The sequence below is a fragment of the Curcuma longa genome, chromosome 21, assembly GCF_044706935.1.
Source record: "Curcuma longa cultivar G26 ecotype Majalengka, Jawa Barat chromosome 21, ITB_CL_G26_1.1, whole genome shotgun sequence".
Taxonomy (NCBI): domain Eukaryota; kingdom Viridiplantae; phylum Streptophyta; class Magnoliopsida; order Zingiberales; family Zingiberaceae; genus Curcuma; species Curcuma longa.
Window position 1 is genome coordinate 4928019 of NC_133881.1, and position 70914 is coordinate 4998932.

The window sequence follows — 70914 nt, forward strand, 5'->3', positions numbered from 1 at the left end:
AGCTTACATTTGAGGCTATCCATAAGTTTATTCATGAAAGAAAAAAATTTTGTTCACATGCTAAAATGAGTTGACCTTCAATATATGAGCACGCCTTAATTTAGATATCAGACCTAAAACTAAAGAAACTCAACTCGTTAAAAAGCGAAGTCAACCTTAATCCTTGAGCTGCTGCAGCTGGCTCAGGTTCAAGTCATAAATTTGTAGTTATCTTATAATGGTCCAGATAGTTCCAAAGAAAGGGATCAATTGATGTCTAAAGCTTTGTTGACTGTGAAATGAATCCAGATTCTACATTCCAATAAATTGGTAAAATATGCATATATTGGGAAGTAGAGACTATTACAGTCAGTTAAGTCATAGGTTCATAACTTAATGAGATGCATAATAACCTATTATAGACAAAATATAACATAGTGAGTAAAGTTGGGGCAAGGCTCTACCTCCGATATCCGGTTGCAGCGCTCGGGATCTTTAGATATCACAGCACCACCCAAGCCATAACTGATGCAGAGTAGAAAGTAATATCAGAGGTCATGCTACTAATTTCACTAGAGGATATTCTCAACTATGCTGCAGTTCAAAAAGTCTGAGTGGCTTACTGAGTATCATTTGCAAGTTCAATTGCTTCTTCCTCAGTCTTAAATGTCTTGACACAAAGAACAGGCCCAAAAACTTCCTCTCTCCAAATTTGCATGGATGTTTCGACATCTGTTATAATTGTTGGCTCAACAAAGTATCCTTTTTCTAGGTGCTGGCATTAGATGATAAATATCAGTCAATTAGCCACTTCTCTATTTCAAAACGAGCAGATATTTACCTGTGGCCGTCCGCCGCCACATAGGATAGTAGCACCTTGACTTTTTGCTGTTGAAATGAACTTTTTTATTTTTTCAAACTGAAATAACAAGAATATAATTAGATGGCTGTTATATCGTCCCTTGAGATATTTAAGCAACAATCAAACGGCAATCTAAAAAATCAAATAGTGTAGTCCTAAGAAACCAAGATGGTATATGTTTGAAGGAAAGAGATCCACCAATGTCTAAAAAATCAAATAGTTAATTGCTAGATATGGAAGGGAAGATTATAGCTATGTTCCAATGTCAACTTAGAACTTATACTTATTTTTAGTTGTTACAGGTATATCATTCTGCCAAGCTCTACTCGGCCACTGCAAATGCATGCTGTTCATACATACAATTGCACAGTCCCACCCAACCTAATATTGATAGAAGTAAAATACATGCAATTCATCTATAGCTTAATCTACATAAAATATTTAAAAGAAAATTTCATCAAGTGAGATGGGTGATTCCTTTGGAACTCAATTGGAAAAATAGCAAGTCTAGAGGAAATGACTAAAGACCCCAATTATTTGTTTCCTTTTAACATACAAGAAGGCTATACTGGGAAATTAGGGGAAAAGGCATCAGACCCAACTTGGTTCATTTCCAGCACACAGGCTGGACAAACCCGATAGGGTTGTTTCCAACCCAGCCCAGGCACATGTCATGCTGAGCATGACCTGAGTGCTGGCCATGCAGAGCACAGCACGCAGGATGGCATGCTACTGCCTAACAAAGGTTTGGTCTGGCTTTGTGTTGGGCATGAGCCAACCTATTTGACATCCCTATAAATAAACAAGGGATGTCAAGATAATTCAGAGGAGGTAAAAAGAGAATAAGGAAAGATATTCATGAGTTCATGACAATCTTGTTCTAGAAATCAAACGAGGCAGTTTGTTCAGGAGGCCTAAGGTATCATTGGTAGCGATGGTAATTCATTGTCCATTCAGGATAAGCAAACTTAAAAATGCATCAAAGTTAACTTTGCACTAACATAGAAATATATGATAGCACAAAGAACATGTGCCTTCTAAGTACCATATGCCCATGTTAGACATGGATACCATGTGATCTTGGTGACTGATATGGTTGTTTCCAGAAAAATATATGTGATTAATTGCAAAGAATGCAACTTGAGTTGTCAGTATTCGAGTGTCAAGCATTTGACACGGTGTAGAAGTTTACAACAGCTAAAGAATGCAATACTAGAGAAGAAAGCTACAAAGAATGACACTTCAACTATTATGAATAAGGTAACTAAACTTTATCCTATTAATACACTTAATTGATGGAAATGTTAATAGTTATAGGAAGAGCCTGTTATACTTCATTTGATATCTCATACAAGGTCTTCTTCCATGGACATCCACCTCTCAGACCACTAAGTCACCTCGTTGATCATGTATATCTATGATTTTATTCTATAATTTTAAGTAGGTCAAATGAGAATAGAAATTTAAATTTTTATCATAGAATTTAAACTTTAGAAGTAGAACAAACTTTAAATAGAATGCAAAATGGAAAAACAGTTGGACTAGATAATATTCCGATAAAAGTATGAAAGTACCTAAGGAAACAACATATTGAATGGCTTACAAAGTTATTCCATCTGATATTGAAAGTTAAAAAATATTCAATCAGTGAGAGTAAGTACTCTAATTCTCTTATATAAGAATAAAGGAGATGTACAAAATTGTACAAACTATAAGAGTATTAAACTAATGAGTCATACCACGAAACTTTAGGAAAGAGTAACAGAAAAATGACTAAGAAAAGGGACTACATTGACCAAAAATCAATTTGGATTTATGCATGTAAGGTAGACAATAGAAGTTATATATCTTGTCAGACAACTAATCGAAAGGAATAGAGAACAGAAACAAAACTTACATATGGTATTCGTCAACCTAGAAAAAAACTAATAGAATCCCAAAAGAAATTATATAGAGAATTCTAAAAACGAAAGATGTTAGTCTAGCGTATATTGAACTAATTAAGGATATGTATGAGAATGTAATGATAAAAGTGAAGATTTCAGACAGATTAATTAAACTATTTCCCATAAAGATAAGGTTATATCAAGGATCAACTTTAAGTACATATCTTTTTACACTAATCATGGACAAACTCGATACATCCAAGATACGATACCACGGTGCATGTTGTTTACAGATGATATTGTTTTAATAGATAAGACACATAAAAAAGTAAATGTTAAACTCGAATCTTGATGAAAAATACTAAAAAAGAAAAATTTTAAGTTTAGTAGAGTAAAGATGGAATTTAAGTTTAGTAATATTGGGTGTAATGAGACAATTGTTAATATAGGAAATGACAAGTTGTTAAAAGTTTTAAGTATTTAGGATCATTTTTTGCAAAAGGATGGAGGGATTTATTGATGTCTTACATAGAATACAAGCGGGATGATTGAAATGAAGGAGAACATCAGATGTTCTTTATGATCGTAAAATACCTCTAAGATTGAAAAGAAAAATTTTACAAAACGATGTTTAGATCTGTTATGTTATATGTAGCTGAATATTGGGCTATGACTCAAGCACATGAACATAAGATAGTAGTTACAAAGATGAGGATATTAAGGTGGATGTGTGGACATACAAAAATGTACATGATAAAAAATGAAAATATTAAAGAGAAAGTCAGAGTTGCACCTATTAAGAGAAAACTCCAGGAGACACATTTAAGATGATACGAACATATACTTAGACAACCAATAAATGCTTCAGTTAGATGTGAATGCTTCAGTTAGATGTGAAGCTATGACAAATATGTACATCAAACGAGAAAAACTAAAAAAGACTTAGTCCAATAAAAATAAGATAAAATTTATTTAAATATAAATGATGATATAGTAGAAGATAAAGCTTAATAGTGTAGAACGATTAGTCAACCTCACCTAGTGGGATAAAGCTTGGTTGTCGTTGTTGTATATTGTGTATAACTCCTTAGCATTACATGTTAAGGCAGACTCAACCACCTCCATGAAAAAATGAATACAAACCAACAAATTTCTCCTATTAGTTCCCTAATGTACCAGTTTACCATACAATGCAGTTTAGCAACAAGAACTAATTTTCTATTAGAATATGCATGTTAAGTATGACATTCCTGAAAATTGATAGAAGTATTTCTTCTGCATTCTAAAGTGGACAAAGTCATACAGTATGCTTCAAGTGTACGATTGTAGAAGTTCAGTTTTAGAGGAAACTATAAACTCAATAAAGAATAAACATCATAAATTGCATCATACTTGAAATTGGAACTTTCATACCTGTCCTTCACTGACGACAGGACCAAGTCTGCATCCTTCTTCTAATGGATCCGAGATCTTGATGTTTTGAATCCATATTACAAGCTTTCTCAGAAATTCTTCTGCAATACTTTCCTATTCATTGGCACAAATATGCAGACATACGATTAAATCTCAATATAATAGGTACAATTAGATATTCAATGAGTTCTATGAAATATATCATATTACACGCAGAATAATTAGGTGAATAGCTGGTAGATTGGGAGGATTATCTAAAAACGTTGAGATACAATCCAAACATTCAAAAGTAAATTAAACTTTGTAGGGAATATTTGTTAGAAATTTAGGACATCGTCTCCAACTAGGATTAACCATCAGACTGTTGCAAACCATCCAAGCCTGATTTCGTGTTGATCTAATGACTTGTCTGGTACAGTCAGTTTGAACACCTTTGACCAAATATATGATGCACAGGCTTAAAGCTCACATGCAATAGATTAAGATTAATAGACGAACAACTCTGCTGGGGCGTTTTGTACTGATGATAAATATAGTTATACCAATTAAATGAAGCGTTTTGTACTGATGATAAATATAGTTATACCAATTAAATATTCATTTAATATAAAGAAATTCCTTAATAACTTGAGATAATTTATTATATCAATATGATTATTTATATGAGAAATCATGAATTTCATATGATTGTTATAAGAGGTTTGGAAACTAATATATATATGATAATAGTATGACGATAATTTAATATAGCACACCTAGGAAAATATAAAGAATGAAAGAAAGCTTCTTCCACTGCGATAATGAAAGAAAGATATAGAAAATTTACAGGAAAATTAAATCATCTTACCATGAGCATCATGCATGTCTATTCTAGCAAGTATAAGCAATTGATTTCTACATTCTCCTCTTTATTGACATTGGAACAATTAAATATATTGAAGGCACACCTAATTTTCTAAACGTTGCTTATTAAGTGGGTCAAACATAACAGAAAAGTTGCAAGATGTCATGATGCTTATTTGCAAGTTCTTTCTCAAATAAATTATCTAATTGTAGCTATTGCCCATTCTTTATCATGAATCTGATATAATGTTCTAGTGAACAGGCAAAGCAATGGTTAGAACATTGACAGGATACATATTGAATCTGATTGAAGCTAATATAAATATGGTTTGAAATCTCATGCCGTACCGGACGAAATGGATGAAATATTTCGTTCTGCCCGCAAACCTGTATCGGCACACTCGGTATGAAGCCCGCGGCAGTAGCAACATGTGGAAGGGTCGTGCGACCCCCGTTGACAGCGGCGGAAGGGTCACGTGACCACCTTGGCAATGGTGGAAGGGTCACATGACCCAATCGACGACGGCGACGGAAGGGTCACACGACCTAGTCGGTGATAGCGGAGGGGTCGCGCAACGTCATCGACAGCGATGGAGGGCCGCGCACGCGACCCGTCAGCCGCGATGGAGAGCAAGGTTTCGCAACGTGGTGGTGCGAGAGGGGTTGTAGAATTTTTTTAATTAAAACTTAGGTTAATAAATTAAATCAACTCCTAGCTAAGATAGAGACAATCTAAATAGACTTAATTAAACCCTAATAAAATTATCTCATTATCTACATATTTTATTTATTTTAATTTAAAATATATATATATATATAATAAAATTTATTTATTCCATTTCCATTTTTTCCTTTTTAAAATGTATTTTTTTATTTTTAAATATTTATGTTAAATATTTTATTTTTTTTAATTAATAAATTTATATTTCAAAAATATCGAAACTATATCGATACAACACAATACAATACCAAAATCGTATTGTTCCAGTCAAAAACTAAAACTCCAATACAGCTCGAGATTTTAAATCATAGATATAATGTTCAAGTGCACAGGCGAGCAATGGTCAGGGCATTGACAGGATACGTATCAGAGTAGTTGAAGTGTGAGTGCAACAAATAAATCACTTGAACCCTATGAATTTGCTTGTTAATTCATGAAAATCAGACAACATTCTACATTACTGTCTAATGTATTATTGATCAAAGACGTTGAACTAAAATATCCTTTTGTTAAGAAAATCTTGAGGGGATTCTTTTGTTTTATTTGGTGTACCCCATGATCATTTAGAAAATGATTTGTTATTGTAAGTTCTAAAGTTTAACAAAGAAGGGGTCCTCCCTAACCTCCCTAGAATCTGAATCCTTTATTGGGTCTTGGAAAGGTCTTGGCATGTAAAGTTTCAGGCAACATGCACCAATACTGCAATGATGTTATACCTAAGGAAGGAGCTAATTCTAGAATGGGACGAGGTGTTTGAGCTGATGATTTGATGAATAGGAAGAGAAACAGAATTAGATACAAAAGAAATCAGAGTGGCATACAAGTAAAATATGAGAATTGAGAACCTTTATGAAAAAAGCACCAGTAATAATCTAATATGACCATAGTATAGTAATTTCAAGGATAAAAATGTGTACCACATACTTACATGCACCAAAAGGCGAGATGTTGCACTGCAGATCTGACCATTTGTCCAAAAGCATCCAAAAAGTGTCCATTCAACAGCTTTTTGTTCAAGATAGTCAAGCAATCACCATTAAGCCAGAAAATATTGGCAAATGCTCTTATAAAACTAAAGTTAATGCTTTGCGATAGACTATGGAGAATCATACATGCAGAGAGCAATGACAGGTTATGAGTATCCAATTTCTATGAGATGCTCTTCCAATAGGAGTATAATATTAGGCGAATAATGTTATTATATGATTAAGCTATATAAAAAATGATACAGACCTTTATCAATTTCAACATCGTCGAAGACAATAAGAGGGCTTTTACCCCCAAGCTCCAGTGTTACAGGCTGATGAAGCCAACAAACAAATAAATTAGCTTATGAAAATTTCTCAAGTATGATGTATTATGTATAGCACAATACCATATATATACTAACAAAAGTAACGAGTTATGTCTTGACTATTTGGGATAAGCTACTTGGATCTTAACATACGCGGTAAATTACTTGAATCTCATTTCACCAGAGCACGAGACAAGGTATGACAATGAAAAAACATATATTTATCAGACAGGAAATAAATAACTAGAAAAGAAACCTAATGAAAGGAACCTAACAGACCTTGACCACTTGGGCAGCAGCTGTCATAATTTTTCTACCAGTGTCAGTGCTTCCAGTAAATGCAATCTGCAACACAAAATACGGAGGATAAATTGATAAATGACTACACACCAGTTCTATTGGACACATGAGAAATATTGATGTGGAATATTTTCTAAAAGATTCAATTAGCAACTAGCTAGTTAGACCTTATCAACATTAGGATGAGATGCTAAAGGAGCACCAGCTTCAGGACCTAAGCCAGTCAAAATATTTAGAACACCAGCAGGAATTCCTACTTCTTCGCAAACCGCAGCAAGCTCCAGACAGGTCCTGATGATAAAAGAAAAACATTCTAACATAACTATTTATACTTTACTCATAAAATATGGATAGCCAACCTCTTACATGGAACATAGTTCAGAAGGCTTAAGAATCGCAGTGCAACCAGCGGCTAGAGCAGGAGCAACCTTCCATGCAGCCATTAATAGAGGATAGTTCCTGAAATGAAATGACAAGTATGAAAAAGTTTGTAGAATATGGCTAACAATTATTAATGATATTTAGCAAGGTGCTATCGTGGTGTGTGGACCATAGTCATACCAATTAGCACATGCAACACCAAGTTTATGACTAAATGTCTATGATTCCATCAAAGAATGCCGCAGCAATTTAAAAAGATGGATACATAATACATCGGCTTTCTAATACAATAAGTATAAAGAAATAGAAATTTTGATACTGAGTCTTTTACCAAATTTAGGTTTGGCATAAGTAATCTTCCAATCAAACTTAGCATGGTACAGGGAAATGAGATGTTAGATTAGAATTCTGTAAGTTCTAATAGATGAAAAATAAATATCTCGATGAAAGTTTAGAAAATATACGTCTTGGCTAGGTTGATTGTCCATGATAGTATGATACTGAAGGCGTCAAAGAAGAATAAAGTCAATATGGTCTTTTCATATGAATGATCACCCGACCAAACTAAATCTAAAAAATATATGAAAACCACCTAAAGGAGGACCATACCCCATTAAAAATGGGAAGAATTGTGAAGACCTGAATTTAGATAGAATTGGAAACCAAAGAATGTATTGACTATTAGCAATTATCAAGCTAACTTACCACCTTAGTCATCTCATAGTACCAGTTAAACTAACTGTAACAGGCAACTGGACAAAAAAATAGTCTTCAACTATGACAGTAAACAGAGTCAATGCATGAAGTCAGAGACACCTAGCACTTCCAATAAAAGTCCATCACATTAGCAGAGGTTAATTATATTGTGCAGCGAAATTATGCTAATCAAAATTATTATTGTAGTTTTAGTAGCACAGCAGACAAGAGTAATACCCAAGCCCAAAAATAAGTTTACTCAGTCTGAGTTAAACCAAGAAAGTTTTAAAATTATGCTTTCTTCTGCATTTTTGTAAGATCAAATGAATATTTTAGTTATCTTTTGGTGGCTGAGAATGTTACATATGTGCATAATATAAATAGCAATGCAAGTAAAATAACTTAATACATTAGAAATGACTAGGGATTCCTTTTGTGGTATGTTTCAAATGAAAGTAAAACAACATAATACATTAGAAATGACTAGGGATTCCTTTTGTGGTATGTTTCAATTGGTGAAGGAAATAGGCTGTCAAGTAAAAGAACCAGCATGCTTACATTCCTTTGCAAGAAAACAAGATCAATCCAGAATCATAATGTATTTAAATTCAGAATAAGACTGAAGAATTCTATCACACAAAACCTATGCACGTGGTTCAAACAAATGAAGTCCATATAAATACTTCAGTGTCAAACTTCAAGTTATAAGAAAATGAACAATATGCCAGACCAAAACATCAGCGTAAAAAATTTTCCAACAGGTCGATGCAACGCCCAAAATCATCAACCATGCATGAGAGTCAAAGAATAAGGAAAAAGTATCCAGGAATTTAGAAAGATACCAAGGAGTAATCAGTCCAACGACACCTATAGGTTCTCTCAGAATGTGGCACTTGAACGTTTGCATCGGTAGAGAAACTTGAGATCTTTGTTTTCCATCCAAGGCTTCAGCAAGATCTGCATAATACTCAAAACAACCGGCAACATCGTCCTGGAAAACAGGAAAATGAAGCGTATGTCAGACTCATTGAAGCTAAACAATGTTTTAATCTTAGCAAATATACCATGTCCCATGCTGCTTCATCCAGAGGTTTTCCACAATCAAGAGACTCCAGTTTAGCCAGCTCAGATTTCTTCTCAGTTATCTGAATTGCATTAGACCAAAAGAGCTCAAAAGTGAGACAACAAGATAAAAGGGCCAATTTACTATAATTAAATCTGCTATTGATAATATTCAATGAAGCAAATCCAGTGACAAAAATGAAAAAAAAAACATCTGTCAAACTTATGTAGTAATAGGAAAGCTTTAAACAGGCAAAAATTTATGCCCTTGGCTTTACTAAATATTCTAATATGCCACTGGATGATGTTAAGGTGGCTTCATCATACTTATGGATGTAGAGAAATCAAGTCGTGAGGAAGGAACGGAAAAGAAAAGTAGAAATTAGATAGATCGAAGTGGACATATAGTAACAAATATTGACATAATTTAATTCTTAAGTGATCTGTTTTAGTGGTTCTGACTCCCTTTTAAACAAAACACTCATTGTATCTGTAGTTTGAACGATTCCGTGCGGCTTTCAGGTTAGCTTCATGTTATCCAATAAAACAATATGAAAAGAAAAATGTAATTCGACACATCAAAGTTTGTATGACGTGTAATTCACCACTCTCTTCAAATACGTACTAGGAAGAGAATGTTATTCTCCAACGAGGTCTACATAGAACACAAATTCACTGATTGATTGTGAGAAGGATATCATTGAGAAGACCAAGGTACTAAGTAAGCAATTTATCCTTAAAAAATCTAGCGCAAAAACTACCAATTATCCAAACTCAAAAGTAGTGCCCTCATCGAATTCCTTAACCTGACAACCAGTAGGGAAAAAAGCAAAATAAATAAATTTAAAAAAAAAAATACAAGCAAAACCAATTACCGCGAAGGAAGAAAAGGACACACACCTTGGCAGCTATGGCGCGGAGGTATTTGGCACGTACGGCTCCTGGAGCTCGGCTCCAGTCCTTACCCTTGTTCCGGGTGAGCGCTCGCCGGGCGGCCTCCACCGCCAGTTCCACGTCCTCCGCAGTAGCCGCAGGAATTTCTCCTGTTCACAAAACCAATCCTGGTCGGCGTCAACGGCATCAAACCACCAAAAGGAAAAGGGAGGGAGCCGTACCGATGGATTCCTCGGTCGCGGGGTTGATCACGGGGATGCGCTTGCCTAAGATCGGCTTCCTCCACTCTCCGTCGATAAAGAGTTGCCGGTTGCCTAAGATGCGCTTTACCATGGTTGCTCTCTGAATTTTTGAAATCAGTTCTTTGTCGACAACGTCATAATAAGTCTCAGATGGCTCCCTAATGTTTGACAAGATATCAGTTCCGAATACCAAATCCATGAAACCAACGGTGACAGAATAAACTTACTCGTTAGTTACAGTATATTTTCGTGCCTTCCGAGCAGGTATTTTTGGTACAAATTTCAGCTATAGCGACAAAGGAGCAACGACCAAACAAAGTCAGGAAATGAACAAAGTTGCCCTTTAGAAGAATACAATAAGGGCTCGCAAAAAGCACACCTTTCGAAGTTGAGAATTTGAACTTCCTTCCTCTCCTTTCCTCATATTTTCTGCTTCGAAATTTCTAAGCACATATAACAGAACAAGAAAATTGGCCTTCCCTCAATCTTCCTGGGAACATAAAAATAGAAGAGCAGTTAGGTATAGTATTACAAGAAGAAAATTGATGACCGATGCTGAAGAAGTAAACCGGCTTTCCCAGTGCAAAATGGCCGGAGAAACGCAGCCACGAAACTGCGACTGCGGTGGACGGCGACAAGACTCCAAAGATCAGGCGAGAGCAGAGAGACGGGAGAAAGCGAGGAGGAAGGGGAAGGGTTCAAGTTCCATCCAAATGGTCCACCGATCGGAAGACGAGGTGAGCAGAGACGGATTTAAGTAAGGGCTATCCTGGGCTGTAGCCCAGCCCTGTGATTCTTATAATAATTTATGATTAATAAATATTTTAAAAGCTGCTGTTTGCCCTGGTGGCTAGTGCGTGTGCAGTAATCTGCCTGGGGTTGGGAGTTCGAGCCTCTTTATCATGAATTCTGATTATTTTTTGGATTATAATTTAATTTTAAAAAAATTACATAAAATTGAGTTATTTTAGACTTTAATTTAATTTTTTAAAAAAAGGGAGTTCGAGCCTCTTTATCATGAATTCTGATTATTTTTTGGATTATAATTTAATTTTAAAAAAATTACATAAAATTGAGTTATTTTAGACTTTAATTTAAATTTTTTTAAAAAATACATATTTGTAATCTATAATTTGGTATCAAAGAAAAATTAATGGATTTTTTCTTTGATCATTGTATTTTGATATTTAATTCATTTTTTTCATACATGAAGTCAGGATAGTACATCTCTAATTTCTGGATCCGTCCCTGGAGGTGAGAAAATATCTCCGGGAATCGAATCAGAGCTTTTGCTGAACTTCCCTTTCTACCCTCCTCCTCTTCATCATCCCCAACCAAGGGGCGAGGAACGGAGAAAGACGGTTTCGCTGTATCTGCTGTCGCTCAGTCACTGCTCGCGTCAAACTGTCGAAGAAGAACGCGAAGAAGAAGCTTGGCTCGCTGTTGCTGCTTGAGCTCGGCTCGCTGTTGCTGTTCGCGTCGATTCGTCGAACGGTTGAAGAAGAGGCAAGAGGGAGATGAAGAGCCGAAGAGGGGGCGTTTTGAAGAGGCGACATCGGGAAGAAGCGGCGACATCGGGACGCGCGGCGTGAATGAATGAGAAGGCCTTTCCGGATCCGGATTTTAATAATCTACCCTCTATTAATTTTAAATTTCTTAATTTTTTTTGGGCTCCAATTTTGATTGGGCCCTAGGCATAGGCCTTACCAGTCTATGCCTAGAGCCGGCCCTGTCGCCACCGCCGCCCTCTCTCCTGACAATCACACTCCGCCACCGCTATCACCGATTCACCGTGCTATTGTGATCCAAAAAACCGGTGCAAGCAGATCAGAAGAAGAAAAACAACTTTGAGTAGCCTAAAGAACTCGCATAAGCTACCGTTTCGAGTAGAGTCTTAGGGGGTCCGCTTTTCGTTCGTGTCAGAAGGCGGGTGCGCCTATGGTAGCACACGGACGAGTAACGCGAGCGATTCATTTGTTGGGGACACGACAGGCTGGTGCGTTGTACTTTTACTTATCCTTTGTTATCGTATGGAATCATTTATTTATTTTTACTGAAATAGTATTTTACTTATTTATTTAAAAAAATATTTTTATTTAATTTATTTGTAATGATAAAAAATTGGACGTGGATCAATTGAGATTTAGAAATTTTACAAATGAGACAATATTTATTTTTTATAAATCTAAGAGCGTCAAATCTTTTTAATCAAAAATAAAAATATAAAGATTCTCAAAAATATATATATATAGTAATACCAATTTGTCATGAATCCACAACTAGTTGTGATGCTTTAAAATTTGCAACAAAAAAAATAGACTCATTAAATACTTTTAATAAAAAAATTTAAATATTTATTATAATTTAAAAATAATAAAATAAATATAATCATATAGAACAAATAAAAGAATCAGAATTATAATCTCACATTTAAATACGTATAAATTGTGCTTCAAATTTATTTAATCGAGCCGTGTTTAAACATAATTGATTTAGGGTAGAAATTTGGCCGGCCAATACATTACAACCAATCAAGCCTCCCAAAGTGATTGTGTCATTTTAGGTTCACCTTTTTGTAATGCATTACAGGTATGGAGGGTTAAATGATAAATTTTTTGCCATTTTTCTATTCTTATATTAATTAATAAATCAATCATTTATCAACGCTAAATTTCTTTTATATCGTTATCATATTAAATGTTGACGTGTCAATACTCACACAGAATGTTATAACATTTCATTGGTGTTAAACACCATTATGGAGGGGTGTTATAACACTCCTCCAATTGAACGCGTTCAAACAATTGAACATGTTCAATTAAGAGTGGACGATTAGTTTTATTTTTAATTATATTTATTAAAATAGTTAGTTTTAACTGTTATATTTTTTAAAATATATTTATTTAATATGATATAATTTTAAGATGATTGAGTAGACGGTGAAACTCATAAATAATGAGTATTAATGTTAAAAAGAACGTGTATGAAAGAAATATGTTGTTATAACGAATATGTGACAGTAGATTCCATACTTTTTAATGAGATGGAGAGTATTATAAAAATAATAAATCTCAGTTAGTCTCATTGACTATCTCTGGGGGTGATCGGTCTTAGCCCCACGGAAGTTTCCCATCGATCATCAAGGTAAATCGGGAAGTAAAAAAAAATAATAAGAATAGGTTGTGGATGCTCTCAATTATTTTTAATTAAATTTGTTTCATGTCACTGTTAAATGACGCCGGGTCAAGGTGCTTAATTAGCAAAGCCCCGTTCCCGGGGCAATGGTGCAACGGTAGGACATCCGGATGGTAACCAAGGGACCAGCGGTTCGATCCCCAGCTACGGCATATTTGCAGGAATTTTCCTCCAAATGGGGATCGCAATCAACGGATGCTAGGCATCTGGATTGACCACCGTATGCGCTTCCCGATTTACCCTGGTGGTCGGTGGAAAACTTCCGTGGGACCGGGCCGACCACCCTCAGAGATGTGGCTACTGGGATTATCATTTTTTTTTAATTAGCAAAGCCCCCCGTGAGACCGGGTCGACCACCCTAAAAATTGAGTCCATGAGACTGACTGAGATTTATCATTTTTTTTAATTAGCAAAGCCCCTCTCGCTTTGATTCTCTGTTAAATTACTTATAAAAAGAAAATAGAAAAATCCTCAAATTAATTCTCACCGCATCCCATCCTATTCAGGTGTTGCGCACTTATCTTTTTCTCTGCCAAGCACAGTAATACATTCATAAGTCTATTCCATTAATAATGTCCCAGTAAAAGTAAAAGATTAAATTTATCATCAAACTGTTCTACACAATTAATAAAATTTCATGACTATCTATATAAAAGATAAATTAAAAAATTATAATTGACCACAACAGAGGAGGATATTACCTCAGCTTTATCGAAATTCGATTGTTACCCACTTCGATAATTATGTTTCATTGTAATCAACTCAACTATGTTCCGAAGGCGCATTAATAATGTCATCGATCATTAAAAGAAAAGTGACTTCTGGATGTGCATATCATAGTCCTTGAGCATAATTGAGTTGGTTACTACGAGATAGATTTGTTGAAGTAGATAAGGATCAAATCTCGGTGAAACTGAGATATTATATTCTCCGTAGTGGTTAACTGTAACTTTCTGATTTACATTTTCACATATTATGGTAGAGTCGATTATGTGAAATACTAGGATGATAAATTTCACCATTACTTAAGTGGATGTGCATAACATAAGCTGGCAACTTAATACGCATTAAAAATGCTAAAGTGAAATAACAAAAAATATAAAGATTTAATTTAGATTTTAAAAAATGATTGAAGAAAAAAAGGGATACGGGATAAAAAATAATAATAAGGATAGAGGGGAAATAAAAGAAAATTGTAATTAAATTACATGTTTCTTTTTGGATAATTCGCAATGAAGCTCTTTCAATTTTTATCTGGAATAAAGATGAATTTAGAACCTTATTGCGATAACATTTAGGGGACTGTAAAGTTTTTAAGTCTTTTGATCATATAAAGTTTTTTTTTAAAAAAAATTGGAGTGGAGATGACAAAGGTATATTATCTTTATCACTTAGCGAGTTAATTTAGGAAATTCTATTATTTTTGCCTTTATCATGAGATTATTTTTTTTAGCAAAAAGAAAAAGGGTTAAATATCTTTTATGAATTTTATTGTATAATTTAAATTTTATTTCTTTTAAATAAAAATCTAGCTCATTTACGTAGGCAATCGTTAGACCACGAGCTCATGACTCTAGGCGCGTTTGGTTGGAGGTAATCGCCGATTACCTGGTTATCCATCCGATGGTAATCGGCGATTACCTTGTTTGGTTTAGGTAATCAATGATTCTCAGGTAATGTTTTATGCCTGACATATCAGCATACGTCAGCAAAAAAGGTAATGCAACCCGGAATCAGATAACCAAGAAAAACGTAGGTTTTTCTGGATTCCGGGGTTAAGATCTTCCTTAATCGATCAGACGATCGATTAAGACTCTTTATAATCGACCACGTGATCGATTAAATGACGTAAACGATTTCTCAAAAATCCTGTAATCGATCAAGTGATCGATTATATCCTTCCTTAATCGATCCGATGATTGATTAAATGACGTAAACTGTAATCGATTACACATGTTCATAATCGATCAAGCAATCGATTATTATGGATTAAACCAAACAAACAAGGTTATGTTTCATTCCCTATAACCTGGTTATGTGATTACCAAGTAATCACATAACCAAGGTAATCATCGATTACCTCCAACCAAACGCGCCCTAGATGTTATGAACCGCCCATGAGCTTGCGTTGTGAGTAACGATGCAGAGGTAAGTAAAAGGGTCCTGTGGTAGGTCATTGACTCAGTCAAAAGGGAGTTTATGCAGGAGATCTCTTGATTTGATCAACACCGGAGTTATATCATCTGTCTTCGACTGCCTGAATCGTCAACTTCTCAACTTTCCGATCATGCGAAGGGACTCGACAGTTATCATAATTTGAAGGGACACGATGGTTATTAAAAGGCGAAAGGACATAATGATTATTATAATACTCTCTAATGGGATCTTTGATTTTCTCTCTAAGAGGTATTAAGTATAACTATTAGTCTTCTCTTCAAGATGTATGATATACATCCTTTGTTCTTTTCTTTAATCATACATCTTTGTTCTTTTCTTTTAAGAGTTATGTTCTTTAGACTTCTCTCCCTATATAAGGCAAGGGCAGAGAAACTCTAAATTACGCTGTCTGGAAACGGCATTTAGACTGCCTATTCTAACTTGAAGTGCCTTATCCTAAGTGGTAAGCATGGAGACATGTGTTGCCTGAGGTTTCAGGTTTGAATCATCTTAGCAACATATATTTGTTGACTGAGGTGCTGTGCGATTCAAGTCTTAACAACATGTATTTGTTGCCTGAGGTTTCGGGTTCGAATTCTCTTAACAACATGTATTTGTTGACTGAGGTGTTGTGCGATTCAAGTCTTAGCAACATGTATTTGTTAGCTGAGGTGTTGTTTCGGCAGTATGCTCTTATCAACATAGTGGTACCGTGCCTCCAAAAAATCTCTTATGGGATTTTCTGATATGGGGTCGTTTCGGCGGTGGAGCTGATCACTATAAAAAGTTTATCCACTACAGTTTCGCCCCCGGAGCATAGCTAAGTTGGTTATGACGCAACAAAGTTGTAGAAGAGGGCAAGGGTTCGAATTCTGACAAAGTCAGGCAATACTCTCCTTCATGACCAACTGTAGTTTCTCGATTTACCTCCTCACAGATGGTTGTCGGACTGACCGTGTGGGGCCGCTAAGATGGCGGATTCCACTTTTTGCAGAAGAAGGGACCGACTGTGTGGGGCCGCTAAGATGACAGATTCCACCTTTTGTAGAAGAAGTACTATTTGTACAAATCTATCAATTTTTGACCCTGTCAAGTTTTTACAAATTTCTAACCAATCGTTGTCACAAATCTATTTATTCTTTCTATATTTTTTAATAATATATTCCTTTCTATACTTTTTAATGCTGTTTTTTAATCATACGTCACAACCTACTGTTATCACAAATTTATTATAAAAAAATTGGATCATCTTCTAATAATTTTGATTAATTATAAAAAAAATTAGATCATCTTCTAACAATTTAAATCTGTTAAAAAAAAACTTGGATCATCTTTCATCAATTCAGATTCATTGTAAAAAAGTTGGATAGTCTTCCAACAATTCAAATCCATTATAAAAAAAAGTTGAATCATCTTTTAGCAATTTCGATCTATCATAAAAATAAATTGAATCATCTTCTAGCAATTCAGATCCATAGATCATTTTTCTACATAAAGTAAGAGGAGAGTGTTAGGTCCCGAAGGATGTCTGCATCTCCACAATGACATGATATTATCCACTTTGAGCCTAAGCCCTCATGGCTTTGTTCTTGGGCTCTCCCCAAAAGGTCTCATGCCAATGGAGATACTTTCCATCCTTTTAAACCCATGATCTTTTCCATGTGTTTTAGATGTGGGACTATGTTTGCACCGTTGCAACCCAACAATCCCCCCCTCAAACAAAGGACCACAGGTCCCCTTCAAACGGAAAGCCTCCGTTTGATGTCCGAATCCTTGATCCACCAGGACTTCCTGCCCCTCAATCCATTCGACCTACTAGGACTTCCTGCCTAGTCACAACTAGGACTTCCTGCCCCTCGGTCCACCCGATCTACTAGGACTTCCTGCCTGGTGTCTGGTCCTATTGATTCAGACACGGGAGCACCAACTTCCTTTGTTTAAGGTTCAACCCACATGGTTAGATCTAGATCATGGCTCTTCCGGCGGTTAGTCCGGTGAAGGGTGGCCTCGCTCTGATACCACTTGTTGGGTCCCCAAGGATGTCTGCATCTCCACAATGGTATGATATTGTCCACTTTGAGCCTAAGCCCTCATGGCTTTGTTCTTGGGCTCTCCCCAAAAGGTCTCATGCCAATGGCGATACTTTCCATCCTTTTAAACCAATGATCTTTTCCATATGTTTTAGATGTGGGACTATGTTTACACCCTTGCAACCCAACAATCCCCGCCTCAAACAAAGGACCACAGGTCCCCTTCAAACGGAAAGCCTCCGTTTGATGTCCGAATCCTTGACCCACCAGGACTTCCTGCCCTCGGTCCATCCGACCTACTAGGACTTCTTGCCTAGTCGCAACTAAGACTTCCTGCCCCTCGGTCCACCCGACCTACTAGGACTTCCTGCCTGGTGTCTGGTCCTATTGATTCAGACACGGGAGCACCTACTTCCTTTGTTTAAGGTTCAACCCACATGGTTAGATCTAGATCATGACTCTTCCGACGGTTAGTCCAGTGAAGAGTGACCTCGCTCTGATACCACTTGTTGGGTCCCCAAGGATGTCTGCATCTCCACAATGACATGATATTGTCCACTTTGAGCCTAAACCCTCATGACTTTGTTCTTGAGCTCTCCCCAAAAGACCTTATGCCAATGGAGATACTTTCCATCCTTTTAAACCAATGATCTTTTCCATGTGTTTTAGATGTGGAACTATGGTTACACCCTTGCAACTCAACAATCCCCGACTCAAACAAAGGACCACAGGTCCCCTTCAAACGGAAAGCCTCCGTTTGATGTCCGAATCCTTGACCCACCAGGACTTCCTGCCCCTCGGTCCATCCGACCTACTAGGACTTCCTGCCTAGTCGCAACTAGGACTTCCTGCCCCTCGATCCACCCGACCTACTAGGACTTCCTGCCTGGTGTCTGGTCCTATTGATTCAGACACGGGAGCACCCACTTCCTTTGTTTAAGGTTCAACCCACATGGTTAGATCTAGATCATGGCTCTTCCGGCGATTAGTCCGGTGAAGAGTGGCCTCGCTCTGATACTACTTGTTGGGTCCCCAAGGATGTCTGCATCTCCACAATGGCATGATATTGTCCACTTTGAGCCTAAGCCCTCATGGCTTTGTTCTTGGGCTCTCCCCAAAAGGCCTCATGCCAATGGAGATACTTTCCATCCTTTTAAACCCCTTTTCCATGTATTTTAGATGTGTGACTATGTTTGTACCATTGCAACCCAATAGAGAGATGCTCTATAACATATAGGAATTATGTATGATCATTTATTTCATATCGTCTACTATTTTATCCGTTCATTTTTCTCTGTACTATTCTAACTTGAGCTTTGAAAAGTCAATGTCAAAGTGCATGTTAGTCCTCTTCTAACCATTTATTAAGTCTTCTCTACTATTTTATCCGTTCATTTTTTTATCTACACTATTCTAACTTGAGCTTTGAAAAGTCAATGTTAAAGTGCATGTTCATTACTAGAAAAATGTTAATAGACAACGCCCCAAAGATAACGATTTTTAGCAAAAGCGTTGTGGTATTTCAATTTACAATGTTTTTAGTAAAAAGCGTTGTCTTTTGAAACTAAAAGACAACGTTTGTTCAGAAAGCGTTGTCTATTAGCGTTTATTTTGGGTCAACCACAACACTTTACAAAACCGTTGTCGAAAACGTTGTCTTTTAGCGGGTTTTTTGCCAAAGACAACGCTTTTAAAAGTATTGTCGTTTAGGGTTGTCGTTGAGGGTTTATATCCAGGTTTTCTATCGGGCGAGTCCGCGATTTCCTTCGTACGCCTCCCTCTTCTCTCCCGCACCTTTTTCGTCCCTCTCCCGCTCTCGCACCTCTAGCTTGTCTTCTCCCCCGCGCTGCATTTTCGTGCCTCTCTCGTCCCCTCTCGCACCTCTAGTTAGTAGCTACTCTTCTCCCGACCCCCCTTTCGTGCCTCTCCGCTTCTCCAGCCCCTTTCACACCTCTAGCTCCTTTTCGCGCCGCTGTGAAGAGGCGAAGACGAAGATAGAACGGAAGCCGCATCCGGTGCTCCTCCAGGCCCGTGGGCGGTGCTCCTCCAGGCCTGTGCTCCTCCCTCCTGACCTCCGCCTCCCTCGCTCTCGGCGCTCGGTTCACGAAGGTAGATCCATCTTCTTCCTCTAGGGTTCCTCTTCCTAGATCTTAGGGAAGAAGGCGGCTCTGAGTTGTAACTTCGCTGCCGATTTTTGACGCTCGCCTCGGCTCTAGCTAGGTCTGGTGGTCGATCCGAGACTCGTTTTCTTCTTTGTTTCCTTTTCATGTGAAAATGGAGGCGCGATCAGATCTGGTCCTGGATTTGGATCGGGATGGGATGAATATCAATGGCGCCGAGGTGGCGGCTTTCTTTCAGCCTTGTTTCGGTATTGGAGTAGGAAAAACTGCGACCTTTAGGTAGAGCACCTTCCGAAGTGGACTTCGATCAATCGTTGTAGGGAGTGATAAGGGAAAGAGAGGCGCAGATGAGGAAAGCGGGAGGACTTGAAGTCGTCCTCTCCTCGTTTTTGTGGATTTGGTTGACGTGTCTGTGGTGGGAGCTTTGTGATTCCCTCAACGATGAAGGCATTTGATTTTAGTTGATATATGTTTGATTTGTGTTGGTTAACTGTTTGGAATATATGATGATTTTTTGTCCTTGGCGTTGAATATGTAGGAGGACTCTTCTAGCATTCAAAGGGAGAGTAGAGGTTGATCCTTATGGTGCTTTAGCAAATTGGGACGAGGATAAAGTTGATTCTTGCTCCTGGTTTGGGGTTCGATGCTCCGCTGAAGGAATAGTCTTGGTTCTGTGAGTGATTTGAGTTCAATTTTAACTTTGATTTAGTTGTTTTTGGTTTGATTTGCTTGAGATAAGTGAGTGGTTGATTCATTGACTTTTTTTTATCTTTTTATTTATTGTTCTTCCTGTCAATAAAATATTCGTTCCATTAGTTAAATACCAACAGAATAATTGTAATGGAAGAAAATTACCTCCAAATCACATTTCTTGCTTCGCTGTACCATTTCAACATCGTTGTAACATATATATTGTGTTGGATTTCAATGTTTTAGTAGCTTGAACAAAGAGTCATCACAAGGTTCATATCTGCTCCTCCATATCCATTCTACAAAAAGATAGATACCTGCTCTGTATTTGCTATATTAGATATGATTATTTCTCCCTATTGTTAGGATCGCACCCACTCTTTTGTTTTCAGAAATATTTAGTGTTTGGTTGCATCCGTGTACAGTTTGCTATGATCTTCACCAAAGCTCCTCCTAAACCCAATTATGTAAGGTATATTTTAGTAACAATAACATTGAGATAAAATGGTGATTTGAACAATTAAATACCCAATCATGTTCCACTTGTTGATCCTTTGTTAGATTTTCCTTACAACAGTCATTATTTAGTACCTCCTTGAATTCATGACGGAAGAATCCCGCAACAATATTTTCAACAGGCAAATCTGTCAGAAATGCTTCCTTGGCTGCCAACTGATTTTAATAATTATGCCTAAATCCTGAAGGTGCTATGCTAATTAGTGCATTCTTCAAATTTAGGAAAGTGTTGATGAACTTATGTTCAGCTAGTGAATTCAATGTATCCAACTGGATCAGGAGGATATAAATCACTTGAGGTGGTTAACTCTTAAGGGGCATATGGAATTTCAAATTGCTTGCCATAATTGTACCACATGCTTTTTTCACATATGTGTCACTTCTGCTGATGCTAATGTTGAATCAAGGCATCTGCATTTGTTTTATATATGGACTTATGCAACTAGAATATGCTTCAGTCTTCAATGAATAAGTGATCTTTTTAGGTTGATTTATTTTAATCATTTTAATGCAACTAGAATCTACTGCAGTCTTGAATGAATAAGTGAACAATTTGTAATTTGAGCTATGCATGATAATATGGCTTATCACATGTATTTTTTAGACAATTTATCAGGCAATCCACTATATGTGAGAGGAGACCCTGATGGTGGAGCTCCCGAAATTTCTAAGGCTCAATTCAGTAAACTTTTGAAACAGGTACCTTTTGTATTTGCTCGTGTATTTCTTCCCTGATTCTTGCTAATTTTGGTATTTTCTTCCCCATTTCTAGGTTACTTGTCACATTTCTTCAGTCTAAAAAATCTTTGTTCTAGATGGAGTGATTGGTTCACCTTCTAATTGTGATGCAAAGGTCTGCATCATCAGTAATAACCCCTCTGCAATATTGTCATTATCTAAAATTTTGTGGGAAACACCTAGTCGTGCAATTTCACATGACTCTTGCCCATTGACAGTTTACGTTGCTAGCTCCATGGTTACAATTTTGTGGGAAACACTGTTTCCGTGCACATGAATTGCGATTGCAACCACTTATTCGAAGAAGTGGTTACAAGATGAGCACAACCGAACTTTTGCTATATGGTTGCGTGATCATGTAAGTTTGGTTAATAATACGTATTGGCATACATTCAATTATCCCTGTTGATAACTTATTTAATTGATGAGCTAATTATTTGTTTATGTGCAGTTGTCATTGGATTCTCACTGTCATTCAACCCTACACGGAGATTGTTTATGTGCTGGATTCTCTAAGTCATAGAATGCGCTATGACGATTGGAAATATATAGTGGAAATGTGAGGCCAAACTGGGTAATTTGATTGGGCATTTCATTCACATGTTAAAACACTAATATATCATATTTTATTAACGTATGTAGGGTCTTGAGATTGTTTAATTCAAACAAGGGAAGAAAAGGTCGGAAAAAACCAGTGTGGGAACTACTACAGGTATGTGTAATTATGTTTGATATGGTCTTGATGTGTGTATTTGTCTTTTACCTGATATTGGAGTCCCATATTTCTGCTGCTGATACATATGCTAATGTTGTGTCCATACTTGGTGATGCACTTGCTGTTACTTGGTGCTGCTAATGTTGTGATGATATTCTGTTGCTCGAAGGAGAGGATATTCTGTTGTGATGATATTTCTGCTGCTGTTGGAGGATATTCTGTTGCGTTAAAACCTTTGTTATGGACCTACTCCTATTATGAAGCTTATATGTTGGAAGTTGTAACTTGAATTTGTGTTATGAACTTGTATAAGTTGTATGTTATCGACCTGTTGTATGTTATAAATTTGTGTTAAGAACCTGCTGTAAGAATGATTTTTGTGTGAATATAAGTTGTATGTTTTGTATAGCATTTAGTAAATTTTGTATCTAATAGTTTTGTATTTACAAAATATATTATTTCTTATTTACTGCTAAAAAAATCAAAAGATAACGCTTTTAAAAACGTTGTAAAACCCAAGCAATTTGTAACAAAATTACAACGCTTTTTAACCGTTGCAAAATGTGTTGTCCTACTTATTAAAAACAACGTTTTTAAAGCGTCGCAAAAAACGTTGTAATATTTACAACGCTTTTTCTGCGTTGCGAAGGTGTTGTCGATGTTAACAAAGACAACGCTTAAAAAGCGTTGTCGTTGAGGGACCCCTACTACAACAGGGCCTCTTACAACGCTTTTTAACCCACAAAGACAACGCTTTTTCCGCGTTGTCTATTAACATTTTTCTAGTAGTGGTTAGTCCTCTTCTAACCATTTACTAAGTCTGAGATAACTACATTCTAGCTGTCTTTTCTATAGTTATCTTCTTTGCAACTGACTTTTTTTACAATTGACTTCTCTACTCTATAGTTGACTTCTCTTCAACAAACTCATTCAATAGACTCTTTTATCATACTCTTTCAATAGACTCTGTTTGCATACTTCACCTGGGGGCTCCATGTTACCAGATTGTTGTTGATTCATCACAAAAATCAATGTTCCTGTTGAGATCAACTTCGGATAGGGATGACAATTATACCCGGACCCGATGGGGAATCCGTTCCCCGAACCCATTTTGACCGGGGAATCCCCGAATCTGAGAAAGCGGGGATGGGGATGAGGAATCCCTGAATCTCGGAAAGCGGGGATGGGTCGGGGATGGTATTCCAAATATTCTCCGTTTTCATCCCCGAATCCGACCTCGTCCCCCGAACTTATCGGAGCTCCGTCGGGGAGCTAATGAATACGCATTTGAAAGTTCAAAATTTATGTAAAAATTTAATGAATGATGGGATTTGAACAAGACGGGATTTTAGAGTTGGATGTTGTTTTAGAGATAATGTTTTGTTTTAGAGTTTAATGTTTGGTTTTATAATGTTATTTTGTAAGGATTTTATAATATATATATATATATATATATTTAAATTAATATTTTAAAAAAATAAGATGGGGATGAGAATGAGTATGAGTATGGGGATGCCCATGGAAATACCCGCGAGGAAAACCATCCCTGATACCCGCAGGGATCCCCGAAACCTGCGGGGATCCGATCCCCAAAACCTGCTGGATACCCGAAACCCGACGGGGACGGAGATGATATTTAAATTATGATACCTGACGGGGATGGGGACGGGGATGATATATGAGTTTGGGTTTAGGAGATGGGGATGGAGAAGGCTTCCCCGTGAACCCCCGAACCCGTTGCCATCCCTAGCTTCGGAGTGCGCATCTCGCTCTACAGTACCTCACGGGAGATAGTTTGGACGACGGTGAAGATGAGGGGGGTTCCTGCAAGCACAGAACACGTGAGCTGGAAGGGCAGGGGTTTTCCCCGGCGCGACCACTCCGATGCCTAAGTCAGCGGCTGAGGAGGAGGAAGAAGAAAATCGAGAGTGAAGAGGGTGTGTGAGATTGCTATTGCGCGCGTACCTTCCTCAGCATGAAACTAACCTTTTATGTAAATTGAAGGCATTGTGTCACATCATGAATGTGATTGGGGTTTCATCACCGTTATGGATGTGGCAGGGAGCATGGTATAGTCAGCGGATATGTCCCATCGCTGACTTGCATTAAAGAGGGAGTAATGTCAAGCACGTGCCTTGCTATGATGAGTTGCAGAAAAGCCCTGAGAATATTCACAACTAATGATGGGAGGAGTGACTCTTGAAAAACGAGGATACCCACGCGAGACCGTTTCGGATAGGACTTGGCAGAACTCGCGTCCGAATGGATGGGGTCGGCTCGGGGCCGAAGCGCTGGAGGAGGGAGGCTGTGAAGCCTTATGTCCGCGTGGATGGAATCGGCTCGGGCCGAAGTGCTGGAGAAGGGAAGCCGTGGGGCCTTATGTCCGTGTGGATGGAATCGGCTCGGGGCCGAAGCGCTGGAGGAGGGAGGCCGTGGGGCCTTATGTCCGCGTGGATGGAATTGGCTCGGGGCCGAAGCGCTGGAGGAGGGAAGTCGTGGGGCCTTATGTCCGCGTGGATGGAATTAGCTCGGGGTCGAAGCGCTGGAGGAGGGAGGCCGTGGGGCCTTATGTCCGCGTGGATGGAATCGGCTCGGGGCCGAAGCGTCGGAGGAGGGAGGCCGTGGGGCCTTATGTCAGCGTGGATGGAATCGGCTCGGGACCGAAGCGCCGGAGGAGGACCCGTATTTGAACCTCATCGGCTTGGGGTGTGCAGGGCCGGATGTTCCTGCCTAGACCAATCCTGTCGGACTTGACTAACCGCACCCAAGCCCTTACGACCATAACAATCAACATAAACAAATTCTATGGAATTTGACACACCCCTCGTATTCAAATCAAAACAGATAACATTACGACTCTAAATATATATAGTTGATGATTATTACTAAGACTTTTTTTATTTTTCTTGAATTCTGATGATGACAATGACATTATCGATGCTTTATCCATGTTAATATCACCGGTGGCATAGTCACCTCGGAGAACACCATATATCACACACTAGCCTAGGGCTCTCAAAATAGTTTGAGACGCACTTGGACTAAGTCATGGCCATCTTGTTGGGCATCATGTCTAGGAACATTCTTCCCTTTGGTTGGTCCACATTGGTGGAGCTATGTTCACCCCAAGTAGCTCTGTTTTTGTAGTCTTGATCGAATTGTTTCTACGCGGAGAACGGCGAGCTCCGGACGGGACGGAGTTCGGATCTTCTGTGCCACTCAACCTCTGTGTCCCTGTGCCACTCAGAAACGACAAAACTTCATTGCACGTGAGTCTTCCCCAAAAACCTTCGCCGCCCCCAAACCGACCCAAAATCTTCCCTCCGTTCCCAAAATCTCCGCTCCACGCCGATCGCTGCCGATCCTTCGCCTTCGTCGCCGCAGGAAGACGCGGCTGCCGCCGCCTAATCTCTGCGATCCTTCGCCCGACTTCGTCGCCGCGGGAAACACTGCCCGATCTGTAAACGCCGCCGCCTCCTTCCCCTTCGTCGCTTCGGGAAGCCACCACCGCCACCTCCTTCGCCTTCGTCGATTCGGGAAGCCACCGCCGCCGCCTCCTTCGCCTTCGTCGCTGCGGGAAGTCACCGCCGCGGCCTACTTCGCCTTTGTAGCTTCGCGAAGCCAACGCCGCTACCCAAAAAAACCCTAACCTACCTCCCAATCCCTCCGCCTCTCTTTGCCACCGCAAACCGAGCCACCTCAACCTCGGTTTGCTTTGCTGCACAGGTGTCGATCACCGCAACTTGGGAGGGCGACTTGGACTCTGCTACACTCTATTGCTGCACAGGTGTTCGATCAATTTCCTCTTCTCTAGTTTGGTTCGTTTTAAATTCTAAAATCTTATTTCTCCCAGGAACGTTTATACGATATTCAGTTTGTTGTTTATGTAACAGAGATATGGGATGCGCTCAAAGCTGCCGCAGAAGCTGATTTAAATCTTGCTAAAGTTATAGTGGATAAAGGAATCATCAATTTAAAGGCTGACTTGACAATTTGTTATGATGAAAGAGGTTAAGGCGATCTTATGTCATATTATTCTTTTACACTATTAATTATATATGTGATATCTCATATCATAAATTTTTTATTAATGTTTTACAGGTGCTCGTCAAGTTCATCAAAGTTGCTAAGGTCCCCTTTGTTTGTCGTCAACAGTTAAAAAGTTCACGTGCCCTGATTACCAAAATTTCATCTAGTTGTTTCATTGTCTTAAGAACTTGTATTTACATTTGGAGTGAAATGTTAAATGCTCTCTAATCTGGCAAGCACGGATGTTCCTTGCTATTTTGGATATTTGAATATTGTATTTGAACATAAAGAATATTGGAGATTCTGGATTTTAGCTATCATGTTGGTAGTAGCAGTTAAATAATGTGATCATCTCTAGAATTCCTCCTGGTAACTTTGAACAGAAGATGTTGTTTGCTCTGTTTTCTTTTCACAGCGTGAATATGTTTTCTGTTGAGTTGGTTGGTTATTATGTATGAAAAAGAAAATGTCAGGAAGAAAGTCATATTTTGAGTGGTAGATAAGCAAAACTTTCATTATTTATTGTAAATTATCAATGATACTACTGTTCAAATGTTTTGTTTTGTGAAGCCATGATGTTATTGATAGATCATAACCTATTCTCGCAACAGGAGCACATCTGGGAGTTTGATCTCAAACATCGACGCCTCAGATTTTATTAATATTAAAATGTTTGATAATTTTAGTTTACTTCTAAATTTTATTTTAAACCTATTAAATTAAAAAAATAATAACTTATCATGCCCAACACCACATGGTAAAGCAAATATTATTTTTCCATTAGCACACCATTACAGAAACTCTCAAACTTGTGTTTATACATTTCATACGATACCAAAAGAATTAAAACAAAAACACTAAGAAACATGAACACTTAACATTATCAAATAAACACTTAATGTATTATCAAAATTGAGATTGGTTTTCGTCAACTTTTCATGTCTGGAGTGACAGCAAAGTTCGTTGTCTACTAGCCCCAGGCTGAAGAGATTTTCAGCAACTTGTGGTGGAAAACTGGAGAAACCATGTTGAAAACCATTAACTGGCAAAATCTCAAAGCTATAAAGTGACTCCCCTAGGATTGTACTCAGTTGTTGACGCGTCTCATCCTGTCTCCTTTGTGTGTGCAAGAGCTCCCTGCCAAAACAGCAAAGTAGAAGGTAGAAATTTCCATCTTATCTAAACAGGTCACAGCATACTGTCAAGATAACAGTCATTAAACCATATATGCACAGAACCTTGCCAAAAAAAATTGCACCTATTGCATTAGTTGCTAGAACTTGATTGCATTACATACTTGATGCAAAATTCCAAGGGAAAATTAGCATGATAATAGGAATTCGGACAAACACAAGATGCAAGAGAACAAGCTGAAACAAAATTGGTAGATCCACTTACATGCCATCAGTAATAAAGAAAAGGTTCATGCTCTTGCCATCTGGGGTTGTTGAGACTTTCACTCTGTGAATCAAAAGCTCAAGCTCACAAAGAACCCGTGTGACATCTACAACAAATACGACAGTGATTAAGAAGTGCAACTTCCAACATAAGATCAACTCAGAGGTAAAATATGAATTACCACGCAAGAGTCCTTTTCAATCAGTAGAAAACAACTTCATGAGGTAAACCTGAGAATTCACAGGCTGATTCGATGAATCAATGTAAAATGGAAGAGAACAAGATGGGCAAATAGATATTAGTTGGCTCTTCAAACTCGCCCAATTGATGTTACTGGAGGCTGAGCACGGGATGAACCATAATACCAAATAGCACCATTGCCCATCAGTCGACAAATCTTCAATTAAAACAAAAAATAATATTACAGACCAATTCCAAGAAAGTTTGACTTGGTGATATCAATGAAAAGGTGGCATCCTAACTCGTCATTCAAAAAATGCAGCAGCATTTCCAACAGTCCAAAAAAATCAAAACAAACAAAACAGATGACATGTGAACAGCAGTGAGGAGATAACTATCAAGAAAAACTTTCTCAAACTAGAGATAATTAGTTCAATTTTTAGACAGGAAGAAGCAACACCCACGCTCCCGCTACGTGCACGAAGTGCACTGCGTGCACGCCTCTGATGATCGCAACCTCTCCCTATAAAAGGGAGAGGAAGGCTCTGCGGTCTGTGGAGATATAGAGGCGAGGATACCTTGCAGTCCAAGTGAAGGAGCGCCTGTGTGTGTGAGAGCGTCCAGAGGAGTCTGTGCTGCCGGAGAAGAGGGAAGAACAACCGGTGGTGGAAGGATTTGGTTTGTGGAATCGTGAGGGGCTTTCCGTCACCGTGATTGCTCCTCCGACAGAAGCAGTCCCAACCGCCGGAGTCGAGGTACGCCGGAGCCGGAATCGAAGCACGCTACAACAGGTATATTCTACATTGGTATCAGAGCACTAGTGAATTTACCTGTTGCTATTTCTCTGTTCGTCCTGTTTTGGCCGATGTCGCAAGCAGCGGTGCACCGGCGCTGCTCGCGATGAAGATCTGTGGCGCCGGCAAGGCTGGCAGGCAGAATGGTGCCGGCGAGGCTGGTACCAGTTACAGATGAGTGCGCAGCCGTCTCAGCCGGCGAGGTCGGGTGCTGGCAAGCCAGCGAGGTCAAGCAGGGGCGATTTGGTTGGCAGGAAAAAGGGAAGCCGGTGAGTCCGGCTGATCTTCCGTGGTCGCGCCGTTCGCTCGCGCGGATGACACTGTCGCTGCATCCTTCGTTCGCCACAGGCAACGTGCTTAGTGCACAAAGAAAAAAAAACGGCGGCGGCGGCAGTGTGTATTTAGGGCACGACATTAAAAAGAAAAAAAAAAAAATGCGCACAGTGCTTTGAGCACAACGGCGAGAAAAAAATAAAAACCATAAATAGCACTGTGCTTCGTGCACAATGTATTAAGAAAAAGAAAACAATACTATGCTGCTTCGGTAGACAAAAAGTTTTTTTTAATTTAAAAAAAATTGTAATTTGGGCTTAATTAGATTTTTTTTTTTTGGGTAAGTCTAACCCTTTAATTGGGTTATGAACATTGAGTTAACCCAATTAAAGGAAATAACCCAATTAATTGAGATTTATTGGGTTTCAATTAATCAAATTGGGTGGGTTAAATTTCTAATTTTTGGCTTTCAATTAGAAAGACCAAATTAGTCCCAAATCAAGTGGAATGTCAAGTGCTCTGGCACAGTGACAATCATTGATTAGAGGTAACCAAGTATATAGATTAGACTTGGTTAGAGTTGACATTGGTCAACCATACTCATAATTGAGAAGTTGTTTGAACAACTTATATTATAGAAACAACTCAATAGGCTTAGTCAACATGGTTGAAGATGATGAGAAAATAAATATCAGGTAATAAATGCTCAGGTGCCTGGGGTGCTTGGAGCTAAATGATATTTTTGATTCTCATGGAACACTGCCATGTTGAGTCTTCAAGGTGCCGATGGACTGATCAAAAGGATCAGTTAACAAAGCCCCTATAAATCAAGAAGATTTGTTTTTCTTGATTTGTTGTGTTATATCTATGCCTGTATAAATTGAATTAAGCTGGTATATGTACTGGTTTGTCAGTTTTGTACTGACTTCATTAATTTCAATTTTTCGAGATGGCACAGACGATTACTACTATGACTCGACGCGAAGTGATGCGTAATAAGCTGAGGGAAATTATCTAGTGGATAGATTATGATCCAGCTTATGGAGTTAGTAGACACATGGGGAGGTTGAACAAGACTATTTTGGCGCCTAGAAATGTAGGATTTTTCGATTCTGGACAACTGCAGGATTTAAGCTTTGATTCGTTCATTGCCTGAAAACCTGCAAGTTGAAGCACTTCAGATATGGGAGCGCCGTAAGGGACGTATTACATATACTGAGTTGTGCACAGAACTGCTTCACTATGCTGATTGTGAAGAGGATCCAGAAGAAGATCCAAGAGAAGACTCTGGAGAGGACACTTCTGAGGGATATTTGAGTTCATCACAGGATTCTGTATCCTGGCATCATCCAAATAATATCCCAGTTGAAGATGTTTCTGTTCAGCCTAAAAGGATAAGCTATGTTTGGATTATCACTGCGCTAGTGTTTGTCCTAGTGGGAGTGATAGTTGCTTATCTAGTTTGTTAGAGTTGTTGTCTAGTTAATTATGAGTAAAAATGTTAATGATAACATTTAAAGTAGAGTTCTTGTTATTTGTTAACAATGTACAGCATGTTTTAATGATATGTTCATTATATGCTGTTTACTCTACATGATACATGATGTTTGTGTTATATACTCTCTGATTAGTTCATTATGAGTATAAGATAAATTTTTAAATGATACGTTCATTTTAATAAAAAAAAATATCATGATTAATTAATGATAAGTTCATTAAAGTTGGGATGTATGTAATAAAATAGATCAATGCAAATTAGATTGGAACATACAAATGATGAGTGAGAATATAATTGTCACTTGATTTTGTAAACCAAATCTAATTTACATTGAGTCCATTTAAAGATTACATACAGATAAAACATACACTGAATATCTAAATAATTTGTTTATTTATGATAGGTTATGGCAACAAAGAACATCATAGCTGATTTAAATAATGGAGAAAATTTTAATGGGGATAACTACAAAAACTGGCACCTTAGGATACAGGATGTCCTAGAGGAACAAAAAGTTCTAGAGGCTATAAATCAGGTCATGATTGAACCTGTAGATGGTCTTACTATAGGAGTGAGACCAGACCCTATCAAGAAGAAGGGAAAGAAGACTGGAAAGAAACCTAAAAGCAAGTTGACTTGTTTTAACTGTGGCAAAGAGGGTCACTTCGCTCGGGAATGTTCTGAGCTGAAAAAGGTTTCTCCTAGTGTGTCTTCTTTTTCTGAGCATTTAGTTGCTAGTTCTGTGTTGTTGGCTGATTCTTATCCTTTGTGGATTATAGATTCGGGAGCAACCAACCATGTAACTCGGGAACGAGTTACGTATGTTGAGTACCACAGGGTACCAGCTGGCAACAAATGGATTTATGTAGGAAACAATGCAAGAGTTGAAGTCAAAGGAATCGGCACTTGCAAACTTAACCTTCGTGGTGGAAGTACATTGTTTCTACATGATGTTCTGTATGCTCCGGAGATTCGAAGGAATCTTGTTTCTGTAACTAGTCTTCTTGAATTAGGGTATTGTATTAATTTTTATAGCCGGTGTGTGGAACTTAAGATTGACTCAGTGTCAATCGGATATGGTTATTTAATGAATGGTTTTATGGTTCTTGATGTGGAACCAAATATCAGTTGTGGAATTGATAGTTGTTTTTCAAACATTGCTCTTACTAGTGATGCAGATATAACTGATGAAGTTTGGCATGCTAGATTAGGACATATAGGACAAGAACGAATGAATCGGTTAGCTAAGGAGGGCCTCTTGGGCACTCGGGCTAAGATTAACTTGTCTATATGTGAGCATTGTCTTGCTGGAAAATCAACTAGAAAACCATTTGGAAAGGCTATTAGGGCTGAATCACCATTGCAATTAATTCATTCGGATATTTGTGGTCCAATGAATGTGAAGGCTAGACATGGAGCTTCTTATTTCATTACATTTATTGATGATTTCTCTCGTTTCGGTCATGTGTATTTGATTTCTCATAAATCTGAAGCATTAGATTGCTTCATTCGTTATATGAACGAAGTTGAGAATCAAATGGAACGTAAGGTTAAGACCTTACGCACTGACCGTGGGGGGGAATATTTGTCTGATATGTTCAAGACAATATGTAATGATAGAGGGATTATTAGACAGCTGACAATCCCTGGAACTCCACAGCAAAATGGGGTTGCTGAAAGAAGAAATAGAACTCTTCTGGAAATGGTTAGGTCTATGATGGCCCAAGCTAATTTGCCTATTTTCTATTGGGGAGATGCATTATTAGCAGCGGCATATATACTTAACAGAGTGCCTTCAAAATCAGTTCCATCTACTCCATATGAACGTTGGACTGGCAGAAAACCAGATTTGAGTAATCTAAGACCCTGGGGGTCAGCTGCCTATGTTCATGAAAGTTCTCACAAATTTGGAAAACTAGGACCTAGGGGTAAGAAATGTATCTTTATAAGATATTCTGATACCTCCAAAGGTTATGTTTTCATAGGTGAGCAGACAAGATGGAACGATCTCTGAAATAGAGTCAAGAGATGTCACTTTTCTCGAAACTGAGTTCCCAACGAAAGGTGATGTTGATAAAACAGTTCCTTTATTTGTAGAGGATGAAACTTTATCAACAAAGAGGTGTCATAGAGGATGCCTGAACCTAGTCAACCGAGTGGGAGTAATTTGCCTAGTCATGAGTTGACTTCTCAACAGCCCAACTTACGAAGAAGTGTTCGTAAGATCAAACCTAGGAAATGGTTTGATGAGGCATTAATGACACTTCCTGTTGACGATGATGAACCTCGATCTGTTGAGGAAGCATTGGGATGTAATGTTCGAGATAAGTGGAAAATTGCAATGGATGAAGAGATGGAGTCTATGAGAAAGAATCATGTATGGGATTTAGTCGATCTTCCTCCAGGCCGAAGGGCCATTGGGAATAAATGGATTCTCAAAATTAAGAGGAAAGCAGATGGATCGATTAATCGATACAAAGCTCGTTTGGTTGCAAAAGGATATACCCAACTGGAGGGTATTGATTTTGAAGAGACATTTTCTCCTGTAGTGAAGTTTGTGTCAATTCGGGTTATTTTAGCTTTTGTAGCACATTATGACCTGGAATTACATCAGATGGATGTAAAAACGGCTTTCCTTAACGGTGAGCTTGACGAGGAAATCTATATGGTTCAGCCAGAAGGTTTCATTGCTGAAGGCCAAGAAAGAAAAGTATGTAGACTTAGAAAGTCTATATACGGGCTAAAGCAAGCGTCAAGACAATGGAACATAAGATTTAACGAAGTCGTTTTATCTTATGGTTTCGAAATGATCAATGAGGATCATTGCGTTTTCCTGAAAAAGGAAAAAGGAAAGTATGTCATTTTATCATTATATGTTGATGATATGCTGATAGCAGGAAATGACATAAGTTATGTGATAGAAGTCAAAGGGTGGCTTTCATCACAGTTTGACATAATGGATATGGGAGAAGCTGAATACATCTTAGGAGTAAAGATCATCAGGGATCGATCTAAACGGCTTTTGGGTTTGTCTCAAGAGGCATATATAAATAAGATGTTACAACATTTCAGCATGTCTGATTGCAACATAGAACAGACACCTGTTGTGAAAGGTACTGTTCTGAGCAAGAGTATGTGTCCCAAGACTCCTAATGAAATAGCCGAGATGAAGAAAAGACCATATGCCAGTGCTATTGGTAGTTTAATGTACACTATGTTGTGTACACGTCCCGATATCAGCTATGCTGTTGGCTTAGTGAGCCGGTTCCAGTCAAACCCAGGACCGAGACACTGGAAGGCAGTAAAAAGGATTTTCAGATATCTGAAGGCGACAACAGATTATTGTCTCTGTTTTCAAGGATCAGATATGAGCCTAAAGGGTTATTCAGATGCAGATTGGGCTGGGGACCTGGATGATAGAAAATCCACATCAGGCTATGCGTTCTTGCTGAATGGTGGCGCCATCTCCTGGAACAGCAAGAAACAGGCTTGTGTAGCCTTGTCAACAATGGAAGCTGAATATGTGGCATGTTCAGCTGCTGTGCAAGAAGCAGTCTGGTTGAGAAGGTTCCTTAAACATCTGAAGATTGCTGAAGACAGTGGGAGTCCAGTTACTGTCTATTGTGACAGTCAAGCTGCTATAGCTTTCTCAAAGGATCCCAAATATCACAGCAAGGGCAAGCATATAGCTATAAAATACAACTTTGTGAGGGATATTATTGCTAAAAAGAAGGTGATTCTTGAGTATATCCCTACAAGAGTTATGCTTGCAGATCCTTTTACTAAGCCAATGACTAGAGAGTCATTTAATGAGCATGTAAAGTCTATGGGACTTCGAAGAATGTAACAAATTTGTAATTGACAATCAAATATTATAATTTGATTAAGTGAAATGCCATAATTTATTCAGTGTATGTGAAAAGTTACATTCTTGAGTTAAGATCTCGGTGAGCATGTTGGCAGGTAGTGATTGGTCCTCTCACATGGACAATCATCTCTATTTGTTATGTATGAATAGAGGTAAGACCGGTACTTATAGTTCAGCTTATGTAGCTGTTAGCTTGTGTAGCTGTAAAATTGTTACAATACTATAAGCTGGGGTCGCCTTGATAATTGGATCAAGATGAGATCATTTAAAGTTTAATGATCGAAGTAAATGTTCCCACCATTTACTAAACCTGTTTGTAGCCAGATTTGAATTCATATGTTGGATTCAGGATTAAACATTGGGAATGTTTAGATCGAAATCTGTACGATGTTTAATTGTGATAAACATGCGTTCTTTTCTGTAAAGAAGATAACATCGTAGCATGTGATTCATACCACATGTGCTAAGACGACAATAAGGGTAGTAGGAGAATGGATCCCTGCTTCTCTACTATGTGAGCCCTTTGAGATTATATGTTAATCTCAGCATTTGCCTTCAGTGACTATTTAGCTGTTTACTTGAAATTTTAATTAGGGTCTGCTACTTTAGCATGTAAACCTATGACTATGGTTGATTCGGTCTATGGAACATGACTAGGAAAGCGACTGATTAAAATGAATGGACTCAAGCTAAAAAGGAAGATTAAATAGATTCACATTTATTTGAGAATATTCACTGGTCGACCCATTTCTGTTATGTATGGAAATGAATGTGAATATTATGGATATGGAACATGCTCTTGACATGATAGTCAAACTGAGGGGTTAGAGATGTTCATATTGATGTGAATAAATGTTATTTAATCTGGGTAAATAGCAAGACATGATGTGTCCAGGTAAATGGTTTTGTACCACTGGAGAACGGCTGTGTGCCACCTGGATGATGGTTGTGTACCATCGGACAAATGACTATGTGTCATTCAGAGAATAGTTATGTACTATTTAGAGCGGCTAAGTAAGGTGTAACAACTTTCTTAGCATTAATCGCTCTATGAGCAGCTATGTAAGGTGTAACAACTTTCTTAGCAATGAATGCTCAATGTGCTTGCTGTCGCACGAACCATTTTCCTATGTATGAATTGGTTGTTCTTTCAGTCTATGTGACTGTATAGTCTTTGTGACTGATGATCTCTAAGTTCTTACAGTCTATGTGACTGTGCATTCCGGTTATATTTAGTCTACGTGACTAGACACCTCTTAATGGTCTTAGTGACCAGTTGCCTTTGTGGCTTCACTTGGACGAGTGGGAGATGTTAGCAGACGAGCAGTTACGAGCGGTTTCGGTAACCGCCGGCGGTTCCGGTAACCGACACCACGCTCCCGCTACGTGCACGAAGTGCACTGCGTGCACTCCTCTGATGATCGCAGCCTCTCCCTATAAAAGGGAGAGGAAGGCTCTGCAGAGGGTCTGTAAGAGTGATAGAGGCGAGGATACCTTGCGTGCAAGTGAAGGAGCGCCTGCTGTGTGTGAGCGTCCAGAGGAGTCTGTGCTGCCGGAGAAAGAGGAAGAACAACCGGTGGTGGTGGATTTGGTTTGTGAAATCGTGAGGGAGTCTTTCCGTCTGTGATCACTCCTCCGACAGAAGCGCCATCTTGGCAACCTGGATAGCTACCGCATCGTCGCTCACCATCCCAATCCACCACCGCCCCCGATCGTACCCAGCCGATGAATCCGCTGCCCACACGGAATATTCCACGAAGATTCCGGCGTGTTCTCCCCCTTCCGCTCCCTCGTTCTTTCTCCCCCAGTTCGGTTTGCGGTGGCGAAGAGAGGCGGAGGAATCGGTTTGCGGTGGCTCGGTTTGCGGTGGCGAAGAGGTTGCGGTGGCTCGGTTTGCGGTGGCGCCTTCCTGCGGCGACGAAGGCGGATCGGCAGCGATCGGCGTGGAGCGGAGATTTTGGGAACGGAGGGAAGATTTTGGGCGTCGGTTTTGGGCGGCGAAGGTTTTTGGCGAAGACTCACGTGCAATTCACGTGCAGAAGTTTTGTCGTTTCTGAGTGGCACAGGGGCACAGAGGGTTTAGTGGCACAGAGGATCCGAACTGGTTTCGAGATTACGTTAGACGACTGTTTCTCAAGATACATATAACAACTCGATCATGATCGCAACCAATCAATGGTCGAACACTTATACTTGAATGCTATCACAAGAAGCGACAACTATTGTTGAGCATATTTCTTGGTAGAGAGGTGGAGATGGCGAGGGAAAAGAGGTGGATCGATGGAATTTGCACACTTTGTGTTAAAGAGTCTTTCCCTGTGTTGAAGAGTCTTTCGTTCATACACGTTCACAATATCAAAAGTCATGATTCATTATAAACCAACATTCATGTCACAAGACTTTCAATATAAGACTAAAATCCCACACACGTCATTGGAGTACTCTTATCCATCCATTTTCATTCACTTTTCCACCATGCTTCTCCTTTCAGCGCAAGTGATTGGATCACTATGTTCGTGACCTCCATCCTCCAGGCCCACCATAGAACAGGCAGCAACCCTGATTGTAGTCCGCTTCATAGAAGGGTCTGCCGAGTTCATTGAACGCAGCTGCATTGCGGACGGATGGAGGGTATGGATTATTCTGTCCATCCGTAACTTTGATACTCCTAAAAGCTGCTCCACCAATTTTCCCATTGCCTGTCGGAGGACTAGGCTTATCGATAGGAGAGCTAGCTGTTGCACTCAGTTGAATCTGAGAAGAATCTGCCATGTTGTTCAAGATCTCCCTCGGCCAGTAGCCAATCGGTTCTAGGCCAACGTATAGCATCCAGTTCGACGTATGTGGATCCTGGAAAAAACAAGCATGCATGAACCATGCATCTTACAAATAGCGAAAGAATTGAATGTTCAGTTTCTATTACCCTAGATATATTGAGGTACATGTAGCCCATGGTGCAAACTTGGCCTGGAGCCAACCTTTCACTTGTTTGGACGAATCCAGGGCAAAGAGAGTTGAAGCAACCAGTTTTCTGATACCCATCGGACTAAATATATGCATGAACCACAAAAACAAAATCAAGTTATGATCATCAACGTAACTATCGTTAATCATGAAGAATACAATAAAATATTCCAAAACTCACAGTCCAATAAGTGAAGAAGTGAGTCAAGTCGTCTCCCTCAGCTGCGTGATGAACCTATATACGAGAGATCAGATGCAGTGAGTTGAATGCAACGACAAGCCATGAGCTTCAACTAATTGTGATTAATACCGACATGAAATCCGGCTTGTAAGACGTTGTGGTATGCCATAGGACCTCTTTCTCCTTTACTAACAATGATCTGTGTTGCGCTTGTTTGATCATCCAATATACCAGAAAGATATTGAACATCCAAATTAGCTGATATTCCATAAAACTTGGCCGGTCCATTCCGAGTCGAAAATGTCACTCCAGCAGTCTGCAGATTAATTTGTATATGGATAGATCATAAAACAAATTCAGAGTAGAACATTTAAACCCTTGCAAATATATATATAGTTGTATATACTTACAAAAGCTTTAATTGGAACAGTATTATCTTGCAGATCTATGACTTGGGTGTGTTGGATTTGCTTTGCTCTGATCAAATCTTCTTTTGTAGTGGACAGTGCCCCGAGGACAACGTCTAGGCAGCTTTAAGATTTCTGAGGATGGATTACTGTTCATGCTTTTCGGAAATGATGTAGATTTAATCTGTGTGATCGTGGATATAGTCAAAATGCATATATAATAATTAAGATTCATGAAGATAGAATAATTAAGATTATTTTAATCACCTGGAGTGTGTGGTTTCTAAGCAAAGGGTGATCAAAAGCTGGTTGTTTGTAAATATCCACACAGTCAAATGTGATCCCATACTCATCCTTTATCATTAATTTAAAAAAAAATGATAAGAAAAGATTATGCATGAAGATCAAATTTCAAAAAAAAAATAGATATAGGAAAGATTAAAAAACATTTAAATATGAGAAGATGGTGTGGCTTGCCTTGAAGGATTTGACATAAGGCTTGTTCAAGGATTTGAGCTGTATCTCCAATTCTTTGTCTTCTGCTTCAGACAAATGCCATGCAGTATCTGCAGCTGCTGAGTGATACAGAAAAGAACAAAGAGTCAATAAAATTAGAGCTTGTGATCCTCCCCTGTGATCCATCTTCATATGAAGTAATCAAATCCACAAACACTTTTAAAAGGGAAAAAAAACTTTTAAAAAGGAATGCTAATAAATAGAGAATTCCTGGTTAACTTGGATATATATATATATATATATATATATATAGATTTGATATACTGCGCGACGGTATCCTGCCTGACTCGTGCGCGATCGATCCCCGCCGTCCACGGGCGAATTGCGTGAAACCACAGCCGTCCGTTTATCGCGATTGCACAGTGTTTCTCCTCGGACCTTCGCCGCTTCTCCGCCCGCCGTCCGGCCACGTCCGGCCACCTCCGGCCTCCGGACCGGGCCCGTTGGAACCGCAACTCGACGGCGGTCCGGAGGTGGTCGGAGTCCGGCCCCGATTCGGCCGGAATCCGGCCGGATTCTGGCGAAATCACCGCCAGAACCGTCTGCTCTGTTTCGGCCGGAATTCCGATCGGATTCCGACCCAATCCGGCCGGAATCCGATGCCGGTGTGTGCGCCATCAAGTTGCGCTTCCAACGAGCTCGGGATGGCGGCCGGCGGTGACCGGACGGCGACGAACGGCGGTGATGAACGGCGAAAGGTCGGCTGATCGCGCAGCGGGGTCGCGCGGGGGCGTCGGGCAGGATATCAGACCTATATATATATATATATATATATATATATATATATATATATATATATATATATATATATATATATATATGGTTCTGCTGGGCGACGTCTGCTGGGCGTAACGTGGGCGACGGTTGAGCTGGAAGCCACGTGGACTTCCTCGCGCACTGGCCAGGGAGAAAAACGCCGCAAAACCCTCTCTGCCTCCCCTCCTCTCCTCGCGACCTTTTCTCCGCCGAAAACCCTAACCTTTCTCTTCGCCGCCGCAAACCCTCTCTGCCTCCACTTTTCTCCTCGCGCGACCTCTTCTCCGCCGCCGCAAACCCTCTCTGCCTCCCCTCCTCTCCTCGCGCGACCTCTTCTCCGCCGCCGCAAACCCTCCTGGGCCTTCGCCTCCGCCACGACGTCGAGTGCGTCGGCTCCACCTTCGCCTACAGCATCGTGCAGGCCTTTGCCGCCTTTGAAGCCAAGTGGGAGGACCTCTGCTCCGACATCGAACAGGGGAAGCTAAGCGCCAAGATCACCTCGCCGGAGATGAGGAAGGCTGTTGCAGAGCATCTCCGGCAGCCGGAGCCGGTGTTCGCGTCCGAAGTTAAGAAGAAATGTGAGAAGTTGAAGGAATTGGGTTGGTTCGGATTGATCCCGGAGCTGTGGCCCAACACCAAGTACGTGTACGCCATCATGACCGGCTCGATGATTTCCGTACACGAATAAGCTGAGGCACTACGCCGGCGGCGAGGCGGTGCCGTTGGTCTCCGCCGCCTACGGCTCCACTGAGAGCTGGATCGGAGCGAACTTGGAGCCCGAGAACCCGCCGGAAAAAGTGACCTTTACGGTGATCCCCACCTTCGCATACTTCGAGTTCATTCCCCTGCTCGATGAACGGGATGATAAAAAAGGAATTTTGGAGGCAGAGAAACCGGTGCCGCTCGCCGGAGTGGTGGTCGGGCGGCAGTACGAGATCGTCCTCACCGCCTTCACCGGACTTTACCGTTACACGAGAAAACACGAGAAACTTAATCCAATTGAAAATACTATGGACGTTAAACAACTCCCACAACTTCCTTGTGTTTTCTTCTTAATTAGAGTGACATTACATTATGGAACTTAATCCAATTGAAAATACTATGGACGTTAAACAACTCCCACTAGGCAACCTCAGCTCTTTCGCCTCTTCTTCATCTATTTCTTCAAATAAATAAGAACAACAGATGTCTGGTAAAAGAAATTACTGAAACAGAACGGAAGGAAAAGCAGCAAACAACTCAATGATAGCATCGGGCCAACGGAATTTTATAGAGAGGAACGAATCGAACAAAAAGAATGTCATATAAAAGAAAGACAGATGCAAGGGAATGATCAGAATAGTCAACTCCATAAAATTCTTTTTAAGTGATCAATTCACGCTTATATCAAACTGCTACTTTGTTTCATATACAGGATGGTCTCCATGAGCATTAGCATTTCAGCATGGAGCATTAGCATGTGCTTGAGAGTCCATGGCCAACAATCCACACTGATAGATACATGATCACGGATCATTGCAAAGTGAACAGGCTATTATTGAAAAATTCCATAGCTGGAAGAAAGCAGAGCAAATATAATTCTACAGAATTTTATTTTAACTACCTCTCTTCATTCTGAAGGAGTGTCTTGAAGTAATAATAAAATTTGATTTGGAGGTCATGAATTTGAGTCTTGAAAATAACTAGACTACGTACAATAGATCTTTTACAAAATACATTGGACTGCCCTTTATTTCGTGTCCAGCCTCATTGCCTAATCCGTCGAGGAGTGAGTCAACATCCTCGCCCAACTCTGTGAATCTAGCATTGAGCTTATCTACCTTGCTTTGCTCTTAACCCAGGCAAATAAGCAGATCATTCAGTTCATCTTCACTCTCCTTCTCAGCTGCTTCTCTTGCTTCCGCTTTGATTACTTCGACATCAGGATACTGGACATATTCACCTTTTCTCAGCACCTTGACTTCATAAAATTCACATACAGTGCCAGTGAGGTAGCATAGATCCTACAAAATGTAGCCAAATAACTAGATATGCATCACTTGAAAGTTTATTGAAAATACAAAGAGAGAAACAGCGTATTTAAGCATGGAAAGGACTTGGAAATATTTCAATTTTATTTTAAAACATGTATCCACCAACAGATTGCATCTTCATTACCAGATAAAGAATCATACAAAAAAATTAAGGCTCTGTACATTTATTTATGCAAGGGAAAACTGTTTACTAAAATAAATAATATTCTGTACATTTATTTATGCAAGGGAAAACTGTCTCAAATATTAACTATGATAATTTGCATTGATGAGTATCGCAGTATAAAAGAACTTCATTTCTCTAAGAGCTTCTTTAATATTAGGTAATTTTGGTACAACAACAACAATCATCCAAATGAGTCAAAGCTAATTGAACAACTGAGATTCTAACCTCACGATCCATAAGCATATTCATTAATGTAGTTATGCCACGAGTAATGGAAATAATTGCTTCTTGTATTCTGCATAAGCACAACTTAATTTAGATAAAAGATGATAGGTACAAACAAGAAAAAATACAGCAAACAAACCACAATTACTTTGCTTGCATGAGTACCTATTTGGGGAATGTGTGAGAAGAGCAGTTATAATCTGAAGCGTGTAATATCTGACCTAGAAGTCATCGTCTGATTGCAAAGAGACAAAATGTAAGTAAAAGGTGAAAAACAGGAGACAAGACCAAGAAATATCACTCAGTTACCAATAAACTTAGTAAGTAAAGGTTCAAATTAAGCATCACGGCCAGGAGTATTTGTTTGAATCAGAGCTCTCATTTCTGAAAACGAATCCACCAACACCCTGCATGAAAAAGATCTATTGCAACGTTTTATATCAGGTAACTCAGAGTAGTGTTGCAGCCAGAAATACATTTGATTACTAATTTATAACGCAGAGGTTGGCGGCCGTGAGCAGAAGGCGCCCAGCAAATCCTGGCGGCGGGCAGTGCAGGCGCGATAGGTGAGAAGAGAGCAAGAGCCCTGCGCGTTCCTCGCAAGCAGTGTCTTCACTTGTGAGGGGAGAAGATAGGTCGTGAGGGGAGAAGAGAGCAGGGGAGAAGAGATCTCTTCTTAACTTCGGACGCGAACACCGGCTCCGGCTGCCGGAGATGCTCTGCAACATCCTTCCTCATCTCCGGCGAGGTGATCTTGGCGCTTAGCTTCCCCTGTTCGATGTCGGAGCAGAGGTCCTCCCACTTGGCTTCAAAGGCGGCAAAGGCCTGCACGATGCTGTAGGCGAAGGTGGAGCCGACGCACTCGACGTCGTGGCGGAGGAGAAGGCCCAGGAGGGTTTGCGGCGGCGGAGAAGAGGTCGCGCGAGGAGAGGAGGGGAGACAGAGAGGGTTTGCGGCGGCGGAGAAGAGGTCGCGCGAGGAGAAAAGGGGAGGCAGAGAGGGTTTGCGGCGGCGAAGAGAAAGGTTAGGGTTTTCGGCGGAGAAAAGGTCGCGAGGAGAGGAGGGGAGGCAGAGAGGGTTTTGCGGCGTTTTTCTCCCTGGCCACGCGCACTCGAGGAAGTCCACGTGGCTTCCAGCTCAGCCGTCGCCCACGTTACGCCCAGCAGACGTCGCCCAGCAGAACCAAACTGTATATATATATATATATATATAATATATATATATATATATATATATATATATATATATATATAGGAATTTGCTATGTTGCGGCCCGTATCCTGCGCACTCCTCCGACCCCTCGCCACTGCCGCCGCTGCCGCTTCACCGTCGGCCGTCGCCCCGGGCAAGATGGAAGCGCAACTCACGGGCGCACCGCCTGGCACCAGATTCGGCCGGATAGTGGTCGGAATCCGGCGAATTCAATCGGAAATCGGCTGCCAGTGCCAAGCGGTCGATTCTGGCCAAATTTCGATCAGAGACCGGCCGAGGAAGGACCGCCGACGGCCACCGGTCCTTCCTCAGCCGATCTCCGTCTGGAATTTGGCCGAAAATCGACCTCGATTTGGTCGGAATCGTCCGTTAGTGCCGAGCAGCCGATTCCGGCCAAATTCGTCGGATTCCGACCACTTTCCGGCCGGAATTCGGCGCCGGGCTATGCGCCGGCGAGGTGCGCGTCCATCGGGCATGATGCGGTGGCCGGCGGTGGCCGGACGGCGATGCAACGGCCGGCGGTGGCCGGACGGCGATGCAGCGGCCGGCGGTGGCCGGACGGCAATGCGGTGGCCAGACGGCGATGCGGCAGCAACTGGAGCAGGGCTGGGTCGGGTGGGAGCGCATAGGAGCTTATGAGATGGACCGCAGGGTAGCAAAACACTCTCTCTCTCTCTCTCTCTCTCTCTCTCTCTATATATATATATATATATATATATATATATATATATATATATATTTATATATTATTGTTTTGGTTTTAAAAAATGGGAAAATAAGAGGTTTAGAGATGGTAAAGAGTTTATTCATGATTAACTGGTTTACGCAACCTGTAATTAATTTGCAAGATATAACTGTAAGATATTTATTAATTTATGGATAATTTAATCCAATTTAATTATCTGCTTTAAGGAACGCGGGCCTGAAGTGAAAATTTTATTTCGAATGCTATGGAAAAAATTTAATTATTGGATAAAGTACTGATTTGAGAATTTGGAAGAGACTTATTGTTTAAATATTTTTAGTGTTAAAAATATTGGAAATTACTGGAATCTAAAATAATCCTCAGTTGAAGAAAAACAATACATAATTATCAATTATGAGATTTTATTTATTTTTGGGAATTTTTAATGAAAATTTGTTTTTATTTTAGAAACTCAAATGATTACAGCTGAATATTGATTTTTGCATATTATTTAAAAGAAATTTTTCAATAATTAAGAATTCTAAGCGTAAATTCACTATTCTTTATTGAATAATTTATCTAATTTTATTTTAAGAAGGAAAAATTGTTACGGGGCATCATCTAATTATCAGGGGTATATTTGGTAAGTAGTAAAGAAATTATAATTACTTTCTTAATCAAATTTTTTATTATTTATAAAAAATGCATGAGTTATAAATTAAAAAATATTCCCACTATCCAATTAATTTTGCTTTAACTATTTCTAATTAACATTATGTTATCTATATAAAGAAATTGATGAAAACGTGATTATCTTTCTTAATATGATTTTACTTTTTATTTATAATAACTATATTATAAATAAATTATATTACCTTTATCCAATCAAGTTTTTTTTTATGTATTTTGTTGACTCTAAACAACACCTCAACCCACCGAACTTATGGTACTAATTCAACAAGTCTTGTGTTGTTAAATGCCCTCACTTACCCCTCCTAATCCGTGACTGATCTTGGGAAGGGTTGTTAACTTGTTATCAAATAAGAAAGAAAAGTATTGAATTAAAATTGAATTGGAGTTTGAATAAAATTATTGGATAGGCGTGGAGATAAAATAGTATTGTAGGTTAAATTGGAGTTAATTTGGACTTAATTTAGTTAAATTATGATTGAATTAAATTTAATTGAGTTAAACTGGTTCAATCAATTTAAAACGTGTTAGTATATTTTTAAAAAAATTTATTCTCTTCTCTTTTTTCTTATTATTCTCTTTCACATACTCAACCTTGCTCCCACTGCCTCATGTGCAAGCCTCCATGTATGCCACCTTCTTCTTAACCTTCTCCTTCCTTCTCTTCCTTCTCTATGTTTTTTTTCTCAACCATATATAACTTAGTTGCTTTTCTCTTATCTTTCTAACAATAGTTCTTTTTTCTTCTTCCTCTTTTTAAGAGCAGCAGCCTTCCTTCTTTTCTTCCTTTTATTATTTTTTAGTTAACCAATAGCAACCCTAGTCCTTCTTCCTCTCCAACAAGAGCAGTCTTTGTATGCCTTTTCTTATCATCGGAGGTAGTTGAGACTATCAAAAAAGAGGACAAAACTTCCGTTCTCTTTTTCTTTCATCCTTATAGTTGCTTTGTTGTTTATTTTTTCTTTTCCTTAGTCAGTTCAAGCAAACTAGCAGTAGCTCCTGTTGTTCTGTTTGATTTATGCTTTTGGTTTATTTTATTTTTTGTTTTTGGCCAAATGCAAATAGTGGTAATTAGAATAAGTCTCCATAGTAGTTTTCCAACCCATAACAAAAAGTCCCAACTTATTTTGTCCAATCTTGCTGTCCTTCGCCTTAAGTCCAACAAACAACAAGTTTAAGCTCCCCCAACTTTAATTCTTAAATCCGACCCTATTCTTAGGAGTGACCATCTTGAGTATCAACAAGTGATGTTTAATTTGTAAGATTCAGATGCACATCTATCGCTGTGTGTGCGTCTAATATATATCTTCTCTTCTAATATATATTTACCTTCCTAAAAAAATTTAATAGCCAAGTCATTCTTTGAAAAATGCCCTCTAGTCACACAAGGACGACCTATGCTAAAAGCCCACAATCCACATCACAATTTCCCTGAGTAAGCAAAAGCCAATACTTTTAAGAAAATAAACCCAAGTCACTTACAATCTTTGACATACCAAAAGAACCTCAAACCAAATTTAGGATAGAAAAGTGGACAATATTTCTCCCTTACGGGTGGGTTGACTTAACCTTAACTCTCTCAGACTTAGGCAAGTCTCAAGGTTGAGCATCTTTTCTTGACTCAGTGTTAATTAACTCTCCCAAACTTAAGTATGTTTTGGGATTAAGTAATCTTTCCTCATTTTTAAGAAGGGGTTAATTCGGCCTTACATCTTTCGGACTTAGACAAGTCTCGTGATTGAGCTTCTTTCCCCCTTATGGGATTGACTCGGCCTTACCTCTCTCAAACTTAGTTAAGTCTCGGGATCAAACTTATTTTCCCTTTATGGGGTCGACTCAAACATCCTCTTCCAAATTTAGATAGGTCTCGGAATCCAACATTCTTTTCCCCCTTCCAATAACGGGTTGACTAGCCTTCTTCTATCCTAGACAATTGCGAGTTGCATTGAAGTCTCGGGATTGACTCATTATTTTCTCTCCAAAATAATTATGGGTCACCCTACTGTCTCAAGATCATCTTCATTTTTTTCTCCCCAACTTCATCAATCTTCTGAGTTGTGAAAAGGAGCCTGATTTTCTATTATTCCCGACTAAGTTAATTTATCTGAGTCATAAGATTAAGTCTGGTCTTCTATTATTCTCTCTCCGGCTATTTCATAGTATAACAATGAACGGAACTATAAATATTTCATCTAAGTTGAATAACCAAGGATTGTACTGCGGATTCTGATAATTCAAGAAGTTTTTATTTGGTTATGATCCAAAGAAGAAACAAAAAACAAAACGGATACTTACCTTAGTCTAATCCAATTTTTTATAGAAAAATTATTTTGTTTTGTTTTTTGTTTGCATAACATGCATATGCCATGTCATACAATTTAAATATAAAAATACACGGGACGATTCAATAATTTGTATTAGATCCATGGGATAGCTAATGAGTTAAATTTTTGTTGAGAAATAAAAAATTTTATATGATTTGAAAGGAATTTTTCCTAATCTATCCGAGTTATGGAATTAAGCATGATCTTCTATTATTCTTTCCTAGAATTTGTGGATTTATCTAAGTTATGATATTGAGTTTGGTTTTATATTATTCTCTTCCCAACCTTATTAGTTCATTTAAGGCGAATGATCTCTATCATACATATCTTCGGCCAATGATCGAGATGGATTTCTTTTGTTAGTACCGATGTAATCAAAATATCTCCACAATAGTATGATATTATCCACTTTGGGCCTAAGCCCTCATGATTTTGTTTTTGGGCTCAACCCAAAAGATCTCATATCAATGGAGATATCTTTTATCTTATAAACTCATGATCTTTTTCATGTATTTTCAATGTGGAACTTTAATTGTATCTTAACAATCCTCCCTTCAAATAAAGAACCACTGCATCCGGGTCCAGACTCCCCCTATTGAGAGCCCCCCTACCATTCTTCTCATGGTCCAGAGGCTCATGGTCCGGGTCCAGACTCCCCCTACTGAGAGCCCCCTACCATTCTCCTCATGGTCCGGGCCTCCCCTACCTCCTTCGTTTTTTTTGAGGGTCCCACATGGCTCTACATAGATCATGACTCTAATACCAATTGTTAGTACCGATGGAATCAAAATATCTCTACAATAGTATGATATTGTCCACTTTGAACCTAAGCCCTCATGGTTTTGTTCTTGGGTTCAACTCAAAAGACCTCATACCAATGGAGATATCTTCTGTCTTATAAATTCATGACCTTTTCCATGTATTTCCAATGTGAAACTTTGATTGTATCCTAATATCTTTATCATACTCTCTTTGGCCTATGTGGAATTAAGTCGACCTTCTTATGTTCCCCAATTTTACAAGTTCACCCACATCTCTAGATCAATTTCTTTATATTCTCTCTTGGACCTCACAGATTCATGTTTAAGTCTTGGAGTCAAACTCTTCCTTAGCCCCTTGCTTTATGGTCAACTCCTTTAAACCGATCAAGTCGAGGTTTGTTATATGTTCACATGTAGGTTTTTTTTAATCTAAGAGTTAAGTTGATTATACTTTTATATATTAGAAAATCTACTTGAATACAAAGCTCTCAAGAACAATATTCATTGAACCCCCTTGCACTATGCCTATGATTTGACTTCTTAAGTTGTTCTCTTCAGCAAAAGGTGAAATTCGCCATCCTAGCGGCTCCACGACCATTTTTGAAGAGATAAATTGAAAAGCTGCAGTTGGTTACGATAGAGGAGGATATTATATATCTCGACTTCGTTGAGATTCGATTCTAAATCGCTCTCAGTGTGGGACATGATATATCACTTCTAACCACTAGATATCCATAGTACTCTATCTAACTTAGTGGCCCAACTCCTTCACTCGTCCTACTGAGTCACTCTTGAAGCTCAACGCCCGGAGTACCCCATGCTACATATGTTGGATAGCATCTTGAGCACCTTGAGTCAGATTTTATTAATATTCAACTCGGCTCCACAATCCAATATGAAAGGAGAAGTTCTCATATCTTAATAGTAATTCCTTGCCAAAGGAACAAACTCAGACTACGTGGCCATCTCCACTTGGGCAAACTCAACAAATGTGGCCCTACTCTAGATCAGAATCAAGTATGATCCACAGGACCCATAATCCACAACCAACAACTCTAAGATCCAATGACCCATTAGATATTTTAGAACAATAATCTTCTATAAATTTTGAAGTCAATGGAATGAGCAAGAGGAACTTGGTAATCAACCCTAACCTTACTTAATTTCTTCTCTATTTTAATTCCATCTTTCAAGAGAGATCCCATTATAAATTAAACATCGATCGGGAGCCCTCTAATATGTTTTCATACATGCAGGTATCGCCAAATTGTGAAAGAACTTCGTCACAATTTTCTTTTATTTTGTTACAATTCAAAATTCAATATTTAAAATGTTCTAATGATGAGAAATTGAACCCTGAGATTTCATCACACACACCACAACGCCACAAAATTATTCAAATCAAGGAAAGCTAAAGCGGATAGCTGAAAATTAAAAAGAACACAATATCATGCAAACATGCATATCAAATGATTTTGATCAGAATTTCGGTGGCTTCCAACCTCCCGGGCCACCGTAGTAGAAGCAGCATTGCTCATTGTATTCGCCTTCATAGAAGGGTTTGCCAAGATCAATGAACGTTGTTGCATGCCGGACGGATGTCGGATATGGATTAAGCGCCCCATCCAAAACGGCGATCTTACTAAAAGATGCTCCAAGAAGCTCCCCAACGCCCGTCGGAGGACTAGGCTGATCCGTAGGAGAGCTAGCTGTCGCACTCAGTTGGATCTGAGAAGAATCTGCCATATTGTTCAAGATCTCCCTTGGCCAATAGCCAATCTGTTCTTGCCCATTGAACAGCATCCAGTTCGACGTTTTTGGATCCTGCATGCATGGAAATTAAAAAACAAGGATCGATGAACGTAACCATCTTGCAACCAGCGACCTTTATTTCCAAACCATCAATGGCAAAAGCAAAAGCAAAAACCGAGAGTTCAGCTTTGTTACCCTAAATATTCTGAGGGACAAGTAGTCTACGGTGTAAACTAGGCCTGGAGTCAACTTCTGACTTGTCTGGACGAAACCAGCGCACTGGATGTTGAAGCAACCAGTACGCTGATACCCATCTGACTAAATATATGCATCCCCCACAAAAACAAAATCAAGTTATGATCACGAACTATAGTTAATCGATCGATGAAGAATGAAAGGACGTTCCAAAACTCACAGTCCAATAAGTGAAGAAGTGAGTCAAGTTGTCTCCCTCAGCACCGTGATGAACCTACACGAGAGATCAGAAGAAGCAGTGAGTTGAATCATGAATGTAACAACGTACAAGCCATGAGCATCAACTATTTGCGATTAATACTGACATGATATCCGGCTTGTAAGATGTTGCGGTATGCCAGAGGGCCTCTTTCTCCTTTACTGATAATGATATGTGTTGCACTTGTTTGACTATCCAATATACCGTAAAGTTGAAAAACATCCAAATCAGCTGATATTCCATAGAACTTAGATGGTCTATTCCAACTCGTAAATGTCACTCCAGCGGTCTGCAGATTAATATGTATATAGATAGATCATAAAACAAATTCAGAATAAAATATTGTATATATAGTGGCATATACTTACAAAATCTAGAACGGATACAGCATCCTCTTGCGGACCTATGCGTTGGGTTCGTTGGATTTGCTTTGCTCTGATCAAATCTTCTTTTGTAGTTCTTCTTATAAGGACAGTGCCCTGAGGACAACGCCTAGGCAGCTTTACCGTTTCTGAGGATGGATTCTTGTTCATGCTCTTCGGAAATGATGTAGATTTAATCTGTGTGATTGTGCATAGTCAAATGCATATTATATATGAGCACTGATGAAGAAGATATAATAATTGAGATCGTTTTAATTACCTGGAGAGTGTGATTTTTAAGCAAAGGATGATCGAAAGCAGGTTGTTTGTACATATCCACACAGTCAAATGTAATCCCATACTCATCCTGTATGAAGCATATAGTGATCAAAAAGGATTTATAGCTAGGAAACATTAAACATATTTAAATATGAGAAGATGGTGTAGCTTGCCTTGAAAGATTTGACATAAGGCTTGTTCAGGGATTTGAGCTGTGTCTGCAATTCTTTCTCTTCTGCTTCAGACAAATGCCTTGCAGTATGATCTGCAGCTGCTGAGTGATACAGAAGAGCACAAAGAGTGAATAAAACTAGAGCTTGTGATCCTTCCATGTGAACCATCTTCTTGTGAAAGTAAACAAATCCACAGACACTTATAAAGCTAGCGGGATAAAATCTTATAAAAAGGAATGTTAATAAATAGAGAATAGTTAGGGGGAAAAAAGGAGGAAATAGCAGGTTTAGAGATGGTAAGAATTAAGAATTTATTATTGAGTAGCTGGTTTATGCAATCTGTAATTAATTTTCAAGATATTATGTGTGAGCCAATTTAATAATCTGCTTAAAGGAATGCCTGCCAAAGGTGAAAATTTTATTTTGAATGCTATGGGAAAATTTTAATTAGTGGAAAAAAGTACTGATATGAGGATTTTGGAGACTTGTTGTTAAATATAATATGTTAAATATATAAGTATGATCGGTAATTACTGGAATCTAAATAATGCTAAATTGAAGAAAAAACATACATAATTATCAATTACACGAATTTATTTATTCTTCGTAATTTTGCATATCAATTAAAAGAAATATTTGCAAAAATTAAGAATTCCAAGTGTAAAATCATTTTATGATAATAAATTGTATTGAATAATTTATCTAAAGTAATTTTTTAAACAAAGAAATATCATTATGGAGCATCATCTAATTATCAGCTGCTTGTGTATATACGTATAGGTAAAGTAGTAAAAGAAATTATAATTACTTTCTTAATCAAATTTTTTATCATTAATGCAAACTACATGAGTTATAAATTTAAAAATATTCCCTCTATCCAATTAATTTTGCTTTAATTATTTCTAAATTTATTTTATCTAGATAAAGAAATGGATGGAAACATCATTATCTTTCTTAATCTGATTTTAATTTTTTATTTATAATTATATTTTAAATATATTTCAATCAAATTATTTTTTAAAAAATGTACTTTGTTGACTCTAAACAGCACCACAACTCTATTAGTATGCAACAAATCTTGTGGTATTAAATGCCCTCACTTACACTCTTAGGATGAACTAACCTAAAAAGCCCAATACACACACCACAATTTCCTTGAGCAAGAACGATTAATACTTTCAAGAAAATAAACCCAAGTCACCTACAACTTTTGACATACCAAAAGAATCTCAAACCACTAAGTTTAGGATAGCAAAAGTATGCAATATTTTCATAAGTAAGATAAATTTAACCCTCAACAAAATAAATCCATAAGTTGCCTACAACCTAATTTGGTGTACTAGAAAAATCTGAAAACACTAGGTTTGAAATTATAGAAGTGCATACTTGCTCCTTTTGTTATGGAGAAAACCATGTTAAATTATATTCATTTTTATTGATTACTAAAATATATAGAATCGAAGTGAGATTATATATATGCTGCTCACCCATCCATGAGCACCTAGTGTTAATTTTTTTTTAAATTTTCACTTTTTTAGTCTAAACACTATACCCTAAACTATGAACCTTAAATCCTAAACCATAAACATCCTAAAAAAAAATTAAAAATATTAACACTAGGTGCTCACGGATGAGTGTGCAGCATATCATCTACCTAGAATTGAAAATTTTATAATATGAAAGAAAACAATAATGAAGCATCCTTTTTTAATTGAGGAGTCAGATTCATTGTGATATTTTGAGTTAATGGTTTAAATGAGTCAAGCTCTTGCAACCTTATATCTTATATCTCTTATCATTTTTGAAAATTTTCAAATACTTATATCTACTACAGACCTATGGTCTCGAGAGGACAACGTGATATTTTCTCTCTTGGACTTATAGTCTCAGGATCAACGTTATATTTGTTCTCTCTTATACAAAAGGGTGGAATCCACCACCTTAACGGCCCCACACGGTTGGTCCCACGACCATCTGTGAGGAGGTAAATCGAGAAACTACAATTAGTCACAATGCAAGGGTATTGTCTGGCCCATGAACCCTTTCTCTATAAGTCTGTTGCGTCGTAACCAACTCAGTTATGCCTCGGAGGCGATATATATTTGTTCTCTCAAACCCATGTTCTCAGGATCAAGATTATGTCCTCCTTGGCCTTACCTCTCACAAACTTAGGCAAGTTGTGAGTCGAGTTCTTTTCCCCTTATACTTACCTCTCCCATTTTTAGGCAAGTCTCAGGCTCTCCCTTTTAATTCATTAAAGGGTCAATTCGGCTTTACCTCTCCTAGACTTGGCAAGTCTCGAGATCGAGCTTCTTTCTCTCTTTGGCCTTACGTTACCTCTTCTAGACTTAAGCAAGTCTTGTGATCAAACTTTTTTGACCTCTTACAGGGTTGACTACGAGGTTGACTTAGCCATCCTCTCCTAAACTTAGACAGATCTCGGTATCAAACATTCTTTCTTCTTTTCAATAAGGGGTCGACTTGGTCGTCCTCTCCCATACATAGGCAGGTCTTGGGATCGAGCGTTCGTTTCCCCTTACATTAATTCAAAGGATGGATTGAAGAAGGAAAGGATTCAAGGTGGAAAACAAATCCTAGGGAAAGGAAAGAGAAGAAAAAATTTATAGGGAAAGAAAAAGAGAAAACAAAAAGGAAAGAGAAAGATGAATGAAAAGAATAGGGGGAAAAGAAGAAAATCGAAGCCCCATGACTGCAAGAGGTGACCTCGCGAGAGGCCAACTATCCATGGCCATGAGCTTAGACTGCACGAGGTCTGTTACCCACGGCTGCACAAGGCGACCTCGCGTGCGACCATCGCAAGGTGCTTTGCCCGCGGCCCCGCGAGATGCCCTACCCGCGTAAATAGGCATAAGGGATCAACTTAGCCTTCTTCTCTCCTAGCTAGGCAATTGTGGATTGCATTGTTGTTTTGAGATCGACTTATTACTTCCTCTCTCAGATAGTCGTGGGCTGCCCCACGGGTTCGGGATTGACTTGATTATTTTCTCTCCATCACCATCAATATATCCGAGTCTTGAGATCAAGTTTAGTATTCTAATTGCCGATCGTGTGGTGATGGTCGTGGGGCCGACCGTGTGGGGCCGCTAAGGTGGCGGATCCACCTTTGCCTCGAGAAAAGTTTAGTATTCTATTAATTTTTCCCAACTTTGGCGATCTATCTGAGCTGCAAGGTTGAGTTTCTTCTATTATTTTCTTTCCGACTCATTGGCCTATCCAAATCGTCAGATCAAGTCTAGTCTTTTATTATTTTCTTTCTGACTTCCTCAATCTATTTGAGTTGTGTGATCAAGCATGGTCTTCTATTATTCATTCCTTGATTTCATTGATTTATTATCTAAGTCACATGATTGAGCTTGATTTTCTATTTATTCTCTCAATTTTTTTGTTCATCCAAGGCCAGTGATCTACTTATGAATATTCTTCTCTATCATACCTCTCTTTGGCCTATGCAAGATTGAGGAGATTTTTTTATTACACACTCTCTAGTCTCAATGGAATTGAGTCGGCCTTCTTATATCCTCTCTTACCTTACAAGTTTGCCCACATCTTGAGATCAATTTCCTTTGGACCTCCGAGGTTCATGTTAAAGTTTTGGGATCAAATTCTTCCTTTTTAGCCCTTAACTCTAGGATCGACTCCATTATACCGCTTAGAGTCAAGTTTGATGTATGTTGAAATATATGTCCTTTTATATCTAAGTCAAATTCATTATATATTTATAACAGAGTTCCCAAGAAGGACACTCATTGAAGCCTCCTGCACTACACCTATAACTCGACTTCCCAAGTCACTCCCACTATGGGATATCCTAAGTCTCTCTCGAGCATTCATTATCCTGAGTACACCATCCAGCTCTTCAACCTGACTCTTTGACTTGGCCTCCTGAGTCACTCATAAAGCTTGGCAACTTGAGCACCCTGCCCTTAGTAAATAGTGTTGGGTTGTAAGGGTGCAAACATAGTTCCATATCTAAAGTATATATATGGAAAAGATCATGGGGTTAAAAGGATGGAAAGTATTTCCATTGATATGAGGTCTTTTGGGGAGAGCCCAAGAACAAAGCCATGAGGGCTTAGGCCCAAAGTGGACAATATCATACCATTGTGGAGATATTTTGATTCCAACGATACTAACAAGTGGTATCAGAATGAGACGCTCTTCACCGGACTAACCGCCGGATAAGCCATGATCCAGATCTAACCATGTGGTTTGAACCTTAAACAAAGGAAGTGGGTGCTCCCGTGTCTGAATCAAGAGGACCAGATACCAGGTGAGAAGTCCTAGTAGGTCGGGTGGACCGAGTGGGTGCTCCCGTGTCTAAATCAAGAGGACCAGACACCAGGTGAGAAGTCCTAGTAGGTTGGGTAGACCGAGGGGCAAAAAGTCCTAGTTGCGACTAGGTGGGAAGTCCTAGTAGGTCGGGTGGACCGATGGGCAAAAAGTACTCCTAACTGCGGTTAGGTGAGAAGTCCTAGTAGGTCGAGTGGACCGAGGGACAAAAAGTCCTGGTGGGTCGAGGATTCAGATATCAAAAACGACATTGAGAGGGGTCTGTGGTCCTTTGTTTGAGGGGGGGGATTGTTGGGTTGGGCATGTGGTCCTTTGTTTGAGGGGGGGGGATTGTTGGGTTGGGCATGTGGTCCTTTGTTTAAGGGGGGATTGTTGGGTTGTAAGAGTGCAAACATAGTCCCACATCTAAAGTACATGGAAAAGATTATGGGATTAAAAAGATGGAAAGTAGATAGAGCCCAAGAACAAAACCATGAGGGCTTAGGCCCAAAGTGGACAATATCATACCATTGTGGAGATATTTTGATTTCATCGGTACTAACAAGTAGGACAAAATCTTGATCTTCTTGAGTCAAATCACTTCATTTAACTCTATTTCTTAGTCCAACTTGAAGAATGGACTTATGATATCCTAGATAACAATTCCTTGCCAGTGCAACAGACTCAACCTACATAGTCGGCTCCACTTCAACAAACTCAACACACGTGGTCTTACTTTCAAATATGATCCACACACGACCTATATAACGTCCCGTAACCCCAAGATCTAATAACCTATTAAGTTTTGGTATAACAATCCCCTATAAATATTAAAGTCAATGATATAAGCAAGAGGAACTTGACAATAAACCCTAGCCTTACTTTGTTCTCTATTTTTTAATTACTACTTTATTTCTATCTTTCAAGATCTCACGATGACTTAGTATAACAATCCCCTTTAAATATTAAAGTTGGTGATAGGAATTGATAATCAACCTTAACCTTATTTTTTTTCTCGAATTTTTTATTTCTATCTTTAAGATCTCATGATGACTTAAACATCATAGGAACCTTATCAAGATGACTCACAGTATCCATACAAGTTTAAGCCACTTCGCAAAAGGAAATTAAGCACGACAATTTCCAACGAGGTAGAAATTTCAGCAGCATCAAAAATAAATTTGAAACTAGAAATAAATTTCTTTTATTTGTTACAATTCAAATTCAATATTAAAAAATGTTCTAATGATGAGAAATTAAACCTGAAATTGCATCACATCACGGCGCCACAAAATTATTCAAATCAAAGAAGCTAAAGATAAATGTACATTCATCTCCTTTAATGATATATAGGAAAAGAAAACATATCATGCAAAGATAATTAATGTACATCTCCTTAGAGCTAGCGCCAAGTGATTTGGATCTTTAATTATGCCGGTAGCTTCCATCCTCCCGGGCCACCGTAGAACAAGCAGCAATCTCCACTGTATTGGGCATTATAGAAGGGTTTCCCAAGTTCAATGAACGCTACTGCATGGCGGACGGATTGCGGGTATGGAATTCCCTGCCCATCCGTAACGGTGATCCTCCTAAAAGATGCTCCATCAAGTTGCCCATTGCCCGTCGGCGGAGTAGGCTTATCGATAGGAGAGCTAGCAGTTGCACTCAGTTGAATCTGAGAAGAATCTGCCATGTTGTTAAAGAGCTCCCTCGGCCAGTAGCCAATCGGTTCTTGACCATCGTATAGCATCCAGTTGAATGAATGTCGATCCTGGAAAAAAAAAAACATTCATGATCCATCTTTTCCAAACCATCAAAAGCGAAAGAACTGAGAGTTTTAAGTTTCTGTCACCTTAAATATATTGAGGTTCAAGGCGTTCAGGGTGTAAGCTTGGCCTGGATGCAACCTTTCACTTGTTTGGACGAATCCAGGGCAAAGAAAGTTGAAGCAACCAGTTTTCTGATGCCCATCTGACTAAATATATATGCATCGCCCACGAAAACAAAATCAAGTTATGATCATGAACTATAGTTAATTAATCGATGAAGAATGAAATTAAAGGTTCCAAAACTCACAGTCCAATAAGTGAAGAAGTGAGTAAAGCTGTCTCCCTCAGCTGCGTGATGAACCTATACGAGAGAGATCAGAAACAGTGAGATGATGAATGCAACAACAAGCCATGAGCTTCAACTAATTGCGATTAATACCGACATGAAATCCGGCTTGTAAGACGTTGTGGTATGCCGCAGGGCCTGTTTCTCCTTTACTGACAATGATTTGTGTTGAGCTTGTTTGATCATCCGATATACCGGAAAGACGATAAACATCCAAATTAGCTGATATTCCATAGAACTTGTCTGGTCCATTCCGAGTCGAAAATTTCACTCCAACAGACTGCAGATTAATATGTATATAGATAGATCATAAAACAAATTCAGAGCAGAACATTAATTTAAACCCTGGCAAGCAAATATATAGTTGTATATACTTACATAAGCTCTACTTGCAGCAGTATCTTGCAGATCTATGAGTTGGTTTTGTTGGATTTGCTTTGCTCTGATCAAATCTTCTTTTGTAGTTCTTCTGATTGGGACAGTGCCCCGAGGACAACGTCTAGGCAGCTTTAGGATTTCTGAGGATGAATTATTATTGTTCATGCTTTTCGGAAATGATATAGATTTAATCTGTGATTCAGCATAGTCAAAATGCATATCAGGAGCACTGATTCACGTTAAGATTTGAAGATATAATTATTAAGATCGATCGTTTTAATCACCTGAAGTGTGTGGTTTTTAAGCAAAGGGTGATCGAAAGCTGGTTGTTTGTAGATATCCACGCAGTCAACTGTGATCCCATACTCATCCTTTATCATTAATTAAAAAACATTATAAGAAAAGATTATGCATGAAGATCAAATTTCAAAAGAAAATATAGGAAAGATGAAAAAAACATTTAAATATGAGAAGATGGTGTGACTTGCCTTGAAGGATTTGACGTAAGGCTTGTTCAAGGATTGGAGCTGTATCTCCAATTCTTTGTCTTCTGCTTCAGACAAATGCCATGCAGTATCTGCAGCTGCTGAGTGATACAGAACAGCACAAAGAGTCAATAAAATTAGGGCTTGTGATCCTCCCCTGTGATCCATCTTTACGTGAAGTAATCAAATCCACAAACATTTTTATAGGGAAAAAATTCTTTTAAAAAGGAATGTTAATAAATAATTAAAGAATTCCTGATTTACTTGGAATATATATATATATATATATATATATATATATATATATGCATTTATTGTTTTGGTTTTTTTAAAAAAAAAAAAAGGAAATAACAGATTTAGAGATGGTAAAAAAATGAATAAGATTTTTATTCATGATTAGCTGCTTTATATATGCAACCTGTAATTAATTTTCAAGATATAACTGTAAGATGTTTATGGATAATTTAAGTCAATTTAATTATCTGCTTAAAGGACTGCGTGCCTGAGGTAAAAATTTTATTTCGAATGCTATGGAAAAAATTTAATTATTGGATAAAGTACTGTTTTGAGAATTTCGAAGAGAGTTATTGTTTAAATATAGTATGTTGAATATATAGATATTGGTAATTACTGGAACCTAAATAATATCCTAAATTGGAGAAAAAGAATACATAATTATCAATTATGAGAATTTATTTATTCTTGTTAATTTTTTTAATGAAAAACTGTTTTTATTTAAGAATCTCAAATGATTACTAAATATAGATGGTCTTTTTTTTTGCATATTGTATAAAAGGATTTTTTTTTGCAAATTGTATAAAAGGATTTTTTTTTAAAAAAATTAAGAATTCCAAGTGTCAAATCACTTTATGATAATATTCTTTATTGAATAATTTATCTAAACAAATTTAAGAAAGAAATATTGTTACGGGGCATCATCTAATTATCAGTGTGCATGTATATATAAGTAAGTAGTTAAAAGAAATTATAATTACTTTCTTAATCAAATTTTTTTTATTATTTATAAAAAATACATGGGGTATAACTGCAAGAAATTTATGGTTAATTTAAGTCAATTTAATTATCTGAGGAATGCCTGCCCGAGGTGAAAATTTTATTTTGAATGCTATGGAAAAATTTTAATTTTAGATAAAGTAACGATTTGAGAATTTTGAAGAGACTTGTTGTTTAAATTAATGAAATATGTTAGATATATAAATAACGGTAACTAATGAAATCTAAATAATCCTAAATTGAAGAAAGAATACATAATTATCAATTATGAGTATTTATTTATTCTTGATAATTTTTAAATAAAAATTTATTGAACTGCGTACTCAATTTTATGTAATATCCAAAATGAATATCAAATTTTATATTTATCAAAACATATATTTATTTTCCATTATATCCCTCCTTTATCAATAATCAATTACTTGTTTGCCTACGGTCGACTATTATATATCCAACTGGCTTACCAAAATACACACCTATTTTTCCATTATACCTCTCTTTTTTTCAGTGATCGACTCTTTATTCATCAATAGTCAACTATTATGTATTCAATCAATTATCTTAATCAAATTTTGAATTTACTATACTCTATTTGTGAGCTTCAGTCGACTAGCTATGTCAATCGATTATAAGTTTGTGTCAAGTTGTTACAAACATGGATCGGTAGTCAATTGATCTTAACATATTAGTCGATTGTAATAAATTTAATACTCTAATTTTAATACCTCAATCCATATCTGACGGTATGGTTATACTTAAGATAATGCAATAAGTTTGATTCGAAGTGATTCTGAATATATCTAAGATCATCAACTAGTTTTGATCCAAATTCATTAATAAACCTATAATATTTAAAATTTTAAAATATTGGCATAATCTAAAACTAAGAGAGTCTAAGAACTCTTTAGTAGTATGGTGAGTGAATATGACAAACAAATGTGTCCTTTGATAAAACATCTCCAAGTTATGCTAATTTTAGAAATCCATGGCTTTCTATCTAGGCCGTGAAGTCCATGTCAGATAGTTTTAAGGCATGGTTACAGTTAGAGGCAATCCACCCTTGGGCTAAGGTGGGATCCAGCCCCACCCTTTTTTTTAAAAAAAATACTTTCATAATAATTTTATACGAATTCAGCCACTCTAAATTGATTGTGCACTACCATCCTAAATAATGCTTCATCATAATCTAATGTTGTATAGCTTGTTGTATCTTTGAGAATATTTTATGTGTTAGTTTGATTAGAATCTTGAGAAATTTTGAAACAAATGAAGAGTTTAGTGTGAGAAAGAGGAGAACATATGTGGTGTAGAGAATTGTGAATGATTCATCTCCTACTTATATACAAATTTTATAACGGCTAATTTATATATAACATTAATAATTGAAAAATAGATTATACATATTCTAAAACACATAACATGAAAATAGAAATTACAAACCACATTAAGTTAATAAAACACAAAAATGACAACTCATAGAAATTACAAATCATATTAAGTTAATAAAATAAATAGGAGTGTAATCGAACCGAGCCGAGCCAAACAGTAAGAGGCTCGAGCTCAGCTTGTTTGATTTTTCTCTAAGCTCGAGCTCGGCTCGAGTTCGATTCAAGCTTTAATGCTAGCTCAAGCTCAGTTTGTAACGAAATTAAATAGTTCATGAACAGCTCGAGCTCGATTCGAAAATAACTCGTTTAAAAGTTAAACGAACTTAGTTTGAGCTCGGCTTGTTAACATATTATTTTGAGATCGATAAACAAGCTAAAGTTCGAGCTTGAGGTTAAGCACATAATCGAGCTCGAGTTCGAGCTCGTGAAAACCCCTATAATACATGAAAATCAACTACATACAAAATATGAAAATCACTTGTAAAAATAAATACATAACATACAAAATCAAAATCAAAGTCATAAGTATCAAATTAACAAAATATTAACCAACTTAAAATGTCAACACATGCCACATAAATCCTTAACACTTAATAGTTCTTAACCATACATAACATGAAAATTACAAGCAAAGAAATATAAAACCATTATAAATCATTCTGCACAACAAACAGTAAAGTTCACAAGTTCACACCCAAACATAAAGGAATCAAGTTCATGCCAAATCTGGATAGTACCGGACAATTTAACTTATACATTCAAGTGAGTTGATCCAATGCCCTATAATTTATTTCTTCATACTAGTAAACCTGTAAAATACAAGTTATTGTTATGCATCTAACAAACTCACAGTAAAATAACATATTATATGTAACAATGATATCAACTGGGGAAAAATCAACAATGTTAGTCTTTTTTAACAAAATAGAACTACAAATAAAAGCATACAAAGTTGGAAAAGGAGAATCCATACTCAATAAAGTCATGCAAAAAAGAAATGTTAAACTGCTAGTCAAATTGAGGAATTTATAACTATGAATGATCACCTATGCACTAAGCAATGAATAACTACTTACAATAGAAACTGTCTTACAATATATTGATTAGACAATTGAAACTTCCAACTCAATCAGTCTTGCTTTTAATCTTTTTGCTGTCAAATAATCAAAAGTTGAAATAGTTAAGTATAAGATATATTTAAGAAAATTATAAGAAAAATTTTTCAATATGTTACATGAAACTACATAGGAAAATCACAAGATAAAATGATGACTTTGTCAATACCTCTTGAAAGGTGATAATAAAAGCAACATCTAAGTCAATTGAATTTCTTTAATCCCTGATTTTTCCTTTTACATACATAGTATCAAAAAATTAGACATTTAGACATGAACAAAATAATATATAAAACATATGATAGCAAGTAAACAACTAATTAAATAGGATGTTTATGTACTCACTTTTGATTTTCTCTTGATTCCATAATGAGCACGCAACCAATCTGATGCACAAAGTAATACTTGGATTGTGTCTGTTCCCAAAGAGGCACGATGAGGATCAATTACTCTACCACCGAGCACTAAAAGTTGATTCAGAAGCCACTATAGTTATCAGAATTGATAGTACATCACAAGCCATTTTTGATAAGATCCTAAACTTTAAATTGTTAATTCTCCACCATGATAATGCATCAAAGTCAGTTTCATCTTCACAAATAACACACCCTTGATCCAAGTACACATCTAGTTCAGATTTTACTTGCTCAACACTATCAACATTCTTAATGTAACTAAAAAATTATGCCCTTACTTTACCTTTTCCTCTTCCATTTAAATTGCTCTGACCAATAGAACTTTCTCTTTGAGTTTCACCTTGAACATTACTACTACCAACACTAGCCTTATGAGCTTCAACATACTCATTGTACAACATGTGCAATGTCTCATGAATCATAGAAATGTGCTCAATTGCATCACTAACAGAATAGATCCCAGAAAACACCATTCAATTAACTTCATCTTGTTCCTTGGATCTAACACTACTGCTATAGAGATCAATAAGTTGCTATCACCCCAATATTTATCAAATTTAGCCTTCATCTTGTTAGCCATTTCTACCATGAAACTTCCTTCATTTGCACTTGCTTCATTTAACAACTTTTTTATAGTGTAAAGTTCAGTAAGGAACAAGTTAAAAGTAGGATATTCACTTCCTGAAATGAGATGAGTTACTTCATTAAATTCCTCAAGAAATGAACAAACAACACTAACCTTCTTCCAATCCTCCTCACTTAGCAAAAAAGTATAAGTTGCATCCCTTACTACATATCTAGGAAAAACATCTTTGAACTCTAAAGCAGCCGATAACATGCAAAATGTTGCATTCCACCTTGTGCAACAATCCAAAACAAGCTTCTTTGAAGATAGTTTCAATTACTTTGAAATTTCACTAAATATAGTAACACAAGTCTCTGAGGTAGTTATGTGTTTCACACTTTCACACACATTGAAAATAACATATGGATTCAGATCTCAAATAACCCATCTTGCCACCAAGAGGAAGATTATTTTTAAGGAGAGATTATCCTTCAACATTCAAGATGTACATCTTACAGGTAAGAAGACCGGATGTGAGGAAAAGGAAGTTTAAGAAAATAGAAGCGAACTTTTAGTAAGAGAAAGTCCTTACAAGTTAGAAGGTTGGATGTAAGGCAAATGAAGTCCAAGAAGGTCGACGACCAGACTCTTGGCAAGAGAGGAAAGAATGAGCGCATCACGGATTAGATGTGCGGAAGGTAAGTTAGATGAATGTAGTAAAAACCTCTATCAGTCGACTGATTGTAATATCTAATCGATTGATATTAGTGTCAGTCGACTGAAGGAAATATCAGTCGACTGATACTAAGTTTTTTAGCCAGATTCAAAATTTCAGTCGACTAATATTATGTCAGTTGAATGGATTTTAGAATCGACTCAACTGATTCTTCACATCAGTCGACTGATTCTGTTTTGGAAGCAAACAAAATAGAATCGATTTGACTAATTCTTCACATCAGTCGTCTGAACTGTTTCGGAAGCAAATAGAATAGAATCGACTCGACTGATTCTTCACATCAGTCGACTGATTATGAATCGACAAAAGCAAATTTTTTTGATTCTTTATATCAGTCGACTATTTCTGTTTCAGAAGTAAACAGAAGAGAATTGATTCGACTGGTGACTCGATTTATCCATAACAGTCGACTGATGAGTAAAAATCAAGTCGACTGCATTTGAAATTCAACAAAATCAGACACAATTTCAGAAGGTTTAGAGGTCGTTATTTGTCGCTGACCAAATCAGTTGACTATTATGAGAAAATCAATCGACTGATCTCAAAGAGAAGCTGAACCTGTTTAAATGGTGAGAGTTAGCCATTGATGGGCACCTTCAATGCCATTTTGCTTCAAGTCTTCTTGCTACAGTGCTGAAGAAACCATCTGGTGTTCAACTACAAAACTTGGAGCAATTCCTAGAAGAAGAAGAAGAATCAAATCCATCAAGATTATTGTAAAACCTCTCTTCTTCTTCTTTGTGATTTTTGATTGTTCTTATACAACTGTAATTCTGCTGTAAGAGGGTTTCTCCACCTTCAAGTTTTGTCTAAGAAGGAGAAGATATAGTGGAAGTGGTGAGCTAAGTGTGAATCCTTGGATTAGTCGTCTCAAGGAGGCGAATACCAAGTAAATCGTTGAGTTAGCATTGTGTTCATTGAGTGGCTGGGTGGTAAGAATTTTCATTGACATAGATCTAATCTGAGCGAGTTGACCTATTCAACCCCCCCTCCCCTTCTATCTCACAAGGTCCTCACATTATCAATTGTAAATGACCATGCCTTATTTTCAATCCCCATTCAACCAAGCACTTATTTAACACACCACAAATGGAAACACCATTATGAGATGGAGGAACATCTAAAAAATTAAATATTCCACTTCTGTAAAAGGAATGGCAGCTCATGAACAATAATCATGTGAGAAAGAATCTCCCTTATCTTCCCATGATCATACTTGAAATTCTGGACAAGTATTGACAGTTTCTAATTCAACAATAGTTGTAGAGACGGTAAGATTGTTTTGACCTCTCACTAATCTTCTTCCTCATACAACCCTTGAGGTGCCTCAAAAATGGGATGTAACACCAGTCTTGTATATTGTGAGCCAATATTTATAATGAATGCATTTAGTTTTTATTGTCCCATTCAGAAGAGTGACCTCTTTAAAGTCATCGCACGCTTTGGATTCCATTTTCTTTTCTTTGGAGCATATGGGTGTTCATTCTCTTCTTCAATTGTCTCAAGTTATTGCACATTATTGGTTTGAATTACTTCACTGGTATTATTTCTTAAAAGTTGAATTTCTCCCAAAGTAGGACTTATGGCAGAATCTTCAATTGATAAATGCGGAGTTGACATTGAATACAAAAGTTTCATAAAAGTTGCATTAAAAAGTCTACAAGCAAATAAACAAACAAGTTTTAAGCATCGAATCAGTTAATCACTCTACAAGCAAACAAGTTTTACTTGCCAGTAGGGAAAAGGTTGATGTTAATTTAATTACAGAAATTCCAAGCTTAATAATCAAGCAAACAGAAATCACATCCTAAGTGTCGTTTGTGTGTCCAGTGTGCATGGGCAGAGAAAGAAACAACAAGCACGATTGTTTGTCTTGCCATGCTCGATAGTTGCGCATAGGCACAGATTATGCAGGACACAGGCTGAGGACAAGGAGCAAAAGGCTATGAAAACCACAAACGTAATAGAAGGAAATTAAGAAAGGAAGCAAATTTCTCACCTCAAACAGGAGCTTGAAGAATGGGGATCAAGGTTGAAGGATTGTTGAGACTAATGGATTCGAGCTTGGAGATTAGGGATTGCCGAATTAGTAAGATTTGAGCTTGAAGATCAAAGATAGGGACGATCATTTTCCGAACTACCATTCTCTCTGTGATTCATGGGAAGGCGTTCTCTGCAGGCAATTCTTGAAGGCGTTTAGGCGACGAGGCAGATGGGAGTTGGTGATTCACAGAGGTGTTGAGGCGGCGAGGCATAATTGATGTAGGATTGACTCACAAGTCTTTTAACGAATACGTTCACGAGCCTCTTAACGAATACATTCGCGAGCCTCTTAACGAATATGTTCGCAAGCCTCTTAATGAACACGTTCGCAAGCTCACGAATCAAATATTGTTAAGCTCAAGATCGACTTGATAATATTTTGGAGCTCAAAATCAGGCTCAAACTCGGCTTGTTAACTTAATCAAATGAACTCGAACAAATATTTTTTTCGAAACGAGATCCGAATAGCTCGTGAGCGGTTTGGCTCGATTACACCCTTAAAAATAAACAAATCAACTATATGTTCAATCTTTTTTCAGTTGCTCACATATAGCTGTTGTTGCAATTAATCTCATGTCAAGGTTAACCAAGTTGACCAAGCTCGATTTAACCGAGTTGGATTTTGAAGTTTGATCAATCTGTTGGTTAGATGTCAAGTTGGTCCAGGTTGACTGAATACTTGATGGTGGAAAGTCTAAGTGGGTCATGGAGGATCAGACATTTAGCACGAGATGGAAAGTTCAAGTGAATCATGGAGAACTTAGAAACTTGGCATGAGATGGAAAGTCTAAGTGGATCAAGCTAGGTTGACCGGACACTTGGTGATCGAAAGTCCAATAGAAAAATTGACAAGAAAAAAGTCCATGTGAATCAAGGTTGACTAGAGACTGGTGATTTGAAATCCTAGCAGGTTAAGGTTGATTGGATGTTAGACAACAACGAAGTCTTGGTAAGTTGAGGTCAACTTGCAGATACTAGGCAATGAGGAAATCCCAACAAGTCAAGGTTGACCGAATGTTAGGCAACGATGAAGTTTTAGTAGGTCAAGGTTGATCATATGCTAGGCAATGAGACGTCTTGACAGGTCAAGGATGATCGGATATCATGCAAAGGAAGTCGAAAATGATATAACAAACTTTTAAAGGTCATAACATTTGACTCAGATATCAAAACAGGATGATCTTTAGTGCAAAATGAAGCTCGTTCAGAGATGTATCTTTTTACTCAAATTGATTTGGCTGATTATGTGTATCAGTCAACTAATTTTGATGAGTTAGGATTTTATGCATTTTTAATCGATTCAATTTTAGGCTTTTACATGAAAATAAATTATAAAATGAATCGATTTGATCATATTTGTCTTATATTGCATAATCTAAAGCTTGATTATAATTTTCATGATTTAATGACAATTTTTGCATTAATTAGGTTTTAATTGATTTTAGGGCTCAAATCGGATCAAACTCGAGCTCAATCGCGATCAAATCAAGCCAAATCGAGTCAATTTGCCCAAATAGATCAAGCGAACATGGAGGACATGACCTAGATCAAGCCCGATCAAAATCCCTCAAATTTTTGGAAACCCTAAGCTGCCCTAGAGCCTAGATCAAGTTCTGACCGTTGGATTCCGAAATCAATGGCTGAGATTGATTGATTAATCAGCAGTATTAAAGGAAAAACCTTACCCGATGAACAGTGGCCGCCCGACACTGTTCATCGTCTTCTCCCGCGCCGTTCCCCTGTTGCGCGACGTACCAAACGGCGAGCCCCCGTCCATTTCTTCCTTTTTCTTCGTTTTTCTGGATCACTGAGGAAACTAGAGCCGGTACATTGGGCATCATTTGGCAACTGGAAGGCACGCAACGAAGAGGGTTTCTCGTTCGCGTCCATCCTCTGTTCCGGCGGTTCTCTACAATTTCCGACATGGTTCGAGTTTGGGTTGCTTCCGGGAGCTGAAGAGGGGTTCTTTGAAGAACCCGGAACACCTCTAGATCAACGCCAACTGCATTTGCGCAAGAACGGAGCTTCAAAATTCCAGATTGCAACTTTAACAACCTGTTCGTGCCATTGTTCTGATTTCAGCGAGGGTTTTTCTGATTTCCCGAGCTGTGGACGCGAGCAAACCAAGTTCCAGCGATTGGTTCGAGTTTCTAAAGAGGTTCTCGAAGAGGAGGGTCTCCAATTCGGATTTTGTTTGACACCAAGAGAGGAAATCGAAGAAAGGGAAGGATTGTGGATGAGTTTATGCATTTTCTGATACTGCAATTGCCTGTTTCTGAAATTTCGATTCTGCAACATCTAATTCTGATTGTAGTTAACAGATTTACCAACTCTTGAATTCATTTCATGTGGTTAATGCTAGTTTAGTTGTTTTGGATTCAATCTAGTTGATTAGCTTCAAATTCTTGCATTGCAGTTTCTGAATTTTTCTGTGCCGTGCCATTTTAGAGTTACTGTTCCGTGCCAATCTAATTCGAATGTATCAGAGTGAGTTAGCGTAGGTTAAGAATTTTCAATGCAATTTAGGATTTAGCTATCTAGCTTCAATGTATTTCATTGGTTTGTTTTCTTGCTTGCATCCATAGATTGTGATTTTTGTTGCATTTAAGTTTAGGTTACTGATAGCATTTTAGGGTTTTTGATAGTTTTATTTTATTCTTGCATTTCGGGATTAGGAGGTAAATTGAGTTAAAGTGCATTTCATTAGACCCTTGTGTTTCCTTCATTTGCTTGCTAATTTGAATTTACATTTCATTTCAAAACCCCAAAAACCCCATTTTTATTCGGAAAACCCAAAAAGAACGACACACCCAAGCTTGAATTGAAAAATTTTCTACTAGTCCTTGGAAAAATACGACTCGAGGCCCATATACTTCATTTATTTGAACTTATTATGGGTTTTCGATAAATTTATAAATTCTAATTTGCAACCCTACTCGTGACATATTCATTGCAAATCTAGGGTTATCAGGGAGCCCTCTCAGTCACTGTATATCTGAGAAACCAACCGACTCGGACGCCGAAGAGGCACTTAGTCGGATTCAGCTTGAGTCCGTATCGACGCAAAGTATTGCAGGTCTCGTCGATGTTGGCTATAAGAGTTCCTCCCCGAGTTGTCTTCACCAAAATGTCATTGACATACACTTCGATATTTTGGTCTTGTTGATGTTGGAATACCCGATCCATCAAGCGTTGATAGGTAGTTCCTGCCTTGTCTTGATCATTTACATCGAGTAGGATTTCATGATAGTCTTGATAGGTATCTAACATACATATATATTCGCATCCGACAGTTGAGTCCACCAGCTAGTCAATCCGCGGCAGCGGATAACAGTCCTTTGGGCAGACCTTGTTAAGGTCCCAGAAGTCCACGCATATCCGCCACTTGTTACCCGGCTTCGACACCAGTATAATGTTGGACAGCCAAGTCGGGAAATGCACTTCCTTGATGTGTCCCGCCTTCAAGAGCTTTTGTACCTCCTCTCGGATGATCTTGTTTTGCTCCGGAGCAAAATATCTTCTCTTTTGCTTGATGGGTCGGGCGCTAGGCAAGGTATTAAGTCGGTGGACTGCGACGGAAGAAGAGACGCCGGTGAGATCGTCGACAATCCAGGCGAGCACGTCCTGATTTCAAAGGAGGCAGGCACCGAGTTCTTGCTTCAACTCGAGAGATAAGTCTGCAGCTACTTGGACGATCGTTCCGGCTCGATCCGGGCAAACTTGCAGAGGCTCCTTGTCTTCAAATTTTAAAGAAGGAGGGGCCTCCTGAACTGAGTGGATTTTGGCCCCTTGCACTTTCCTCTATTTCCTCAACTCGGCTCAGACCATGTCTACGTAGCATTGCCGAGAGCTCAACTGATCTCCTCGAGCTTCATCAACTTGATCTCCCACTGGGAACTTCATTTTTTAGTGATATGTGGAGACCACCGCTGCTAAAGCACTCAGAGTCAGCATTCCCAAGATTATGTTATAGGCGGAGGGTGCATCCACTATAGTGAAGGAGGTACGCCGAGTCCTCCTTACTGGTTCTTTGCCGAGTGATATGGCAAGGTTTATCTATCCGAGTGGCAACACTTCATGCCCTGTGAAGCCGAACAAGGAGGTGGCCATGGGTTGCAAGTCGGACTCGTCGATCTGCATTTGATCAAAGGCCTTCTTAAAAATAATGTTCACAGAACTACTTGTGATCAAAGGCCTTTTTAAAAATAATGTTCACAGAACTACTTGTGTCCACGAAGACTCGGGCCACATTATAATTGGCAATTATGGCCTGAATGACCAGCGTATCATCATGAGGGACCTCGATTCCCTCTAAGTCTTGAAGCCCGAAGTCGATAGTGGGGTCGTCTTCCCGTTTTCCTTTGCTAACTCCATATACTTCAAGTTGTCGACTGTAAGCCTTTCGGGCTCAGTTAGAATCTCCATCTGTTGATCCTCCAGTGATCATGTGGATGTTGCCTCGGGGAACATTACCGTGATTGTCTTCCTATATGTCTTCGGTATTGGCGGCTCGATGTCCCCGATTGCACTCTGTCTGATTGAGAGGGAGGGATCGCCTAGGAGATCGACCTCGCTTGTGAACAGGCCTTGGTGATCGGGGCGGCGACTCCCAAACTGATCACCCTACTGAGGGTCTCCGATGACTCGGTCCGGCTTCTAGTTTCCGAGCGTGTTGTTCTGCGGCTTGCCGAAGCTCTCAGGTGTACTACTGGCAATCCCGCGTATCATGGCTCCGAGAGTGGTGATACGCGCAAAAGCGAGGCAACCAACGTGGAGCTCCGATCGATCGAGTTGCTCGAGCATCCACCTCTTGAATGGTGCGGTGGCTGGTTTTAGGGGCTGAGGTGGCTTCTGGCTCAGGCCGCTGGAGAGGTTGTGGCAGGGGTCTTCGTTCGGCACGGCCGGTTGGTGAGGGGTTGCGGATGGGCCCGCTATGCTGGTGGGAGTCAGCATCTTTGCGCCGAGCCGATTGAGCCTCTTCAACATGGATGTACTTGACTGCCCAGCTCAGTAGGATGTCAAAGTTATCTGGGGGCTTCTTGATCAGGGTTCTAAAGAAATCTCGCTCTACTAGTCCTTGGGAGAAGGCGCTTACCAAGACTTCGAAGGCGGCTGAAGGTATCTCCTGCTCCACCTGGTTGAACCGGTGTACATACTCCTTCAGGGATTCTCGAGACTTCTTCCTGATAGAGAAGAGGTCCATTGAAGTTTTGCGATACGTCTTGTTGGTTGCAAAATGCCTCAAGAAGGAACCTTTGAAGTTGGCAAAGGAGCATATGGAGGAAGGGGGGAGTCGGTTAAACCATCGCAGGGCGGATCCGACTAGTGTAGTTAGGAAGACTCGGCATTTGATGTTGTTCGTGTACTGATGCAGTAAGGCAACGTTCTCGAACCTTCCAATGTGATCTTCAAGGTCTGTGGTGTCGGTGTAGTCGGGGAACTGAGGAGCCCTAAAGTGCCGCAACAATTCTTCTTCCAGTATTCTTCTAGTGAAGGGCGAGCCCTCCAATCCACTTCCTTCTCCTGACCAGGGACCTTTACCCCTGGTTGGATCCCGGGAAGGAGTCTGTTTAGCTGCCGACTCTATGGAGGCTCCATAGTACTCGGCATCTTAGAAGGGTCTCATGGAAGGGGCTCGCTGAGCTTCTACGGGTG

General features: G+C 38.6%; 5 protein-coding genes, 2 long non-coding RNA genes and 1 pseudogene across 11 annotated transcripts in view; 3 read left to right on the forward strand and 5 right to left on the reverse strand.

The window, feature by feature from the left end:
- LOC141814617 (aminoaldehyde dehydrogenase 2, peroxisomal-like) overlaps positions 1–11290 on the reverse strand; it is an 11942-nt gene extending 652 nt beyond the window's left edge. The window contains exons 1-16 of the mRNA XM_074702556.1: positions 11143–11290; positions 10953–11063; positions 10801–10859; positions 10553–10731; positions 10338–10480; positions 9440–9520; positions 9218–9366; positions 7665–7757; positions 7466–7589; positions 7278–7343; positions 6938–7004; positions 6633–6709; positions 4141–4254; positions 821–898; positions 603–754; positions 444–504 (exon numbers count right to left, since the gene is read on the reverse strand). Of these exons, the coding sequence (XP_074558657.1) occupies positions 444–504; positions 603–754; positions 821–898; positions 4141–4254; positions 6633–6709; positions 6938–7004; positions 7278–7343; positions 7466–7589; positions 7665–7757; positions 9218–9366; positions 9440–9520; positions 10338–10480; positions 10553–10731; positions 10801–10859; positions 10953–10997 (1488 nt within the window). The 5' untranslated portion in view covers positions 10998–11063; positions 11143–11290. The remainder of the gene's footprint in view (positions 1–443; positions 505–602; positions 755–820; positions 899–4140; positions 4255–6632; positions 6710–6937; positions 7005–7277; positions 7344–7465; positions 7590–7664; positions 7758–9217; positions 9367–9439; positions 9521–10337; positions 10481–10552; positions 10732–10800; positions 10860–10952; positions 11064–11142) is intronic.
- Positions 11291–19828: 8538 nt separating this feature from the next.
- LOC141814618 (uncharacterized) lies at positions 19829–23108 on the forward strand. 4 transcript variants are annotated; one of them, XM_074702557.1, is made up of 8 exons: positions 19829–20064; positions 20614–20748; positions 21886–21980; positions 22054–22147; positions 22238–22377; positions 22471–22578; positions 22662–22731; positions 22904–23108. In XM_074702557.1, exons 4-8 carry the CDS (start codon positions 22127–22129, stop codon positions 23021–23023), a joined length of 459 nt encoding a protein of 152 aa, XP_074558658.1. In that variant the 5' UTR covers positions 19829–20064; positions 20614–20748; positions 21886–21980; positions 22054–22126; the 3' UTR covers positions 23024–23108. The 4 variants fall into 4 exon arrangements, with proteins under 4 accessions (XP_074558658.1, XP_074558659.1, XP_074558660.1 ...); XM_074702558.1 differs by having other exon boundaries at positions 21898–21980; XM_074702559.1 differs by having other exon boundaries at positions 19833–20064; positions 22054–22134.
- A 2831-nt stretch (positions 23109–25939) lies between these two features.
- On the forward strand, positions 25940–27057 carry LOC141814174 (uncharacterized). Its single transcript, XR_012600458.1, has 3 exons — positions 25940–26521; positions 26628–26744; positions 26836–27057. It is a non-coding gene; the product is annotated as an uncharacterized LOC141814174 (long non-coding RNA).
- A 10225-nt stretch (positions 27058–37282) lies between these two features.
- On the reverse strand, positions 37283–38968 carry LOC141815070 (protein neprosin-like). Its single transcript, XM_074703038.1, has 6 exons — positions 38804–38968; positions 38594–38680; positions 38053–38235; positions 37920–37973; positions 37698–37820; positions 37283–37624 (listed from the first exon to the last, which is right to left on the reverse strand). Exons 1-6 carry the CDS (start codon positions 38966–38968, stop codon positions 37283–37285), a joined length of 954 nt encoding a protein of 317 aa, XP_074559139.1.
- A 1138-nt stretch (positions 38969–40106) lies between these two features.
- On the forward strand, positions 40107–40683 carry LOC141815072 (indole-3-acetic acid-amido synthetase GH3.10-like). The gene is made up of 2 exons (XM_074703039.1): positions 40107–40237; positions 40293–40683. Exons 1-2 carry the CDS (start codon positions 40107–40109, stop codon positions 40681–40683), a joined length of 522 nt encoding a protein of 173 aa, XP_074559140.1.
- Positions 40684–41143: 460 nt separating this feature from the next.
- On the reverse strand, positions 41144–43074 carry LOC141815705 (uncharacterized). Of its 2 annotated transcripts, none has more exons than XR_012600578.1 (5): positions 42509–43074; positions 42332–42429; positions 42188–42257; positions 42023–42092; positions 41144–41601 (listed from the first exon to the last, which is right to left on the reverse strand). It is a non-coding gene; the product is annotated as an uncharacterized LOC141815705 (long non-coding RNA). The 2 variants fall into 2 exon arrangements; XR_012600579.1 differs by having other exon boundaries at positions 42332–42444.
- A 6099-nt stretch (positions 43075–49173) lies between these two features.
- On the reverse strand, positions 49174–58150 carry LOC141815073 (uncharacterized). Its single transcript, XM_074703040.1, has 14 exons — positions 57986–58150; positions 57782–57868; positions 57498–57689; positions 57217–57399; positions 57081–57134; positions 56857–56979; positions 56440–56775; positions 50715–50885; positions 50543–50629; positions 50287–50460; positions 50007–50189; positions 49862–49915; positions 49642–49764; positions 49174–49518 (listed from the first exon to the last, which is right to left on the reverse strand). Exons 1-14 carry the CDS (start codon positions 58148–58150, stop codon positions 49174–49176), a joined length of 2277 nt encoding a protein of 758 aa, XP_074559141.1.
- A 4031-nt stretch (positions 58151–62181) lies between these two features.
- LOC141815074 (zinc finger BED domain-containing protein RICESLEEPER 1-like) lies at positions 62182–67184 on the reverse strand (annotated as a pseudogene).
- Between the last annotated feature and the right edge of the window lie 3730 nt (positions 67185–70914).

Excerpts from the sequence above, each read along its gene's own strand:
- LOC141814618 (XM_074702557.1), top strand. The coding sequence starts at position 22,127 with ATGCAAAGGTCTGCATCATCA. Across the intron at positions 22,148-22,237 it reads TGCAAAGGTCTGCATCATCA|TTTACGTTGCTAGCTCCATG; the intron begins GTAATAACCCCT and ends GCCCATTGACAG. Across the intron at positions 22,378-22,470 it reads CTATATGGTTGCGTGATCAT|TTGTCATTGGATTCTCACTG; the intron begins GTAAGTTTGGTT and ends GTTTATGTGCAG.
- LOC141815070 (XM_074703038.1), bottom strand. The coding sequence starts at position 38,968 with ATGGATCACAGGGGAGGATCACAAGCTCTAATTTTATTGACTCTTTGT. Across the intron at positions 37,974-38,052 it reads TCTTACAAGCCGGATTTCAT|GTTCATCACGCAGCTGAGGG; the intron begins GTCGGTATTAAT and ends TCTCGTATATAG. Across the intron at positions 37,625-37,697 it reads TGTACCTCAATATATCTAGG|GATCCACATACGTCGAACTG; the intron begins GTAATAGAAACT and ends TGTTTTTTCCAG.
- LOC141815072 (XM_074703039.1), top strand. The coding sequence starts at position 40,107 with ATGAGGAAGGCTGTTGCAGAGCATCTCCGGCAGCCGGAGCCGGTGTTC. Across the intron at positions 40,238-40,292 it reads GAGCTGTGGCCCAACACCAA|GCACTACGCCGGCGGCGAGG; the intron begins GTACGTGTACGC and ends GAATAAGCTGAG.
- LOC141815073 (XM_074703040.1), bottom strand. The coding sequence starts at position 58,150 with ATGGATCACAGGGGAGGATCACAAGCCCTAATTTTATTGACTCTTTGT. Across the intron at positions 57,400-57,497 it reads CTGCTGCAAGTAGAGCTTAT|TCTGTTGGAGTGAAATTTTC; the intron begins GTAAGTATATAC and ends ATTAATCTGCAG. Across the intron at positions 56,980-57,080 it reads ACTTCTTCACTTATTGGACT|TCAGATGGGCATCAGAAAAC; the intron begins GTGAGTTTTGGA and ends ATATATATTTAG.